The 71,049-nt window shown below is 44.8% G+C and overlaps 5 protein-coding genes across 6 annotated transcripts; all 5 read left to right on the top strand.

The window, feature by feature from the left end:
* The first annotated feature begins 3,579 nt into the window (after positions 1 to 3,579).
* On the top strand, positions 3,580 to 4,506 carry LOC136465128 (vegetative cell wall protein gp1-like). Its single transcript, XM_066463989.1, has one exon. It carries the CDS (start codon positions 3,580 to 3,582, stop codon positions 4,504 to 4,506), a length of 927 nt encoding a protein of 308 aa, XP_066320086.1.
* Positions 4,507 to 12,728: 8,222 nt separating this feature from the next.
* On the top strand, positions 12,729 to 18,799 carry LOC136462659 (uncharacterized). 2 transcript variants are annotated; one of them, XM_066461726.1, is made up of 7 exons: positions 12,729 to 12,917; positions 13,014 to 13,099; positions 17,382 to 17,507; positions 17,721 to 17,852; positions 18,048 to 18,203; positions 18,294 to 18,373; positions 18,447 to 18,799. In XM_066461726.1, exons 2-7 carry the CDS (start codon positions 13,055 to 13,057, stop codon positions 18,553 to 18,555), a joined length of 648 nt encoding a protein of 215 aa, XP_066317823.1. In that variant the 5' UTR covers positions 12,729 to 12,917; positions 13,014 to 13,054; the 3' UTR covers positions 18,556 to 18,799. The 2 variants fall into 2 exon arrangements, with proteins under 2 accessions (XP_066317823.1, XP_066317824.1); XM_066461727.1 differs by having other exon boundaries at positions 12,729 to 13,099; positions 17,730 to 17,852.
* Positions 18,800 to 38,273: 19,474 nt separating this feature from the next.
* Positions 38,274 to 41,516, top strand: LOC136462656 (uncharacterized). The gene is made up of 5 exons (XM_066461724.1): positions 38,274 to 38,400; positions 38,589 to 38,720; positions 39,174 to 39,263; positions 39,632 to 39,987; positions 41,197 to 41,516. The coding sequence occupies exons 2-5, from the start codon at positions 38,610 to 38,612 to the stop codon at positions 41,354 to 41,356; spliced, it is 717 nt and encodes a 238-aa protein (XP_066317821.1). The 5' UTR covers positions 38,274 to 38,400; positions 38,589 to 38,609; the 3' UTR covers positions 41,357 to 41,516.
* Positions 41,517 to 42,119: 603 nt separating this feature from the next.
* LOC136462657 (uncharacterized) lies at positions 42,120 to 44,303 on the top strand. Its single transcript, XM_066461725.1, has 6 exons — positions 42,120 to 42,148; positions 42,864 to 43,009; positions 43,093 to 43,206; positions 43,360 to 43,700; positions 43,784 to 43,863; positions 43,937 to 44,303. The coding sequence occupies exons 3-6, from the start codon at positions 43,122 to 43,124 to the stop codon at positions 44,043 to 44,045; spliced, it is 615 nt and encodes a 204-aa protein (XP_066317822.1). The 5' UTR covers positions 42,120 to 42,148; positions 42,864 to 43,009; positions 43,093 to 43,121; the 3' UTR covers positions 44,046 to 44,303.
* A 15,967-nt stretch (positions 44,304 to 60,270) lies between these two features.
* LOC136462655 (uncharacterized) lies at positions 60,271 to 63,301 on the top strand. The gene is made up of 5 exons (XM_066461723.1): positions 60,271 to 60,417; positions 60,616 to 60,747; positions 61,201 to 61,290; positions 61,659 to 62,014; positions 62,926 to 63,301. The coding sequence occupies exons 2-5, from the start codon at positions 60,637 to 60,639 to the stop codon at positions 63,083 to 63,085; spliced, it is 717 nt and encodes a 238-aa protein (XP_066317820.1). The 5' UTR covers positions 60,271 to 60,417; positions 60,616 to 60,636; the 3' UTR covers positions 63,086 to 63,301.
* The last annotated feature ends 7,748 nt before the right edge of the window (positions 63,302 to 71,049 follow it).

Here is a 71,049-nt window from a genome sequence, read left to right as displayed (position 1 = left end):
TAGCTTCTCCCTTGAGCCAGCTTTTCACTCAGCCTTCCTTGCAACCACCGCTAGAGATGGCAGGAGCCTGGGTTAGCACCTACTGCCTGAATGTTGAGGGATTTCCCAAAATCCTGCATGCCACCCTGCAAAAGCTCGGAGTCAATGATCACCCCGAGTATGAGGGCCGTGAGTATGAGGAGCATGGCACCGAGTGGTGTGAGGTTACCGTCTATATCGGGAAGAGTGAGGAGTTCCCCGACCTCACCGAAGCCTGGAGTGTGACCGCAACCGGGTTTAGCTTCACCGACACCTACCAGGTTGTGGCCCGCAAAGCCTTACGGTACCTCTGTCAGATCTATGAGGAGCCCATTGCCCGTACCCCCATGCGGTTCTTTCCACCTTTGGATAGGAACCGACGGGCATGGAGGGCTCGCATGGAGGCTTTGCAAGGGCGGGATGTGCAAGAGGACAGTCCCACTATGGTGCACTTGACCACGTACCTGCTCGCTCTGGATGAGCAGTACGACCGTCAAGCCTTGGAGCTGAGGGCGTGCCTTCGGCGCGCCGAGGAAGCCGAGGTCTTCAACCGGATGCTCCAGGTGCAGCTCGCCGAAGCGCATGCCAGCGCTGCAGCTGCTGAGAGCCGAGAGGCCACCATGGAGGAATCTCTGAAGGAGGCTGAAGATCGGCATGTCCATCAGCTGGGTGAGGCCTATCTGTTCACTAGGGCCAGGCGGAGGTCGCTGGTTGATGGAAGGCAGGATGCCCCGATCTTGGAAGGGATCCCTCTCCACCCGCCAGAAAGAAGAAGAACTGGTGTTATAGCACCGCCCGCACCTCCACCCTCGGAAGTGTCAGATGAAGAGCCCTTGGTTCCTCTCACTCAGCCGTTGCCCCACGAGGATGTAGACTAGTTGCCTTGGGACGTTGTGCCCGTAGTAGTAGTGTTTTTCGTTGCTGTCCCCCTGTATTTTACTCTTGCCGTTGTTGTCGTCCGTAGTTGTTGAGATCGTCCGACTGTAGGTGAATGCTATGTCGTGAATGTGAGCCTGAATGCCTGTACGTTGTACCCGTATAAGACCGTTGGAACATGAATTTTATTTTTTTTTTGCTGTGTTTATTGCGTTCATCTACCTTAAGTTCGTTAGATGTGCTTAAAGTTTTCAAGGGCGATATTAAGCGGGTTGCAAGAAAAGTTGCCATTCCGACGCCAGCAGATCAGTCGTGATTGGATGTTATTGGACACTGTATCGACTAATTGTGGATGTCCCAACATAACACTTGAATCTCTTTAAAACAAATCCACCGTTGGATTTGAATTCCTGTCCCTTGTTGCGAAGGAAACTTTTGTTGTTTGAATTTTCCCTTGCGATACCCCTTACTCTGTGGTCTATGACCCCACTGCCTTCATGGCGTGTAAGATGGTGATAGTTGCCTGGTTAAAAGCTTATGGTGCCGCGACGAAACCAAGGGCTCCATGTGGAACAGCTGCCACATGTGACGCTGCTCGGCACGCGCTGGTATCGAGGTTGTTAACCAAGTACCTTTACCAAGTTACACCGCCGTACTATTTTGTTTTAAAGTTTTCTCCTTGAAAATGTTTGGGTGTTCAAACGGGAAATCCATAATGGGGATGCAAAAGTGTCTTTCAAGGTAAAAAGGAGATGGTTTGGAGAAAGAAAGTATGACATGATCTGGGTTTACAGAAAAGACGGATGTGGTCAAGGAAGGTCAGCAGTGGATAGTCGGGAGTAGTTGCAAAAGTCAGAGTGGACGTTTTGTCCCAAGCCCTGTGCTTAGTTGACCATGCTACGCATGCCGGGTTATTTCGCTGCGTGCCCTGCGAACGCCGTCGATGTCGGGTCCATTATCGTCCCGTTTTCGCGTGACCGCGACATCGTGCAGTGCACACCGTCTTTGTGCACTGTGCGTTGCTCCTTTTCCAGTATCCGGTCGGCTCTCGACTCTCGCGCCTCGTCCCCGTACCGGACCCCCCCCATTTCCCTTCTTTTCCTTCTTCTTTTGGTGACACGACCGCCCGCACGCCTGCCTCGTCGAGCGGACCCCCCCCCTCTACTCTCCTTTATTTCCCCCTCCGCCGCTCGCGCAGGAAGCACGCCATGTTTCTGACCTTATCTCCACATCATGCACCGTCTGTGTATTCCAGCCCCACCGCATCCGCCGTCGATGTGTTGCTTTTCTCTCTTCGTTCGCCTCTATAAATACCCTTGGTCCTTGCTTTTCTCCTTCATCCCCATTTCCCCTCACCTTTGGAGCAGAACTACGAAATCCAGTCGATGTTGTGAAGCTATGTTCGTCTGTCTTAGGTGATGGTGTGATCAAAGAAGAAGGAAGGATCCGGTTCGTCGAAGAAGTTCAAGTTCCCTTTTGGGTAGTCAATCTTAGGGTTCACGATGTTTTACTTCTCAGTCGACTGTTTCTGGATTTGTTGGTGCTACGCCATGTTTTGGATAATCATTATCTTGTTGTTCCTCCATTGTCCTCGTCTATCCCGACTTTGGGAGTAGGTCTTGGGTGTATCAAGTTGCTCTTAACCAGGTATCCCTAGCTCCCCGTGTGGTTTAGTATCCGAAGTCGTGTAATCTTTCGGGTAATCCCTGATCTACAAAATGTAATCGCGTGTTCCCCTTTTGGTTCTTGCTTCGAATCTCGGGGCGAGATTCTTTTTAAGGGGGGTTGGTTGTAACACCCCGGTGTTACGATCCTATTTAGCGCCGCGATTTATGCCTAAGTCAAATTTTTTAATCGAGTTTCTCGGAATTTTTTATTTTAAACGTATTCGACGCGATACGCGAATCCTGTGTGACTTAGTTTTGCGGACTCGAATTAAACGCTCAAATTAAACTACGCCATGCATAGGAATATTTATGAATGTCCGACGACGATTCTAGCAAACGGTTTGTTATATTAGATTAAGCATAAGAAGCAACCTTTATAAATAAAATAAAATACATTAATAAATAGAACGATGTACATATATATAGCTTTGGAATCAAATTTAAATTCGAGCTTTGCTAAAATTTTCCCGTGCCTAGACGTTGCAATTTATGTAAATTAGTAAACCGTTATACGTATGTGTGTGTATATATATATATATATATATATATATATATATATATATATATATATATATATATAAGTTACGACGATAACTCTAAAGCGAGCCAAAACCTCAAGTCCCGACGCGCCTGGGCAGGTCAGGCCGGGTCACCTCCGTGTCGATTGGCCTACTCCCCGCGCTTTTCTTTTTCTCTCCGTTGTCTCTTCCGTGTGCGTGCCCCGCGGTCCGCTCGCCAGCACGAACTGCTCACCGCGCCCGTGGTACCTGCATGCGCACACGTCCAACCAAAAGCACACAAAAGTTCATTAATTTTACACAAGATGCAGCTTAAATTTACTACGAGATTCACAGTGGATAACTATGAGGCTGTAGGGACAGGCACATGCTTCAATAATAAATTTGCTGCAGCCTGTACAGTCTGCCAGGCCGGTTGATGGACTCGTACGTCGTCACGTGGTCGTTGCAGGGAGTGCGTGTGCTGCTTTCCTGCCTCCGCTGTCTCTGTCTGTCTCCACATGCCTCCACGCCGCAAGAATCTTGTCACCTCCTGTTTTCCTCGATTTAACTTGAGTACGGAGCGCACCAGGGCTACCCCACTCTGTGACCCACCATTGTCTCCCCATCCCCCATCCTTTTCCCTGGCACGCCGCACCACTGCAACGCTACGCCGCTCCTCCCTTCCTTTTTCCTCTGCCGCGCTGGGCCTGACGCTCTCAACGCCGCCCCTCCATTTTTCCCCGCTCGCGTGCGCGTGCGTGCCCTCGGCCGCGCGCCTGGGCCATGAAGCACCGGCGCCCCTCCTCTTCCGCCTCACAGCGCCGCCGTCGCCGCTCACCCAGGCACCCCTCAGCCCCGCGCTCGCCCGCTGCTCCTCTTCCTCCCCACGGCGAGTTCCCGTGCCCTCGCTGGACCACAGTCCTAGTTTCGGCTCACCCTCCCCGCTCTCTCTCGGTTTGCCCGCTCAGCCGGACCACCATCGCTGCGTCTTCCCGAGCCATCACCCCCGCGCGTGGCGTCGCCTCGCACCCGCTTCCCTGGGCCCGTGCCGCTCCACGTCTGTCGCGGGCCTCACCACCGCCTGCCGTCGAGCCCGGCCGTGCCCCTCCCAGGCGCCTCCACCGCCATGCGTGGCCGCCGTGTCACGCGCTGGTCCGCTGCTGCAGCGCCTCGCTGGAGCCCACGCCCGAAGACGCCCAGCCAGCGCTGCACCACCTCGCCTTCAGTGCCCCGCGCTCCCGTGTTCCGCCGTCGTCTGTGCCGCGGTCTCCTGCCGGGTCTTCGCCGTGCTGCGCGTGCGGCCAGACCGCCGTGCCCCTCCCCATGCCGTGCTCTGCTTGGAGAAGGTAGAAGAGGGTATAACTCCAAGACGCAGTTTTATACAGGGTTTCATTTGCAAATACGTGACTCGAATGAATAGTGATTGTGGATCTCGGAGCGAATAGGGAATAGTGCGGGGCTCTTTTTGCAAAATACGCATCGAGTCTGTGGGCTTGGCCGTTTGGGCCGGCCTACTGCCGCGCACGGTTGCTGGGCTGGCCGCCGCACCGTTGCCGCGTCCTGGCAGGCCGCGCGACTGGGCCGCGAGCGCTGCGCCCCGCCTGGGCCACGGTCGGCTGATTGGGCCGCTACCCCGCTGGCCGGTTGCGGGCTGCTCTGCTGGGCCGCCGTTTGTGCTGGGCCGGCTGGTGCTGCCGGCTGGTTCTTTCTTGCTGGGCCGGTCGAGCGCCACTCTTGCCTGGGCCGCGCGCGTGTCTGCGGGCCAGGCCAAGCGCTGGTCCTTTTTGTTTTCCAAAGCCTTTGTTAATTTAGTTGGAAATAAACTTGTAAAATTCGTAGTGAATCCTAGAAAAATCGTAAAAATGCCAAACTGGTTTTGTTAGTCTCCTAAAATCGTGATCTACCTGCTAGTATGATTTGTGCACATAGTGGATAATATTCTTAGGGAGCTATATAATTAATTAGAGATAATTAATATTATGAAAAGGTAAACTTGTAGGAATTGATATGGTAAGTTGGTAATATTGTTGAATCTGAAATTTGTATAGTAGACTCCTAGCAGTAGTAGTTACTCGCCGTAATTTTTGTAGCTCCAGAATAACTAGTTGCTAATTAGATAATGATGTCTTATTTCGAATAATGATTAAATCGATAGGATAAAATAAAGAAACATCGTTGGTTTATATAACTAAATTAATCGTTGGGAAATACGCCTTATCCGACAACGGGAATATGTAGCCTATGTACAGTCGTCGTTAGAACTAACTCGTTACTCGAGAGGCGTAAAGCGTATTTATACGAGTCACGATTGCAGTTGATTAATTACATTTTTGCATTGCATCGCATGCATATCATATAGGTACGATGATGGATCAACGGATCGATCGAAGGATGATTGGGAATCCGAAGATGGTGTAACAGTATTCTCTCCAGGAGGTGATGCAATGGGCTTTCTATCCAGATGATCTGAAGATGCAGATACTAATTTTTAATATATCTTACCCAGGCAAGCCCCGGTGCACAACCCCTACTTTCTGTAGTTTAAATTATAATTGTGCATTAAGTTTTAAGGAGTTGAATGAAACCCACTTGCATATATATATCTTTATCCTATGAGTCTTACTAGTATGACAGGATCGTGTAGAATGCTATGCTATAGGACTCCGATAGAAGTCGAGTGATTGCCTGTCACTCGCGAGAGATAGGAAATATACTACTGAATGATTATCACCTAGAATATATAAAATGGTGGAAAGGAAAATGGTGACTGGGCAGGGATATGGTTTGGGTATTGGTGGGTGTAAGAAGTTGTGTCGCCGCGGAGGCGGGTCATAGCTTGGTTACACCGTTTTTCCCTGTCTGGTCGGTTAAGGACCGATCGTTGCATATGACTCTAGGCAGGTCACAGACTTATTATCTCGAGCACATACTTGTGTATGGGCGCTTGGAAGACTTGTTGCTCTCTTGTCGCGGATCCGGCTCTTTCCGGACCGACTGTTTGGGTTTGTTTTTGGTGGAGGAGGTCCTTGCACCGCGCTGAGTCCAGGACTCAGGGGCGAGGGCTTGGAGTCCCAGTTTGGACGGGGACCTGGACACCCGGGATAGGAGAGTGACGGGTTGGTCCTGCTTGTGCCCCGGGGTACAAGCGGGGCGTGTGTTTTCGGGGTACCCAGCTGGGGACATTGATTCGCGAATCGCCGGGCTATCCGGTACGGCTTGTCTACGGTTTAGCATCGTAGTAAGAATTGAAAGATGAAAGATGGAAGATGGACAAAGGAAATCTGATTGCTTACCACTTGCTTGAAAGTAGCACAGGTGCTTACATAGAATGGTTAGTTAATGAACCAATGCGGCTATTAATAAAAATCAAACATAAGGACGCACGCTTAGTAATGCTTCCTGCAAATGCAATAAACCCATAAGCCAGATGGCCTTGCATATCCTTGGAGTCTTTTCTTTTCTCCTGCCGGGTAAGTCTTGCTGAGTACAATTGAGTACTCAGGGTTTTATTCCCCCTGTTGCAGGTGACAGGTGGATGCTAGAGCTGACTCTTGTGTGTGGATACCTCCTGGTGGGCTCAGCGAGGATTCCTTTACGCTACGATCGTAGTCTTTATTTATAACTCTCACCAAATGCTTTTATAAATGAAAGTTCATAATCTGTTGTCGTAGTGTATATATCAATACTTCATCATGTCATTAATAGATGTTTATTTCCGCTGTAACTCTGTTCACATGTTCTATTCCGCTGTTCAATTAAATTGTTTATAACTCTGATAATATGATTTCATTCCGCTGTTATATTAATAAATATTATACTCTGATGTTGTATTAAAAGTGATATAAGAAATGGTTACGATTGATGTAAGCTTTATTCTCTCATTTGTGATCCTGATGGTAAAAATGTGGATTTTCGGGTTCTCCCCTGGGGTGTGCCCGACGGAATCGAGTAATTTAGCGTTCTCCCTCGAGTGCTTAGTGTCTAATGGAAGACAAGCACTCCTGTGAGGCATTAGATTAGGCGGTTCTGCCACAAAACTGCTGCAAAAGATGGACCGGACGTAGCAACCAGACTCGCCCATAGCAGCGTCTGGTCAGTACATCAGGAGGAGATGCAAGTGCTAAAAAAGACCGAATGATGAATAGTGTTCCATCCACGTCCGGTGACAAGTTGAATCCGTGTCCGGTCAGGGCAAGTTGGAACACAAGAATGACCGGACTTAGAGCTGTGTCCGGTCCAGGGTAATCGGACGCGTCCGGTCATGTTTTGAGACTCTCTGGACCTCTCTGTACTCGATCGGACTCTGGGGAGCAGCGTCAGGTCATTTTTACCTGTGTGTCTGGTCACAACTTTGTTCGCATGATCTACTTCAAAACTCTAACTGCCACGTGGGGCCTGTACCATCACTTTCTTTCACCTAGTCAGCAACCGCTCATGCCCGTCTCTATCCTTCCATATGCCGCGCCACCGCAATCCCCTAAGCCCTAACCATCGCCGCTACCAAGCCCTCTCCGGTTGCCATGACCTCATCCTCATGTAGCCGCGCCCATGCCACGCCGCTGCGCTCGCCTGTACACTAGTGCCACCGCCGCGTCCTCTCTGGCCACCGTGCTTGCCACTCTGGCCGCAATTCTTGACCTAGGTGATCTCGTAGGCCATCCTTTCGGCGTCCAACGTGAGTTGCTTGGTTGGCATTTGTTCCAACCAAGGTGAGCACGACCCTGCCATCTAAGTGCTTGATGAAATGCCCCAAAGCCAACTCCTCGCTGTTGTGCCCAATCTTTTCTGTCATTCCTCGCAGAAGTGACGTGTCGGCCCTCATGACTTCTTTCTTGTGCTGATTGGTCATCAGTTAATCGTTGTCAGTGAGTTTGGGCAGTGAGGTGCTTGGTTAGTATTTCAGTGGTAGATAAACTCGAGGCCAAGCCCACGAGTGCGGATTGAGGCCAAGCCTCGCGAGTGTCAGCTAATAGTGGTTCTCTGAGTCAGGGGGAGTTAGTGCTAGATGTTCTTTGTCAGTGGCAGTGGTCCTTTACTCATCCGTTGAGTTCCTTGTAGTGTCAGTTATGGCTTGTTGCAGGAATGTCGGGGGTGGTCCCAGCGATGATGATGAGAGGCGTCCGTCTCGCCTGACAACGCAGGAAAAGGGAAAGGGGCCAAAGAAAGTAATTGCAAAGAAGAAGTGGAAGAGAGGTGACATAGAGACTAAGAGAGCAGCAACAGTGGCCGCCACCGCAGAGCTTGCTGAGAGAGGTGGCAAAGGCAGTGGTATTTGCATTGGGGATCAGTTGTCGCCAGCTCAGAGGGCCGTAGTAGAGCAGCTTAAGACTAGTCTTGGTAGTCCACCTGGTACTATCTTGCTTGGAGGTCGGTGTGTTTCTCTAGAGTCTTAGCGGGGCAAAACGATGACATTTAGGTCGTTTTAGTTGTAGAGAAGAGATATATACACACACGCACGGTAAGCGAGCGCGTGACCCTATTGTCTATAGCTCATGGTGCAATCCCTCTATTAATCAATGACGTGGGATCACGGTGTTAGAAGGGATTCTCTTAGTCGTAATGCAAAATGGTAGGAGTAGCATGAATGTGCACTGTACAGAATGCATTCGTTGATGTGCTCTGTATGGAATGCATCCATGGCAGCCTCCGTCTCCTTGCCTCGCCCCGCCTCGCCCTAGCGGCCAGCGTCACTAATTTGCCACCGCGAGGCCCCTAGGAGCGCACGTAGCAACCCCGCCACCGCCCCACCCTCCCCGGCGGCCACCGCCTCCCCACCCCTGCCCCGCCCTGCATAGGCATCAGTGGCCACCACCTCCTCGTGTAGGCCCGGCAGCCTTCGCCTCCCCGCCCCAATCCGGCGGCCACTGCCTCCCCGTCAAGGCCTCGGCGACCATGGCGGCCACTACCTCCCCGTCTTGCCCCGGCGGCCAGCGTCGCCCCGCGCAGGCCCTGTTGCTCCGCGTTGTGAGATAGAGAAGGACGCCGTCCAACTATGTCGACGTGGTTTGCTCGATTTGGAGGGACGAGGCTGACCCGCATCTAGCAGCATATTCCCTACTAGGTTGGACCTAGTTTCACCCAACCCGCAAACCAAATAGTAGGCCATCTGGGTCGAACCCAGGATATCCACTCCAACCCCCAACCCAACACATGAAGTCCAAAGTAAAAAATATCGAGCAACTTCATATAATTTATTTCCATACCACACACAAGCATTATTATATTTTCTAATATATATACTTATTTTAAAATTAGTTAAACTATAACTATCTACACTTCTACGTGAATCCAAAAGGACAGTCTATAAATCCCTTTATAATATTCCCACAGCAACACACGAGGTGTCATTTAGTGTCATATAATTCATGTCATTTTTTCAAGATAAGGTGACGTTCAATTGGGTTGAGATACATTTAGTGACAAGTATGAGAAAAAGAAAAAATATATATCTTGAGCATGTGTTTTTTCCCGGTCCAATAGTGGCATAGGCTATCCTATTCGAACACACAAGTCCAGTGCGATTTTTTTTATTTTTAATATTTTTTGTAAACTAATTTTAAATCTAACATAGTTTTTTTTTTCCAAAACTAACACTTTTGGCCACGTCTATTACCATGACGCGGCGAAACGCCTGTGCCATGCCATGCATGGTGACGTGGCAGGAGGATGACATGGCGACGATCGGAGCTACTGACCGGTGACGTGGTAGGGTCTGCCGCGCCACTGATCTTGGTGCGGCGCTGCTGCGCTATGGCGCATGGCGCGGCCACCTTTGACACAGAGAGACGGATGGCCCATGCTTTCATAGAAAGAGTCTAGCAATTCTGTCGCTTGTGTCACTCGATTTTTTGGTCATTCGATCGTGGGGCTCACACACCCCATGCCGCGCTCCCCTCTGACACGGGACGGGACTGGACGGGACGCTGCAGAGCTGTGAGACAGTGGAGAGGGTGGAGATGGCGTGCATGGCGGTCAGGCGCCTCGATTTTGCGGGCAGTGCTGTGTGCTGCGGTGTACTATTCCTCCTCTTAAATTTTAGTGGTTGTCCCATCATATGTTTGAAGACATGTACGAAGTATTAAATATAGACCAATTACGAAACTAATTGTACAGTTTACGACTAATTTATGAGACGAATCTTTTAAGCATAATTAGTCCATGATTTAACAATGTGGTGCTACAGTAACATGTGCTAATGACGGCTTAATTAGGCTTAAAAATTTTGTCTCATAGAGTACTGACGGATTATGTAATTTATTTTTTTATTAGTATTCGAACACCCCATGCAACACCCTCATTTAACACATCCTAAATTTTAGTCACCGGATCCAAACACTTATAGTACTCTACTCTATTTTGCCATGCATGCTGTGCGCCTCGTTTTTTTGCTGTCCCAAACCAAGGCCTTGTTTAGATTACAAGTTTTTTCACTTTCTTTTCATTACATCAAATCTTTGATACATATATGGAGTATTAAATGTAGATAAAAAAATAACTAATTACATAGTTTAATTGTAAATTACGAGACGAATCTTTTAAGCCTAGTTAGGTCATGATTAGATAATAATTATCATATACAAACGAAAATGCTACATTACCAAATACTGTTTCATAACCTCAATCTAAATAAGGCCAAAACCACCGGCTAGCCACTAGGTAGGCATGCATGTGTGCAGCTACCTAGTAGTGTTGCAGCAAGGCTGTTTTTGTGTCTCAAGACCACCAGCTAGGCATGCATGCATGTGCTGATCCGTCGCTATCACGTCACCTCGTCCTTGATACATATTTATTTTTTAATAGGAGCATATTACATTGTATGGAACCGCATTTTACTATTTCTAGTTAGCAGTAAGTTTTATATTTAATTAGTGTAAATCGATTATTCATAAATAAGAATAATCAAAATTATTCGAAGAGTTATTAGATCATTTTTTTTGCTCTTTTTTGTTCTTTATTTGTCTGTATGTCTTAAGATTTCAAAGGGAACCAAATAAAACATACAGACAAACAAAAAGAACAAAAAAATGATCTGATAAATCTTTGAATAATTTTGACTATTTTTATTTATGAATAATCGATTTACACTAATTAAATATAAAACTTACACCTAACTAGAAATAATAAAATATAGTTTAATACAATGTAATATGTTCATATTAAAGAAATAAGAGGGTATTTGGTTCTTTAGTCGTTTCTAAAATTTATGTCACATTGAATGTTTAGGTACTAATAAAAAGCATTAAATATAGATTAATTATAAAACCAATTACATAAATAGAGGCTAATATGCGAGACGATTTTTAAGCCTAATTAATCAATCATTAGCACATGTTTACTGTAGCACCACGTTGTCAAATCATGGTCTAATTAGGCTTAAAAGATTCGTTTCGTAAATTAGTCGCAAGTTGTGTAATTAGTTTCATAATTAATCTATATTTAATACTCCATGCATGTGTCTAAATATTCGATGTGACATGAATTTTAGGAGTTCCTTCAGAAACCAAACAGGGCCTAAATCTATATCAAGGACGAGGTGACGTGATAGTGACGGATCAGCACAAGCCAGTGGCTAGCCAGTGGTCTTAGGTCTGGGCCCTGTTTAGTTGCACCCCAAAATATCAAAATTTTTAAGATTTCTCGTCACATTGAATCTTTGGACGCATGCATGGAGCATTAAATATAAATAAAAAATAAAACTAATTACACAGTTTAGACGAAATCCACGAGACGAATCTTTTAAGCCTAATTAGACTATGATTGGACACTAATTGCCAAATAACAACGAAAACGCTACAGTAGCGTTTTGCCAAAAATTTTGCCATCCAAACTGGCCCCTGGTTTAGTTTGCAATTTTTTTAGCAAAATGACACTGTAGCACTTTCGTTGTTATTTGGCAATTAGTGTCCAATCATAATCTAATTAGTCTTAAAAGATTCGTCTCGTGAATTTCGTCTAAACTGTGTAATTAATTTTATTTTTTTATTTATATTTAATACTTCATGCATACGTCCAAAGATTCGATGTGATGAGGAATCTTGAAAATTTTTGCAAAATAAGGTGCAACTAAACAGCCACTTGGTTTGGGACAGAAAAAAAATGAGGCGCACAGCATGCATCCCAAAACAGAATAGCAGTACTAGTACACCGCAGCACACAGCACCGCCCGCAAAATCGAGGCGCCCGACCGCCATGCACGCCATCTCCACCCTCTCCACTGTCTCACCGCTCTGCAGCGCCCCATCCAGTCCCGTCCCGTGTCGGAGGGGAGCGCGGCATGGTGTGTGAGCCCCGCGATCGGACGGCCAAAAAAATCGAGTGACACAAGCAACAGAATTGTCAGATTATTTCTATGGAAGCATGGGCCATCCGTCTCTCGATGTCAAAGGTGGCCGCGCCGTGTGACGTGGCGCGGCGGCGCCGCGTCAAGATCGGTGGCGCGGCAGATCCTGCCACGTCACCGATCAGCAGTTTCGGTCGTCGCTATGTCATTCTTCTGCCGCATCACCATGCATGGCGTGGCACAGACGTTAGTTTTGAAAAAAAAAAACAGTGTTAAATTTAAAATTAGTTTAAAAAAGTGTTAAAAATAATAAAAAAAAATCTCCAGTGCCAAGTGCCAACCCACGCTAACCACACCAGGACCCCACCACTCACACTTCCCGGCCTCCCCTCAAAACCCCAGGTGGCGAGCAGTGGCGCAAGGCGGCGAGACCACGCCAGAGCCATGGCGACCCGATCAGCGCTCGCCTCCCTCCCCGCGCGCCTCCGGCCGACCTCTGCAGCCACGGCGGCCGGCGGATGGCGGCGTTTGCTCAGTGACGACCCAACGAAGGGGAGTATGGAGAATACCCTTAAGGTATGCGCACTCCGCCTCTCCCAAACCCTAACCAAACTTTCTCCTACTTGAATTTCCGCTCTCGTACGGATCTGATCGTTGCACGAGCGGGCTCAGGATGAGGATAAGCGCCTAGAGGACCCAACGATGACCCAACGATGATGGATGGGTTGCCCATGGAGAGCAGTGCACACCCTGGCCTGGTATTTTTTTTTGCTTTTAACTCTTAACCATGTCACAAACGTATCACTAGATTCTTTTTGTCTCAGTCGATTGTTGGTCCATTGGAATATTAGAAGTCAACTGAGATACATCACAGTGTCATTTAGATTACTAAGAATGGGCAATTGAATTAATTCTCACCTATGCCTTGGCGTGTATCATGGTTTGCAGACTTGCTTTAGAGTCTAGCCATTCAAATTGAACTGAAAAGTTGTTATTCATTAGTTGTGCTGCAGCTGGCAGATCTGCACTAATGAAATCTAGTATGTAAAAGGAATGTTATGTGGTGTTGTATTTTTTTTTTAATTTGGTTCAGTATAGCATACTGTTTTAGCTAGATATACTGTCATTGTGGATTGCCCAAACTGTCCCAAGATAGGATTTCACTTCCTTTGGAAGTTTGTGATATTTCTGACCAGAAAAGCTGTCCAAAATGTACTTCCGCCATGTTTTGCACCAACCAATACTTTGCTTAGTCAATTGAGGATTCCAACAACCTAACAGGATCATCTTAGAAACATCTCAGGGTTCAAGGTCCATCGAGAAAATGTCTCACAGTATCCTAATTGAGTTTAATACTGCCCCCCCCCCCCCCCCCCCCCCCCCCCCCCCCCCCCCCCCCAATTATAATACGTCTTGACTTTTCTAGGTACATTTCCTTTAGTTATGTATGTAGACATAGTGTATATCTAAGTACATAGCAAAAGCTATGTATCTAGAAAAGGCAAGACGTCTTATAATTTAGAATGGAGGCATTAATTGGCAACATTCTACAACATATCCTGTTTATAATGAAGTTTGATTGAAAGGGAAACAGTTCACGAGACTAGTTATTCTCGAAGCAAAGAACACAAGTACCACAGGCATAAAAATGGTCTGATACCCACTTCTGCGATAATCGCGATGGCGAAGAGCGCTAAAGAATTCAGGTGAGACGGGAGCTCCAAATCAGTCCGTGGACGATCAGCTCTAGTCTTTTTAAACCACTGCCACCTCAACTGTAATGCTCAGGCCATGACCTCCAAGTTAGGAATACCAAGTCCACCAAGATCAAATGGTCTGATTACCTTCACCCAGGCAACTAGGCAACATCCCCCATTAGCTTGAGCCTGTCCTTTCCAAAGAAATCCCTTTCTGAACTTATCTATCACCTTGATGAACCATTTGGGGACGTTTAGAGCTATCAGTAGATACACAGGTATGGCAGAGAGGACAAAGCGGACCATGGTGGCACGCCCTGCCCTGCTCAAGAGTGACGCCTTCCAACCTGGGAGCTTATCTGCAATTTTTTCAACCCAAGGCATAAGACCAGACTTCCGAAGTTTCTTGTTTGACAGTGGCAGCCCCAAATACGTACATGGAAATTCTGATATAGAGCAGGGCAGAATACTATTGATACTTGTCAAGGCAGGTTCCTCGCAACGAATGGGTATGATACTACTTTTCTGAAGATTAGTTTGCAACCCAGAAGCACTGCCAAAAATCCTGAGAATATCCTTTGTAATCTGCAGCTCCTCCTCAACTGGCTTAATAAATAAAGCGATATCATCTGCATACAGAGAAAACCTTTGCCCAGAGACACGTTGAGATAGAGGTTGCAAGAGCCCCTCACTTCCTGCCTTCACAAACAAGCTATTGAGTACATCCATGACAATTATAAAGAGCATGGGGGAGAGGGGATCCCCCTGTCGCAGCCCTCGTTGATGTTGTATAAGCTGCCCTGGTTCGCCATTCAGGAGAATGCGAGTAGAGGAGGTTGATAATAAATTCGAGACCAAACTGCACCAAGCCATACCAAAGCCCAGATGTCTCAACACTTCCAATAAGGAAAACCAAGATACTGAATCGAAGGCTTTGGAGATATCAAGCTTGAGAAAAAGGCTAGGAACCTTCTGTCAGTGTAAGACTTTGACGCTTTGCTGAACCAACATGAAGTTATCATGAATACATCTCCCTTGAATGAATGCGCTCTGGTTCGTTGCTATCATAGAATCCATGAGTGGTGCCAAGCGATTAGCAAGAACCTTAGTTACTAATTTCACAAAGCTATGTACCAAGCTGATCGGGCGAAAATCTTTGGCCATTGCAGCATCAGACTTCTTCGGAATCAAGGTGATATAGGGTGCATTGAGGAGACCAAGACACCTAGCATCCCCCCTGCTGCAGTGTGATAATAGCAGCCATGAAATCTGCCTTAATCACCGACCAGCACGCCTTGTAAAACCTGCCAGTGTAACCGTCTGGACCCGGAGCTCTCTCAGCTGGTAGAGTTTTAATCGTTTCCCAAACTTCCTCCTCCGTTATCGGATTGTCAAGTGCAGATAAATCCATACGCTCCCTGTGAAAAACCTCCAAGTCCAAGGACAGTGACCTGTTTGAAGCCGTGCCAAGTAGATTCTCATAAAAATCATACATGATCTTGTGCTTGTCTTCTTGGGCTGTAGCCACGCTGTCACCATCAATAAGCTTTGGAATAAAATTCTTTCTTTTTCGGAATGCAGCCTGCTTATGAAAAAAGGAGGTATTTGCATCACCATCTCTGAGGTATCTAACCCGGGAGCGGAGCCTTGCCATGGTTCTTTCCAAGGAAGCTAGCTTCAAACAATGTCGCTTTAATTCCCTTCTAAGCCAATCCTCGTCTGGCATTAATAACTGATGGTCTTGCGCCATTTCTAGCCTGTGCAGCACCTCACGTGCTAGAGCTAGCTGTGTTTTTATGTGGCCAACCTTCTTTGCGCTCCAAGATTGCAAAACGCGTGTAAGCCTCTTCAATTTGATGGAAATACGCTCCAGTGGACACGCGACTCGGACTGGTTCAGCCCAAGAGTTTGCACCGTGTCCAGAAAATCTGGAAACTGTATCCAGTAGCTTTCAAAAAGGAACCGCTTCTTTCCCTTGATACTATCATTAAGACCAAGCACAAGAGGACAATGATCAGACATCTCGGTTGCATGACTCTGAAGAATACAATCTGGATACATATCTTCCCAATCTGCAGTGCAAAGTACTCTGTCAAGTTTGACAAGCGTAGGGGACTCTCGCTCATTAGACCATGTATATCTCCGACCCAGCAAAGGTATCTCTTTCAATTCCAAATCATTAACGAAACGGCGAAACCGCCCCATCATTGCCCTGTTCACATTGTCATTATTCTTGTCTTCGGAGCTGTAAATCATGTTGAAATCACCGGCTAACATCCAAGGACCAGCACAGTGACTCCTAACCTCTCGTAGCTCTTCAAGAAATGCTGGTTTCTCAACATCCAAGTGAGGCCCATAAACCCCAGAAAACCACCAAGCTTGCTCACCATCCGCCTGGAATTTTACTGAGACCGAATGACGATGAACTCGATGACATTCAGCAGACAAAGAACCATCGCGCCAGGCCACCAGAATTCCACCCCTCGTTTCTTGAGCAGGGAGATGGATAAAGGAGCCAAAATCTTGACCCAGAATAGATAGTACGTCCCGATGAGAAATATGTGCCAGTTTCGTTTCATGTAGGCAAACCAATGTTGATTGACAAGACTGAACCACTTGACGAACCACATCACGGCGCGCTTTATCATTGAGACCACGTGCATTCCATATCAAGAAATTAATCGGCCCCATTGATTAAAAGTAAGGAAGAACGACCAGTCAAGACCAAGAAACAGCTAGGCCAAAAATCGGCTGTCAGAGATGCTATCCGCCAGACGCACCTTGTCGCAAGGGGGTGCACTCCAGCCAAACAGGGCTGCTGATGCCTTTACATGCTCACGACATAACGGATGAAGTACGAGCGTAATGCTCCAAAGAATCGGTCGACACCTTCTCAACACCATCTACAAAACCCAGTTGCCTGCAAACTGAGGGTGCCGCCTTAGAATCTGATGCCGGGGGAAGTTTTGCAACACGACGACTCCTCCTCGGCACAAAGTTGGATGGCAGGATTTTTTGTCTTCGTTTTGGGATTGGAGAAGGAGAAGGTATGATGGTGCTCACTGGTTTGGTTACTTTAGAGATAAACTCCGTCCTTGGGGAAGTCGTTCTTAACACAACATTCTGAGAAGTGTTCCCAGAGAGGTCCGCTGCACCTGCCTCATGGGGCAGCAATGAATTGTCTTAGTCATTATGTCTTCCGAATTTCATGCTGTATTGAGTCTTGACTAGAGGCAGTTCAGTAGTCATTGAGATGTGTTATTGTGTTGTTTAGATTACGGAGTGAACATGGGCTTATATTTGATCAATTGTACTTACCTTCAATAATTTTCTGTTCTCCCAGGCTGAGAATGAGAAGAACAGTCTCAAGGACCAGCTTGAGCAGTCCAGGAAAGAGATGAAGCAACTTAAGGACCAACTTGAGAAGGCAGAGTCAGAGAAACAACTGCTGAAGAACCAGATCCACAAGGTGAATATCAAAGACATCCATAGTTTATTGAGAAAATTCTGTTCACTATGATATATTTTGTCGTAGTCATTATATCTTTCAAATTTTGTGCTGTATTGAGCCATGACTAGAGGTAGTTCAGTAGTTATTGAGATGTGTTATTCTGCTGTTTAGATTACTGAGTGAACATGGGCTTATATTTCATTGATTGTACTCGCCTTAAATAATTTTCAGTTCTCCCAGGCTGAGAATGAGAACTGTCTCAAGGACCAGCTGGAGCAGTCCAAGAAAGAGATCAAGGAACTTAAGGACCAACTTGAGAAGGCAGAGGCTGAGAAACAACTGCTGAAGGACCAGACACACAAGGTGAATATCAAAGATATCCCTGGCTTCAGTATTACAATTCTTTGTCCCAATGTTACAAATTGCACTAGTTGACTGTTGGAGGTAATGGTTTAAGCGGTATTCTAGTTTGGGGTAGAAGTTAGACAAACAAAATATTTGATTAGATATTTTCTGCTTCTTTTAGCTGTGAATCAATATATTTCATATAATTTGCAGGACTTAGAAACTATAGTCAGTAAGCAAACAGTGGAATTTGGGACTAAGCTAGCAAATCATGGCATACATGTTGATGAATGCATAAGAAAACTGCGACATCGATCAGAGGAATTGAAGGCTGGTGTAATGGTCGATGTTGTGTATCTAAAGGAAGAGGTACAGTACAAAAAAACTCAAAATTCTTTCCTGTTTAAAAATTTTGGATTTTGGATTTTGTTTATAATATTAATTTGATTATGTTTCTAGTGTCCGAAAAGGGCAGCAGTCGGTCAAGAAGGAACTAAAGTTTTAGAAGAAAAGAATCTTAAGTTTCAAGACGATTTAATGTAAGCCTTTTGAATATTTGATGCTCATTATCTATATTTTGGTTTCTTATATGTACTAATATTTGTATTACAGCGGAAAAGTGCAACAAACACAATACAATGTGGTGAAAACGACTGCCATTGCCGCAGTAGTACTTGGAGCGGTGTTTTTTGTTGTTCTCCATGTCAAGAGGGGCGGATGACTGCCGGCCAAGCTGCTCTCCCATATTCCCTTTTGTTTTTAAATAATATGACTTATGATTCTTGTTTTGTGGTGAAGAGAGAGAGAGAGAGAACCATAGACACCGATGTTGACTGTGTAATGAAGTTTCTCTCTTTCGTGGTCTGTTTGGGGTGGATGTTGAGAGTTTTTCTAGAGTGGTTTAGAGGTTTAGGGTGTCTTTTTTTTGTTAGGTTGCTTCTTTCTAAGCTGGTACTCCAGCAGTACTTTCCTCTTTCAATATAAGCTGGGCTATAAGCCTTTGATAAAAAAAGATGTTGACCGTGTAATTCCATCCACGACGAGGACGAATGGCAAGAATACACCTCTGGTCTGTGATCATGGTGCTCCTTCACCTAGTGGCTGATGGCTGCCACGTATGTTTCAAACAAGCTGAATTTGGAGAAGGTTTAGTTAAGTAGCAAACTACCTCGTATGTGTCAAACTAATCCCCTGAACCACCCGCGTGCCTTGAACCAGACCAGGAAGACGAACGGTACTGTTTCACCATGAACAGTAGGGAGGGAAAACCTGGATTGAAAGTTTGAAACATAGGCGGTGCACGATCCGTTGATGCTGCCTCTCCACTATCGCGGCGAGGGGGGAGTCAAGCTCGGCGGCCTGAGGACGAGGAAGCAGGTCAGTGTGGACAACGTGATGGTGACGGCCGCGACGAGCAAAGTCGAAGACGAGTGGCGAGCAGGTGAGGGCGGCGTGCAAGGGCAAGTGGTGAGGGCTGCGCACGAGGGTGAGGTGTGCGATAGGGAGGACGGTTGTGTAACTGGCAGTGCGAAGGTGATCGCATGATGTAATCCTCGTGTGATTGATCCTGAGGGCGCTGATGACGGGATTGGCCGGATCAATCAATCAAAATATAGTAGTTTCCTTCTTGCTCTTGCATGTACGATTGGCTCACAGCGGGAAGGGGGATAGAGCGCGCGAGGGAGGGCAGGACTAGGTCCACCGCACGCACGTGTGAGCGTGGGAAACTTCGGGCGACCGATGCGTGAGCGAGCGTGCGATAGCCTGGTGTCGCGGGGTCGAAACCGCGGCAAGCGTTGCTGTTCGTCGGATGTCATTGAGTGTGATGTCTCTGGTGGCTCGGGTGGACTCAAGAACACGGAAGAACTCAAAGATCACGCAAGGGACATATAGGTTTATCCTGGTTCGGGCTATCGGGGCCCTACGTCCAGCAGTCTGAGGATCTTTGTATTCAAGAGTACCCAAATCGGAGGTTACAACATATTGTAAGAGAGAGATTTGGCTCGTCGGCGGTGAGGTCTCCTCGTCGGAGAGGAGGAAGACAATGGAAAGGGTGGAGAAGCTCTCAATACTCCTCTCGAGGTGGCCCTACTCTCGGTGCAGAGCTCGAGCTGATCCGGTGAGGACTGAAATGATCTGTTCGGTTTGGAATCGTCCTCAACTCTCTGTAGGATCCGACCTCCCCTTATATACCGAGGTAGGTCGGGTACATGGCGGTTTAGGAAGTCTAGTATGGTCTACATGCGCCAGAGTCCAGGAGGGTCCTGCAGCGACGTGAATGGACCTTGGCGTTGTCGTGGAGCTAAAGAAGCCATGAGCGTCGTCCGGAGATACAAGAATCATATCATATCCTATACTCTTATAAAGCAAAACCCAACTAATTTTTTTTTCAATCCACAGCCCTCCACGTCATCAGCGTTCCATGTCATCTAGTTGTTTAAACCATCCAATTCCCATTGTGAGGCATATCTGTACGTGCAATAATCAATGGACGCAGTGATGTCTCCCCATCTCCTATTGTCTTTTCTCCTTCCAAGCACTTGCAGAGTGCTATCATAAAAATATTTATATCGCAGCTGAAACAGTTGCCCACTTCATCCATTACAAACCAATATATAAGAAACCCTTCAGCATCAATTGAGACATGATTTCTTGAGCTCCCGCAACATGACTAAACTCTGCCTCTCACGACTTTCCGTTTGGAGCCTCAATTAATTTTCTGTGAATTTCGCTGAGATTTTCTTTCAGATTTCTTGGAGGCTGATTTTGCAAAGGCTACATGCATGGAGATTATAGTACGGAGAAAGGGAAGCGGCAACTTTCATGAAAGCACGAGTGGTACTATTATGTACGCCTTTTTTTTTGTTCCGACGGAAGAAGAATTGTATTAGATAATTACTAGTATATCAACACGTTACAGGCATTCTGTATTACACAAATATCTAGAAACTGATTTTTCATCTAAGGCCTTGTTTAGTTCCCCTAAAGTTTAGTCTCTATCATATCGGATGTTTGGACATATACGTGGAGTATTAAATATAAACTAAAAAAATAACTAATTGCATAGATTGTGACTAATTTGCGAGACGAATTTTTTAAACCTAAATAGTTCATAATTTGACAATGTGGTGCTACAGTAAATCTATGGTAAACATGTGTTGATAACGGATTAATTGGGCTTACTAAATTCGTCTCGCAGACTTCTGTAATTTGTTTTATTATTACTATCCGAACACTACCATCTGACACTCAACGTGGCACCTCTAAACTTTAGCCTCTGGATTTAAACACCACATAAATTGTACCCACGATGTGAATAGTTTCAGATCTCAAAACCAAACATGTACGACACTTTATAGTATGGATGACCGCACAGGCAAACACTCGGCAAAATGCCCAACGAACGACGACCAACATTTATGTAGGCGGAGTTGAGAAACTTCTTCTTTCTGGTGTCTTCCTTCTTCTTCTTCTTTCTGCCACCGAAGAATGAGGAAGACTTTTGAAACGTATTCTCCCTGGTCCTTTATCGTGGCCAGATCTAACCACAATAAAACAGAGAAGAGATAGGAGAAAATTATTCCATGACGGCGACACCATCTCCGTCTTGATGTTACCGTCCAAAAATAAAAGTCTCCATGTCATCATACCGGTGAGGATGCTGACGCTGTAGCTGTCGTCCTCGTCTTCGACAGAGCCGCCATGGAGAAAACGATTTCACCCTACCCACTCGCCGTCGCCAGAGAGGAGGAGATAAATCCCTAAAACCAAGAACCTTGGTATGGAGAGACCCTAACCCTAAGCACTCGATCTACTAAAAAAAACTTATTAAAAACGATGGATCCCCACTTCCTCCGACCTTCGGCGATATGCCGAAGAGGGGAGGGAGGGGGACCAGCGGTTGGGAGGGGGGGGGGGCGAGTCGCTAGATGCGAGGGCTTCCCTCATATCTACGTGCTGTTACTACATAGACCTTGATGATTGATGAAGAGATCCAGAGATTATGTTTCTATGCAAGTTGCATGCAGAATATTATGTTTCTATGGAGAGAATAGTATTTCTCATACATGACCGATCAAGGAGCATCTGATCTGCTCGCAAGCATTAGCTTTATTTGTAAAATTCTTTCTATTTTATTGGTCGATTCGTTCTTTACCTTCATGTTGGTTCGCAAGTATCTTACAGGAAGCATTGCCTTTGAAGTAAGGGTGTTACGTGGCTGCTAGGATTGAGAGGGAGAGAGCGGAGGGAGGCTACAGTACCCGTGAGTACTGTTCACACGAGGGAGAGAAGGCAGGGACGGCTGGCTCCTAAGGGAAGCCAGCAACTTAATTGTTGTTTCTTGCTTGCCTATAATTGATACATGATTCTCTTTTTATAGAGATGACTGACTTGACCCCTAAGGAAATATCCTAACCGAATCAATCTAACATATCTCTTTTCTAACAAACCAAACTAATCTAATCTAATCTGGGCACATGCTACAGTACCGTGGGCTACAGTGTCGTGTGGGCCCCTGGGCCGGCTCCACTTGCCATAACACTACTCCGCCCCTCGAAGACAGCTCGTCCTCGAGCTGTGGCGATTGTTGGAGCGGAAGACCTTGCAGTCTAGAGAAGATCGCCATGACAGACCTGCTTCCTCCTCGAGGTGCCAAACTTGGCTGCTCCATCTGATCTGCCTGGAATCGAATCCGTCCGGGTCGAATCCATGGAGCGCCTGCACCTGGAGTCGATGGTGCCCTCCACGAGCAGCCACCCCCGCTATGGGTGTAGCAGAGCGGGGCTGTGCTGGAGGCGTACTCCAAGCTATCGATGGAGCTTTGAAGGCCTGCTACTGAGCCGGCGGAGAAGCATGCAAATAGCCACGGCCCTGCTCGAGGGATCGGTGCAGCGGCTCGTAGAGGCAGCGACAAAGGCACCATGTCCGCCAATGTTGGTGCATGGATGATCGCCTGCATTGGTGACACTAGTGCCGATGGGGTTGTTGGCGAAGCTGGTGATGAGACTGCCAGAGTTGTGGCAGCCGGGGTCTTCATCGGTGATGTGACCATGGTGGGGGAAGAGGAGCGCAACGACGTAGCTGACACCGTCGTGGTTGGTGATGGCGCCGATGCAGCAAGTGGCGTAGCAATGTGGAACTACACTGGCACCACTACGGCTGCCGATGGTGCTGCTGGCGACGTCGTTAAGGACAGCGGTGCAGCAACCACACCGCCATAGAGGGTGCCTGCTACGAACAGCCCACCGTGAGTGACAACAGCGCCCGTCATCTGCGTCGGCGGTATGGACGCCCGCGGTGTCGTCGTGGAGTAGTGAAAGGACCTAGGATGCCGCCTAGAGGGGGGGTGAATAGACGTTTCTGAAAATTAACACCTTTAAATGCGGAAATGATTAGTAAAGGGAGTTTCTAAAATGGAAACTCCAAATAAAGAGTAGTACCACCCCTCACAACTTAGCCACAGAGTATACAAGGTATGAAGAATATATCTAGAAGCTACAACCCTGCAACACAAAGTCAGAACTGCGAATAGAAATTTTCAGCACAAAGCTCTAATACCGGACATGTCCGGTATGCACGGTTTCTGCAGAACAGCCCCGAACTTGCTCCTTTCAAATTCTATCTTCAAGCCAAACTGCAGGTACCTACTAGAGATATCAATAAACACAGAGAACCTGCACAAGAGCTGGAGCAACATCAATATCAAATGAAATGCGAATTGAGACACGATATTTGTTTTACCAAAGTTCGGACTCGTTCGAGTCCTACTCTCCGTTGAGGGGGCTGCAGGCGACCCAGCGAAGGTCGGCTCTAGAGGGTACCACGAAGGTCACTCTAGCCGGAGTCTTTTCCAACTCCTTTTCCTCCCACTAAATGATTCTGAGGCGACGGAATCGACCGTTACAAACTTTCCGTGGCACACCACAATCTCTCGGGTGCTCTCCGGCGACGCCTAACCGTCTAGGACCAAAGAGTCCAAGAGTAACAAATGCAAATCACGAGATTGACAATATGCACAAGTGCTCAAGTGGTTGGATTGCTCTCTTTTTGAATTTCACTCAACCCACAATTTGATTTGGCAAATTTGATCAATCACTCACTAAGGGAGGGTTGGGAGAGTTGGCAAGGCTCAAAAATGTTTGTGTATGTTAGCAGAATCAGCATCCTCCAAAGGTGGAGGCTTGGGGGTATTTATAGCCCCCTTGGAAAACTAGCCGTTTTATAGCCGTTGCAATACCGGACACGTCCGGTATGCATACCGGACACGTCCGGTATGATTTACACTACGCCAACGGTAACTAAGGTACAGTGAAGTTGTGAGGCGTCAGAACTCCCGATGAATGCTAGAACTCCCGACCGTCGGAACTCCCGACTCACGTCAGAACTCCCGACCCTCAACAAATTTGAAAACTAGCCGTTGCCCTCTGGCCATGCATACCGGACCGGTATGAATACCGGACACGTCCGATATGGCCAGGACAGCGAACCCTCCAGGTTAGTTAAAGTGCGAGACGTTGGAACTCCCGACCCATGTCGAGACTCCCGACCGTCGGGACTCCCGACCGTCGGAACTCCCGACTTACGTCGGAACTCCCGACGAACCAACCCGAGAACAACAGTTTTAGCACTGGTGGGTAAATACCGGACACGTCCAGTATTGCTAGACCAGCAAAGATAAAGTTAGCTCTTTTGCCGCTCAAATACTCAAAACTCACATGGGTTGGCTTGAGCACTTTTGAAACATTATCTATCAACATGATGCATCCCTCTTAATAGTACGGCATACCTATTAAACTCAAGATCAAAGGAAAAATGAATTTATACCACTTGAGTTGATCTCTTTTGAATTGATGTCGTCCTTTCCAATCTTCATCAAGTAAGGGTGCTAACATGTTGATGTTGATCTTTTCACTTGAGCATAGCCATCTTGAGCATGTGACTTGATTCCATTCATCAAATATGAATAACTCCAAAATGTATCAAGTCACTTTCATCAAACACTCCAATATTGATTTGATCCCCCCACATAAACGTGAACATCATAGCTTGATTAGTACCTCAACTAAATGCAAGTACTTCCTTCTTCACCCTAGCTAGGTTCTTCGGCCGCCAAGCCGTCGCTTGCCCTTCACCCTTGCGTAGTACCTCGAAGCCTTTCCTTGCTATCTTCACCATCTCAAGCCATCAAGTCACATCTTGCGTTGAATCATCCATTCATGTATTGTTATCTTTTTCATTTCAATTTAGCAAGCTTCAAATATGAGACCATTCCATATGCAATCCCTTATGTCTCATTAATTAATTCTTACAAGCTTGCTTTCACATAGTGCACGGAAATCCCACAATAAATAAGCCTTCGCATGAATTCCATTTGTATTGTTGTCTTGTGCTTGAACTAGATTGTTTATACAACAACACATCATTTTGGCTTTCATTAAGTACCTGTGAGATAACCTATTACCTGTCCACACTTAGCAAACGGGTTAGTCATTTAATCACGTTGTCATTCAATCATCCAAAACCCACTAAAGGGCTAGATGCACTTTTAATCTCCCCCTTTTTGGTGATTGATGACAACTTGATTAAAGCTTACAAAGTGATATAAACATTTAAACTTTTGGGTTCAATGATTTATGAGAGGCTCCCCCTTAATATGTGCTTATGATTAGAATTCACAAGATGACCTCAAATGTCAATTGCACATACTAAAACATATAGGAGACTCCTCAGTCTCAGGCTCACTAGCTGCCTCATTTGATAGTGGAGACCTAGGAGGATCAAGCTCAAGCCTAGAAGCAATTTGCTTCAAGGTTCGAGTGTCCTTCCTCCTAGCCTCCCTCTCCTTCTGCTGTCGGGTCTGGATGTCCCGGCACATCCCAAATATGGAGCTGAAAAGCCTATGGATAGGCGAGGGAGGACTGCCATGGCGTGAAGTAGAACGTGAAGGAGCACATGGTGGAGGTGAAGCTCCTGCTGGTGCACCACTCCTAGGTGCATCTGCCTCTGGTGCTGCTGCTGCTCCTCCTGGTCCTACTGGAGGTAACCCTGTCTCAGGCAGATCTGCAACAATCTTCAGGGCCTTGTGAATCTTGTCATACTCGAATGTGTGCCCTGTCACCTGCTCAATCATATACATGATATAGGGAGCAAATCCACATCCCTTAAGTGGCCTCTCTCCCACACTCCTGATCTCTGACCAAATGAAGTCAAATACGCTGAAAGGCCGAGCATCAGGTGCCATCCTGTGGAGTAGGTTCCTGGAGTAATCTGCAATATTGCCCTTGTCTCCACCCTTGTAGTCAATAGTCTTCCTAAACATCCTGTCCAGGTATCTGTAAGTGGGGTGAAGACCTAGAACCTTCCCCATAGCTCCTCTCTCACCACCTAGAGGGTACATGTAGGCGAGCTGCTCAGGAGGTAACACCTACTCGGTGTGGATCCTGTCCCTCTAGAGATCATCCTCTGAGAAGCCAAGCTAGGCGGCAAATACATCATAGTCAACACTATACCACTAGCCCTCAAGCATCCAGTGCATCCACCTCTCATCCTCCTCAATGAACAGAGTAGCATAGAACTGAGCTACTACCTCTATGTTCTAGTCATGATGGAACTCCATGATCTCATAAACCCCAGTGCGCTGGCAAATAGCAATGGCATGATCAACTGAGGCCTTCTACAACTCTGTAATGTACTGCCAGTCAATCCACTAAGACCTGGTAATAACTAGGTTCCTGGTGAGAATCACACTAGAGTAGAAGTCCAGGTGAAAAGCTGTCTAGAAGCGGTGATCATACTAAACCTTAGGTAAGCCTCTCGGATCAACCCTTCGCTCATCTCTAGCTTTCCTGGTCATACCCTTTCCCCTGTAGTCAACTCTGGGAACATAAGAGGGCACATTGGGTAGGCGTGTCTCAAGGAGACCATAATGCATCCCCTGACCAGGCTGGTGCTGAACTGGAGGAACTGGCTCCTCCTCCTCAATCTCCTGCTCCTGATCTGAGCTATCACCATCTAATCCTCTGTCAGTGCTCTTCCTCTTTCTTTCTTCTCTAGACTCCACTCTAAACTCATCAGTGTCAGTGTCAGAAGAAGAGCTCCCCGACCCCTCTACATACTGAGGTGCTGCACTAGAGGCAGCCCTGGTAGACCTTCTGCTGGTCGGCTTGAATCCTAGATGCATTTCCTGTCTCACCTTCTTATACTTCTCTAGTGCTGGATCATGCCTGTGCTTGGATCTGGGCTCCTGTCTTCCACTCATGTCAGTCGCCCTGTATCCAACAAGATTTGCAAAGAATCTTAGATATATGTCCAAGCAACATTTCTTAAATCATTGTCTATATTTATACAATTATTTATCCAAAATCTCGCAATCACCTATCCCATCCGTGGTCAAGGTTTGCAAAATTAATATAGACAAACAATCATATATATATATATATAACCAATAATCAATGAGTATTGAGTTGAGGCTGCAGCTGAACCTACACTGCTGGCACATACCGGACACGTCCGGTATGAATACCGGACACGTTCGGTATGATTGCCTAGCAACCCTAACAGGGGCTCCTCTTCAATCTCATCTTCAATTCAATCCAAATTTTAACCATGCTTTCTGGACATCCAATGCAGCATCTTGACCAAATGAATTTATAATTGAGGCACTAAAGAGTAGATCGGACATGTTCCGGGATTTGAAATACCTAGAAAGAAGAACACGAAATTGATTTCAAATCCGCAATGAAGATCCTTGATCCTTGTTACAGGTGTGCTCCAATCCTTCTTCCTTCTCCCCTTCTTCCTTCTCCTTGCTTGGCGTGAACAAAGACGACAATGGGGCGGCAATGGGTCCAGCAGAGAGCCAACACCCCATTGCTGTGGTAGTGGATGAGGGAGAGCCGAAGGATAGAGGGCTCGCAGCGAGGAGGCAAGGAAGAGCGAGGGTGAGGAGGCATGGCCGACGGTGAGGGCAAGTGCGGGGAGAGCGGCGGCGCTGCTAGGCAAAGGGATGAAAAGAAAGACTGGGCCACAGAACTAGGCCAAAGAGGTACGCTCGGTTATATAGTCTCACTCATGCCGGACACGTCCGGTATACGCGAGCTGGCCCAAATTATTCCAAAATGTGTTTTCTCTCTTCCAATCCCCTTTTCTGTTATTTCTCAGTCCAAAAAGGTATATAATCTTGATCCAAACCGAGTATCATCACTTTCTTTATCCAATGCCATGAAATGATTTTCTCATATCCAAATATTTGGCATAAACAAGATTTCGCTTACTTGAGAGAGAAAGAGTGAGACATAGTAGATTGTGGACTTAAGAAAGCCATGTCATGTGTGATTAGCCAATCAAACAATCAAGGAGAGCTATAATCATCACATGACAAGGCTAGGTCACAAAGACCAAGATTCAAATAGTTTTTCAAATTCACACCACCTACACATGCTAGTTAAGGGTTTTGAAAAACATCTCTCCAATGTCACACAAATGCACATTCTAACATATAAAGGGCCTTAGATGCACTTACAATGTATGTATGTAAACACATACCTTTGCCTTGAGCCCACAATAATACCACTAAGAAGATAAATAGCATGATGATCTTTATGTTGACCTTAATTGCCAAATAATCATGCTAGATACATTTTCATCCAAAGAACTACAAAGAATGCTATATAAATTTGTTAGTCCACAATGGTGCAAAAATAGAAACTTAGCTCCCCCTAAATAAGTGCCTCATGTAATTTGAATGACTTTCAACAAGCACTTTATTCTATTAAGAGTTTGGGAGTTAATTTTCTATTTTGAACCACAACCAAATAATTTGCCATATTGTAAATTTGAGTATAAGAGATGCTCACTATCCACTTAGATTTGGTAAACCACAAGCTTCTGAGTAGATTGAGGATATATGAAAATATATGAAACAAAGACTCAGTTGTAATCCTATTAGTGTTAGCACTGGTGGGTAAATACCGGACACGTCCGGTATTACCAAACCAGCAAAGATAAAGTTAGCTCTTTTGTCGCTCAAATACTCAAAACTCACATGGGTTGGCTTGAGCACTTATGAAACATTATCTATCAACATGATGCATCCCTCTTAATAGTACGACATACCTATTAAACTCAAGATCAAAGGAAAAATGAATTTATACCACTTGAGTTGATCTCTTTTGAATTGATGCCGTCCCTTCCAATCTTCATCAAGTAAGGGTGCTAACATGTTGATGTTGATCATTTCACTTGAGCATAGCCATCTTGAGCATGTGACTTGATTTCATTCATCAAATATGAATAACTCCAAAATGTATCAAGTCACTTTCATCAAACACTCCAATATTGATTTGATCCCCCCACATAAACGTGAACATCATAGCTTGATTAGTACCTCAACTAAATGCAAGTACTTCCTTCTTCACCCTAGCTAGGTTCTTCGGCCGCCAAGCCGTCGCTTGCCCTTCACCCTTGCGTAGTACCTCGAAGCCTTTCCTTGCTATCTTCACCATCTCAAGCCATCAAGTCACATCTTGCGTTGAATCATCCATTTATGTATTGTTATCTTTTTCATTTCAATTTAGCAAGCTTCAAATATGAGACCATTCCATATGCAATCCCTTATGTCTCATTAATTAATTCTTACAAGCTTGCTTTCACATAGTGCACGGAAATCCCACAATAAACAAGCCTTCGCATGAATTCCATTTGCATTGTTGTCTTGTGCTTGAACTAGATTGTTTATACAACAACACATCATTTTGGCTTTCATTAAGTACCTGTGAGATAACCTATTACCTGTCCACACTTAGCAAACGGGTTAGTCATTTAATCACGTTGTCATTCAATCATCCAAAACCCACTAAAGGGCTAGATGCACTTTCAAGTAGATTGGCGCGGTGGAACTGAGCGCCCAGGCCGGAATTTGCGACGGCGACGGTGGAAAACGAATCTGTTGGATCGGGACATATGTGGACGGTAGCGATACGGAGGTCGGCGGCGAGGGCAATGGCGTGCTGGGCATCCCGTAGGGGTACGAGATGGCCGGGTATGATGCGGCTGATGACGGCGGCAGAGGGAGGGGTGGTGGCTGTGTGGGCAGCGGCGGCGTGATGGCCAGCTGTCCCTGGAGGAGCGCCCGCAGTGTTTCCTGGACTTCCCACATGCAGTGGCTGAGGTCCACGATTGCCGCCGTTGTCTGTTTCGGCGAGAAAACTGGGGCCGGCGCAGCCACCGATCCCAGCGGCAGCGACAGAATTACCAGCATGCCTGAAGATGCTGGAGGCGCTGTGGTGGAGAGCGGCGCGGCAGAAAACACCAGTGAAGGCGCGGTGGTGGAGGCAGCGGGTTACTCCATGATCAGCAAGGTCTCTGATACCAGATTGTTATGTGGCTGCTAGGATTGAGAGGGAGAGAGCGGAGGGAGGCTACAGTACGGCGGACGGCGGCGGCGCTCCAACTCGGCAAATTAAAATGGCTGAATTAAAACGGCAGCCATATATTAGAACATAATTTTTATGTGATATTACAATATATATATATATATACATATGTATGAAGACCGGTATATTGGTGAATTAAAATGGCTGAATTAAGCCTCTGTATACATAGTTAGACCGGTATATCGGTGAAGTTTTGTATCTGTACATAATGATCCGCCCAAGCTCATATTTCCGGCTAGGTCCGCCACTGAAAGGGGACTATGAATTATTGATATAGAGAGTCAGAATAATGCACTTTTGATGAAATATTTGGATACATTTTATAATAATGCAGAATTACCCTAGGTAACATTGACATGGAGAGCAAATTCTACTCCAACACTAAGACACCACCACATATCAGAAGTCTAGTTGGATCTTTCTGGTGGAAGGATATCATCAAACTTTTTGATAAATTCCAAAGCTTCTCAGTTTGCAATCTTAGCAGAGGCAACACAACTCTTTTTTGGACACGTAGTTGGCAGGGCAAAATCTCAAAGAATGCTATATAAATTTGTAGTCCACAATGGTGCAAAAATAGAAACTTAGCTCCCCCTAAATAAGTGCCTCATGTAATTTGAATGACTTTCAACAAGCACTTTATTCTATTAAGAGTTTGGGAGTTAATTTTCTATTTTGAACCACAACCAAATAATTTGCCATATTGTAAATTTGAGTATAAGAGATGCTCACTATCCACTTAGATTTGGTAAACCACAAGCTTCTGAGTAGATTGAGGATATATGAAAATATATGAAACAAAGACTCAGTTGTAATCCTATTAGTGTTCTGGTTCCTGCAATACCGGACATGTTCGATAGGCATACCGGACACGTCCGGAATACTCAGAACAGAAGCACTGCCTTTCTGTCCCTGGTGATACCAGACACGTCCGGTAGTAATATCAGACACGTCCGGTAGGTGCAGGACAGACACAATTAATTCGTTGCTTGTGATTTAGCTTTATCATTTGTCGTATACTAGCATCTCAACAAATAAATTACTCTACTAGAGAGCGATCAAAAGCATCATATGACAAAGTAGAATTCTTTTTAATTGAATCTAATTAGCCACTTTTATTATTTCACAAATGTACCTATTTGTGAACTATAGAACACAAAATGAACAAGGTGGCTATCCTAAAAGGTTTAGGTACTTGTTACCAATGGTGAGGATGAAATATATGATATGTTCATTGAATTATCTTTGGGTCAACCATATAAGGGATTATGATAAGAATTGGTTGATAGATTGAGTGAATATTGTCAAATTGCTTGCTCAACCACCCCAAAGCCTTCATCTCATCACCAAGTACCTACATCATTAACCTAAGCACACTTTGGTACCCAACTCTTGTTGGGTCCTTTTGAGTTAGTCAACAAGTGCTTAGGCACCCAAATGGCTTTAGCACTAGTTTGTGGTGAACACATCACCTTGCTAGTGCTAACCCCATTTGTGGTCTTCCTAAGCATATCATTATAAACAAATGTGTTCGGCTTAGATGAGTTACCATTTGGGCATTCATAGCTTAGATGCCCCTTTCTTTTACAAGCATAGCATATGCGGCCTTTGTTTGCTTGTATGGACATCTATCAACCTTATGGCCCATCTCATTGCATCCATAGCATCTTCTTGTTGCAACTTGAGCTTCCTTTCTTGCCTCTTTGTACATTGGGCGTTTCTTGGTAGGATGCCCCAATTTCTTGCTCATAAGACAAGCACTTTGTCCATCACTCTTCATTTGCTTGGCCTCCTTGGTAGAAGCCTTTTAATTGGCGGCTTCAACCTTGTCGGCCCAACTCTTGTGTGGACACATAGCCCACTCATGTCCATACAATCCACAACCATAGCACATCCTTTTTCCATGTTTCTTGCTCTTGGTTGGGTTGGCCTTGCTTGAGATGTGATTCTTTTATTGGGCTTTGGAGGAAGCAAAGTTTGAACCCTTCTCAAGCTTCTTCACCATGTTATCACGGTTATCTTGAGAAGGTTATGCTTTCTCCTTACCCTTCAACCAAATCACATCTTTCTTTAATCTCTGCACTTCTTCTTTGAGCTCTATGTTTTCTATAAGATTTAGCTCAATCGAAGATTGGATTGCTTGAGGAGCACACTCATTAGTACAAGAAATATTTAATTGAGATGGTGTACTAGTGAGTGAATGTATAAGAGGTTGAGAAAATTTTACCAAGGTGATCATAACCTCATGAGCTACCTCAAGCATGAAGTTTGATTCTACTACTTCCTCATGAGAGCACTTTAGACAAACATAGTTTGCTTGTAGCACATTATACTTGCTTGATAGTTCATCTAGCCTTGCCTTGAGCTCAAAGTTTTCCTTCTCTAGTTGTGAAAGACTAGAAGAGGATTTAGTAACTAAAGCATGCTCAATTGACAATTTTTCATACCTTTCACTTAGAGCCTTTAGTTCTTCCATCTTGGAGATGAGAAACAATTCTTGCTTTTGAAGTGATTGCTCTTGCTTCTCAATCTCCTCTTCAAGCTCATCATTCTTTTCAACTATCTTCATGATGATGAACTTGTCTTTGCGGTTGAGATGATCAAGGTTGTAGTTGTCTTCAACTTCAACATCACTCTCATCTTGATCAACTACTTGTGCTTTCTCCTTACCTTGATCTTTCTTGTTACTCTTTTTCTTGCTTTTCTTGGCCATGAGACACAAGTGATGAGTATCATGAGATACTAAGGTTGACTCATCACTTGGTCACCATCGGGCTTGAGCATCGTTGCAAACAGCTGCTTGCTGGTCTGCTGCCTCGGCCATACCGGACACGTCCGGTAGGCATACCAGACATGTCCGGTATGTGCAGGCAGATAGCAGGTCATGGGCTGCTTGCACTTCTTGCTCTAGCTCGGCACTCTTGAGATCTTGTGAGGCTTCTTTGCTGTATGATGACACAATGGACATGCTTTCCATTGACTCAATCTCAAGTGTATCATCACATTTGAATTTTCCATATAAATAAAAAAGTCTAGTCCAAATGAGATGAGCACTCTTCGGAGGTGGTTGTCCATTGAAGATTGCCCCATCTTGAACCTCTACACTCAATGTACTCAAAATGACATTAATAGCTTGAGCATTGAGTTGCACGCATATCTCTTTCTCTTTTGACAAATTTTTGTAGTTGCTCCAATCAACTATAGGAAGAGGTATGCTTGCATTCACAATATGCTCAATAAGAGGACTAATGTCTCTAAAAGCATTGAGTACATGTATTGACCAAGTTAGAAAGTTTGAACCATCATTTTGGAGAAGCACCGGCTCCAACTCGATAGGCGTCGACATCCTTTTCTCACAGCGGTGAAGCTTTAGGTGAGAACCTTGCTCTGATACCAATTGAAAAGACCTAGGATGCCACCTAGAGGGGGGGTGAATAGGCGTTTCTAAAAATTAACACCTTTAAATGCGGAAATGATTAGTAAAGGGAGTTTCCAAAATGGAAACTCCAAATAAAGAGTAGTACCACCCCTCATAACTTAGCCACAGAGTATACAAGGTATGAAGAATATATCTAGAAGCTATAACCCTACAACACAAAGTCAGAACTGCGAATAAAAATTTTTAGCACAGAGCTCTAATACCGGACGTGTCTGGTATGAATACCGGACGTGTCCGGTATGCATAGTTTCTGCAGAACAGCCCCGAACTTGCTCCTTTCGATTTCTATCTTCAAGCCAAACTGCAGGTACCTACTAGAGATATCAATAAACACAGAGAACCTGCACAAGAGCTGGAGCAACACAAATATCAAATAAAATGTGAATTGAGACACGATATTTGTTTTACCGAAGTTCGGACTCGTTCGAGTCCTACTATCCATTGAGGGGGCTACGGGCGACCCAGCGAAGGTCAGCCCTAGAGGGTACCACGAAGGTCACTCTAGCCGGAGTCTTTTCCAACTCCGTTTCCTCCTTCCACTAAATGATTCCGAGGCGGCGGAATCGACCGTTACAAACTTTCCGTGGCACACCACAATCTCTCGGGTGCTCTTTGGTGACGCCTAACCATCTAGGACCAAAGAGTCCAAGAGTAACAAATGCGAATCACGAGATTGACAATATGCACAAGTGCTCAAGTGGTTGGATTGCTCTCTTTTTGATTTTCACTCAACCCACAATTTGATTTGGCAAATTTGATCAATCACTCACTAAGAGAGGGTTGGGAGAGTTGGCAAGGCTAAAAAATGTGTGTGTATGTCAGCAGAATCAGCAGCCTCCAAAGTTGGAGGCTTGGGGGTATTTATAGCCCCCTTGGAAAACTAGCCGCTTTATAGCCGTTGCAATACCGGACATGTCCTGTATGACTTACACTGCGCCAACGGTAACTAAGGTACAGTGAAGTTGTGAGGCATCGGAACTCCCGATGAATGCCGGAACTCCCGACCGTCGAAACTCCCGACTCACATCGGAACTCCCGACCCTCAACAAATTTGAAAACTAGCCGTTGGCCTCTGGCCATGCATACCGGACACGTCCGGTATGAATACTGGACACATTCGGTATGGCCAGGACAGCGAACCCTCCAGGTCAGTTAAAGTGCGAGACGTCGGAACTCCTGACCCATGTCGGGACTCCTGACCGTCGGAACTCCCGACGAACCAACCCGAGAACAACAGTTTTAGCACTGGTGGGTAAATACCGGACACGTCCGGTATCCCAAACCAGCAAAGATAAAGTTAGCTCTTTTGTCGCTCAAATACTCAAAACTCACATGGGTTGGCTTGAGCACTTATGAAACATTATCTATCAACATGATGCATCCCTCTTAATAGTACGGCATACCTATTAAACTCAAGATCAAAGGAAAAATGAATTTATACCACTTGAGTTGATCTCTTTTGAATTGATGCCGTCCCTTCCAATCTTCATCAAGTAAGGGTGCTAACATGTTGATGTTGATCATTTCACTTGAGCATAGCCATCTTGAGCATGTGACTTGATTCCATTCATCAAATATGAATAACTCCAAAATGTATCTAGTCACTTTCATCAAACACTCCAATATTGATTTGATCCCCCCACATAAACGTGAACATCATAGCTTGATTAGTACCTCAACTAAATGCAAGTACTTCCTTCTTCACCCTAGCTAGGTTCTTCGGCCGCCAAGCCGTCGCTTGCCCTTCACCCTTGCGTAGTACCTCGAAGCCTTTCCTTGCTATCTTCACCATCTCAAGCCATCAAGTCACATCTTGCGTTGAATCATCCATTCATGTATTGTTATCTTTTTCATTTCAATTTAGCAAGCTTCAAATATGAGACCATTCCATATGCAATCCCTTATGTCTCATTAATTAATTCTTACAAGCTTGCTTTCACATAGTGCACGGAAATCCCACAATAAATAAGCCTTCGCATGAATTCCATTTGCATTGTTGTCTTGTGCTTGAACTAGATTGTTTATACAACAACACATCATTTTGGCTTTCATTAAGTACCTGTGAGATAACCTATTACATGTCCACACTTAGCAAACGGGTTAGTCATTTAATCACGTTGTCATTCAATCATCCAAAACCCACTAAAGGGCTAGATGCACTTTCAAGTAGATTGGCGCGGTGGAACTGAGCGCCCAGGCCGGAATTTGCGACGGCGACGGTGGAAAACGAATCTGTTGGATCGGGACATATGTGGACGGTAGCGATACGGAGGTCGGCGGCGAGGGCAATGGCGCGCTGGGCATCCCGTAGGGGTACGAGATGGCCGGGTATGATGCGGCTGATGACGACGGCGGAGGGAGGGGTGGTGGCTGTGTGGGCAGCGGCGGCGTGATGGCCAGCTGTCCCTGGAGGAGCGCCCGCAGTGTTTCCTGGACTTCCCGCATGCAGTGGCTGAGGTCCACGATTGCCGCCGTTGTCTGTTTCGGCGAGAAAACCGGGGCCGGCGCAGCCACCGATCCCAGCGGCAGCGACGGAATTACCAGCATGCCTGAAGATGCTGGAGGCGCTGTGGTGGAGAGCGGCGCGGCAGAAAACACCAGTGAAGGCGCGGTGGTGGAGGCAGCGGGTTACTCCATGATCAGCAAGGTCTCTGATACCAGATTGTTATGTGGCTGCTAGGATTGAGAGGGAGAGAGCGGAGGGAGGCTACAGAACGGCGGACGGCGGCGGCGCTCCAACTCGGCAAATTAAAATGGCTGAATTAAAACGGCAGCCATATATTAGAACATAATTTTTATGTGATATTACAATATATATATATATATATATATATATATATATATATATATATATATATATATATATATATATATATATATATATATATATATATATATATACATATGTATGAAGACCGGTATATTGGTGAATTAAAATGGCTGAATTAAGCCTCTGTATACATAGTTAGACCGGTATATCGGTGAAGTTTTGTATCTGTACATAATGATCCGCCCAAGCTCATATTTCCGGTTAGGTCCGCCACTGAAAGGGGACTATGAATTATTGATATAGAGAGTCAGAATAATGCACTTTTGATGAAATATTTGGATACATTTTATAATAATGCAGAATTACCCTAGGTAACATTGACATGGAGAGCAAATTCTACTCCAACACTAAGACACCACCACATATCAGAAGTCTAGTTGGATCTTTCTGGTGGAAGGATATCATCAAACTTTTTGATAAATTCCAAAGCTTCTCAGTTTGCAATCTTAGCAGAGGCAACACAACTCTTTTTTGGACACGTAGTTGGCAGGGCAAAATCTCAAAGATACATACCCCCAGCTTTATTCCTTCACCAGAAAGCCAAAATGCTCCATAAGATACTTTCTTGGTCAAGAAGTTGACATAATTTTTAGACTGCCATTGTCCTCACAAGCTGCAAGACAGCTGGAAGAGATTGACTAGTTACCGGAGGAAAGAGATTGGGATGAAAATGTTCAGACACTTGTCATATTCCTGGGGCAACTCGAAGTTCAGTAGTAGAAAGGCCTACAATATACTAATTGGTAATTCAGAAGCTTCCCCTCTTTTCTCTTGGCTCCAGGCCTCATGCAACTTAGGCAAACATAAATTTTTCTTTCGGCTCCTAATCAGAGATAGATTGAATACAAGAAATTTGTTGAGAAGAAAGAATATGAAGCTAGACGACTATAATTGTGTTATGTGCAATGGTGGCCATGAGGAAACAAGTTTTCATCTATTTTTTGAATGTGGTTTCAGCCAAAGCTGTTGGAATTCTATCCCTATTCACTGGAATATGAACCTTTCAAAACTTTAGACATGATAATTGAAGCTAGAGACAACTTTGGGAATCCCATATTCAGAGAAATATTTATAACATCATGTTGGGTAATATGGACGTCAAGGAATGCAGTCATCTTCGATAATGCTCAGGTTGATATCAATGTTTGAAAGAGGAACTTCAAAGAAGAACTTGGTCAAGTCTGTACTAAGGCCAAGTCAAGCAGGCAGACACCCCTCATTGCTTGGAGAGATAGCTTCATTGTATACTTTTACTTTCCTTTTATTTTCGGGCTTGAAAGCCTCGTATTTCTGAAACCTTGTAAATGCCATTCTTTCATTTAATGGAAAAAAGTAGGAGACTCTCCTGCTGATTTGGTTAAAAAATATAATATTTATAGGCACCGTTTGTAGCAATTCCAACATTTGAACCCATACCAAGATATTTTTCACTGAAAGCCTCATTATAAACCTCCACTTCGTTTTTGATAACATCACGACTTTGCTGCCTGACGCCTTTAGCAAAATGAATGGAGGATTTCTCCATATTAATCTTTTGCCCCGATGCTGAACAATGCAATTATAGGACCCCTTCATCAACGAAGCATTATCCCAATTTACTCAGACAAACAGCAGGCTATATCACAAATATGTCGTGGTTTACTGTGGAGACAAACAAACACAGGCCTCGCACTCCCGGGCTCCCGGCGCAGCACTTGGTACAGGCAAACAAACGTACCCTTATATACAACCAAAAACAGCCTCGGTCTACCATCTACCCTGCCTTTACACCTCTCTATCGTGGCGACGCGGCTGGTCGCCCGCCGCCGCCCTAGCCAGTTGACTGTCTCGTCGGACCCTTCGCCGGCGACGATCACCCACCGGGTATGCCCATCCCTTCCCTTCTCTTCCCTTCCCTTTCTTTCCTTTCCCCTGCCGTTGCGCGAAACCTAGCAACCAAACCCAAACCCTATCTTCGTCAATTTGGCTATTTTTATCCGGAACTGATCTAATTACAAGTGTATATACATGGATTTGGATCTGATCTAATCACAAGTTTATGTTGAATTCAGGTTCATCAGCCGGCAACCGAGATGGCCGGACGCTTCATGTTGGAGAAACTCTCCCATTCATCTAGATCGAGGAACCTCCTTGGGGCACATTTCTCATCTGCCTCTGCTCTGCTCATCCGCACTACTGCATCGGTACGTATAAGAGCTATATGCGTGTTAATTTGAACGGATAGGATTTTGGATTCCAAATTATCAATGAAGTTGTGGACACCTTTGTATCGAGCTGCCCCATCCCAATTGTGACAGTATTGTTTTTCTTTTCTCTTATCTGAATTCTTATTGTTCCTTCACGACATTCGTGAGCTTCTTTCTCCACTTTAAATTTAAATTTGTTTTTGGAAGTTTTAAATTTTTGTTTTTGGAAGGGAGAAACGAAAAATTCTCATTTTGTTGTCGCCCTTTCAAGAAAGCAGCGTTAGAGCCCTCAGTTTTTCTTTTCCCATATAGCTGTAGCACGGTGCTTCCCAATTAACCTGTGAATTCATAAACTCTCTGTTGCTTTCTCTGTTGCGCTGAAAGAGGCTGAATTTCTGAAGTTTTTAAGAGGCCACTGATTGAAATCTCTAATCTTGTTATGACTCCCAGGATGGTGGCACCACCCTCAGTAACCATCTCCGTGGACTACCTGCACATCCTAGCACTGTTGTTCTGAGTAACCACGTGATTCATGGCAGTGTAAGTAAAGTACTAGCTTTCTCAATTTCCCTGCCTTATGTGTGCTGCGGATTGTTGCCGTGATGATTGCACAAGCTTGTAATTGATCTTGTTGGGCTATATGTGTAATTGATCTTGTTGGGCTATATGTTGTTCAGAGATGCATGTTGCATTGTTGTTGGGCTACATTTACATTTGTAGCTGGCCAACTTTTCTTTGCTTTATATATTATTATGACCTAATAGTGGTACTTTATTTGCTTATTATCTATGCATATTTAAGAATCTAGATGTTTATAATAATGTAGCTCGGTTCAAATCAGTTTTATTTGCTCTGCTAATTTTCCGATCGTAACTTAAGATTATGACTTCTGGTCCTTCCCTACAAAGGTTGCAAGGTACAACAGCACATTCTCATTCTCCTATCCTTCTGCTAAAGCAAGAAGCCCAACAACTGGCATGTCATCCATTATCACCCATCCCATGAAGCTAGCATCTGTTGATTCTGTTAGAGGACCGAAGCGAACTTTTTCATCAAAAATAATCAAGCACAATATTGATTGGGAAGCTCAGAGGGCAACTATGGAAGCTCATTTGAAAGCCATCAAGAAATTTTCCAGGGGTGCTAATTTGGAAGCCCAAAGTGCAGATGTCCGTGCTGACTTTGAACGTCGCAAAGCTTTCTTGGAAAACCTAACAGACAAAGCTAATGCTGATCTTGCAGCTTGGAAGGCTGAAATGGACAAGTAAGTTTCCTGATTACTTACATGAAGGTGTTGGTTGAATAAACCACTATTTTGTTTTCTGCACATATGCTTCTCTTAGTGTGTTTCCTAATTATTTGCACATTAACCGCTTCTCAATGAAGTTGCTTTTGTTAGTTTTGGAGGTGAAACTGGAAAATCTTGCTCGTCTAAGTTAAATGATTGGGAAAGAATACAAACTTTAATGGTACAAGTACCAACTCAAATCAAATTCAACACAATAATTAATAAATGACATGTAACAACTCGTCCTGTGTTCAAAGCAAAGTCAATGGCGGCTGACAAGTAATTTTGAAGCACTAAGATGGCAATGTTATGTGTTAGTTCTTTTTTCTGCATCAGTTTGCTTTTTGTACCGGGCAACTTAGTCTGTTAGTCAAATAACATAAGACACAACTATACGTTTATTATTTGTTTAGTTGGATTTTTCGCTTGGCAATTACAACAAGAAAATGCACTGTAGCATGTTTTGAATCAGTTATCTACTCTTCAATATGCAAACTGAGTGATGCTTGGATTCTTTGCCAAGCATTGTGCTGCCTTGCCAAGCTAGGAATCAGAGTGGGGCCAAAGGGCGCCTAGCTCAGACGGTTAGGTGACCCAGCGGCACTCCTCAGGTCCTGAGTTCGACTCCCCGTGGGAGCGAATTTCAGGCTAAGGTTAAAAAAATCCCCTCGCCCGTCCCCATGTGCCAAAGCGCAGTTATGGCCCGGCCCGGTTCTCACAGGGCAACAGATACCGCTGCGTCAGGATGGGGGCGGGGTTTCGGGGGTTTTCTCGATCTGTGTGAGAAGATCTTCTTAAAGGGAAAACCCTCGGGGCTGTCATAACCCCCCGCAGGTCGAGTTTTTATGAATCAGAGTGGGCAGGGTGTTTGGATGTGTTGCTAGCTGTCATTGATTCTGTGCAGGTGAACTTTTCTTTGTTGGCTTAGGAGAGCCAAATTGGCTCTCCTTGTTCTTTGCTGGTTATTTCATTTCTATTACTTCAGACTTCACTTGGGTTTTTTTTCGCTTGGCAATTACGACTAGAAAATGCATTGTATCATGCTCAATAATAGCAAACTGAATGTTGTAGGTTTACTCATTTCTATTGTTCGTTTACTGTGTTCTTTTTGTTGTGCTGTTGGTATATTCATTTCATCATATTTGTTTCTGATTCATTTTATCAAAATTTGTTCCTGACCTGCAGGGATGCTGCTGAATTTGATCGATTAGTAAATGGTATTTTGTGTGTTTTGACTGCCGTGGCGATGTATGGGATATTTTTAATGCACAGTTCGCTTGAATGTCATTGCAAAGGCCAAAGCTTGGTTGCTGCAAAGGCCAATGTGGAGGATCAGAATCCTTAAGTTTCTGCAAGTGCCATTGTGATAGTTCAGAACCCTATAATTTGTTGAATTAGTAGATCCAACAAGTAAGATATAAGGCAGACATGTTTTTTTTTAATATTTGTATTAAGTATTCAAAGAATCCTTGTGACTTATGTAAAAAGGTACCCTGCTTATGCTACCTCTAAGCTCTTGCCGTGTAATGTTATGTGTGCTAATGGGAACTCAAAGGCATTATCCACTTGTGCTAAAAAAAAAGGCATTATCCACTTGCATCAGCCAATGGAGCTCCCAGGTGATTTCGTGTGAACTGCAACGGTGGAGCTGGGCTGATTGTGGAGCTTAAAGAGTTTTTTCTTCTGGTAGATTTTTTTTCTTCTTTAGATTGAGTACGTACGCCAAACATACGAAATGCTTTTGAAAAAAAGAAACACACTAATGAACCCTGTTTCTAATGCACTTGGCCTGGTGCAGCATGAATAAAATGCAGAAAAATTATAGTGCACTTGGTCTACTGCCACCTCTTTGCTTCTTGCAGCAAACTGCCATGCTGTACAAACTAGGTCTCTTTCCGAACTGCAACATGACATATGCCTTCACCTGGTTGTGTAGTCACTACTGCATTTGGCCTGGTGCAGCATGAATAAAATTTAGAAAAATTATAGTGCACTTAGTCTACTGCCACCTCTTTGCTTCTTGCAGCACACTGCCATGCTTTAGAAACTAATTATCATCCCATAAATACTAAGAGGTGATATTCATGTGCAGGTACATCTGGCCTAGGTTGTTTGACAGTGAAATCAGAGCATCAAGGTTAGTATTCTGCAGTTCAATCTTTATTTTGTTTTGTAATTCATGGTTAGCACTGTTTCTGTAAACTGAAAACCTGGGAGTAACATACACTTGATAGGTTTGCTTACACATGATAGCTTTACCTTTGCCATCAGCACTCGAATAGAGTTGTCGGAAAAGGGGCACTCATGTGGAACCACATATCAGAAACTATAGTTTACAACAGAGATTCAGTATGAAATACGATACAATATATATATAATTATACACTGTAGCAAGCTACCTTTTCAAAAAAAAAAACACAGCGCTGACCTCTCTTGCAAATATCACCTCATTGATGGAGTAGAGAATAATCTATAAACCAATGATGACAGCAGGTTCATTTAGCCAACCTATGTATACCAAGCCTATATAGTTGTTTTGCTTTATACTATATATTCAAACTATTGTGCTTCATGTTAGACGAGTGGATAAACTGCGTTTAGCATTTTTTGGAATATTTATATTTATATGTGTCATCTTTCATGTTCTTCAACTAATGGTTACCGTATTAGACAAGAGGTTAAATTGTGGGTACATTTCAATGGAAAATAGTGCCTCTCTTGCACCATTGCGAGACTAGACTAACACTACTAATGGAGGTAACCAAAATAGAAGGGCAATTATTATCTTCAATACACCCTATTGTTTATATTATATAAATGATAATCAATAGTATATGGATGTAACACTGTAGGAAGCGATGTTGCACAACGCAGGAGAAAGAGATAAGGCTCGATGACACGCAATGTCTCAAGAGAAAAGGGACGAAAAAAAATAAAAAACGTCGAGAAGCATATAAAAGAAGAAAGGAGCAACAACTGCGTACCGAAACTACCAATGGTTGTATAGTAGAAATGATGGTGAATAATAATATAGATATTACTATTGATGTTTCTTATATGTGTTGTAGTCACAATTGTTAGATGGTCAGGATGCATCAAACAAGGAAAATATGGATCCTAATGAAACAGATGACTGGTTGCATAGGAATGATTCACTCTATGCAAATGATATACTTATATCCAATCGGCTGTCAGGTAATTTAACTGTTATTAATATGTCATCAATGCCTACATTTTTGTGTTGGCGAATCTTTCTGTAGGTTTATATACAATGAGAGGATCGATTGATGGATATCTTGTGTGTTTTGTTTGTCTTGCTACTATTTTAACTCAAACACAACTATGTAGGTGATGACGATGAAGTAATTACTGCTCGTAGTATAGTTAATCAAGAAATGCAGTCACAATGCACCGATGCTTCACGTAAGAGAGAATTAACAAATGAGCAAGTCATGGCTGATCGTACAAAATATTTGATTAGATATTTTCTGCTTCTTTTAGCTGTGAATCAATATATTTCATATAATTTGCAGGACTTAGAAACTATAGTCAGTAAGCAAACAGTGGAATTTGGGACTAAGCTAGCAAATCATGGCATACATGTTGATGAATGCATAAGAAAACTGCGACATCGATTAGAGGAATTTAAGGCTGGTGTAATGGTGGATGTTGTGTTTCTAAAGGAAGAGGTACAGTACAAAAAAACTCAAAATTCTTTCCTGTTTAAAATTTTTGGATTTTGTTTATAATATTAATTTGATTATGTTTCTAGTGTCTGGAAAGGGCAGCAGTCGGTCAAGAAGGAACTGAAGTTTTAGAAGAAAAGAATCTTAAGTTTCAAGACGATTTAATGTAAGCCTTTTGAATATTTGATGCTCATTATCTATATTTTGGTTTCTTATATGTACTAATATTTGTATTACAGCGGAAAAGTGCAACAGACACAATACAATGTGGTGAAAACGACTGCCATTGCCGCAGTAGTACTTGGAGCGGTGGTTTTTGTTGTTCTCCATGTCAAGAGGGGCGGATGACTGCCGGCCAAGCTGCTCTCCCATATTCCCTTTTGTTTTTAAATAATATGACTTATGATTCTTGTTTTGTGGTGAAGAGAGAGAGAGAGAGCCATAGACACCGATGTTGACCGTGTAATGAAGTTTCTCTCTTTTGTGGTCTGTTTGGGGTGGGTGTTGAGAGTTTTTCTAGAGTGGTTTAGAGGTTTAGGGTGTCTTTTTTTTTTGTTAGGTTGCTTCTTTCTAAGCTGGTACTCCAGCAGTACTTTCCTCTTTCAATATAAGCTGGGCTATAAGCCTTTGATAAAAAAAGATGTTGACCGTGTAATTCCATCCACGACGAGGACGAATGGCAAGAATACACCTCTGGTCTGTGATCATGGTGCTCCTTCACCTAGTGGCTGATGGCTGCCACGTATGTTTCAAACAAGCTGAATTTGGAGAAGGTTTAGTTAAGTAGCTAAACTACCTCGTATGTGTCAAACTAATCCCCTGAACCACCCGTGTGCCTTGAACCAGACCAGGAAGACGAACAGTACTGTTTCACCATGAACAGTAGAGAGGGAACACCTGGATTGAAAGTTTGAAACATAGGCGGTGCACGATCTGTTGATGCTGAGTCAAGCTCGGCGGCCTGAGGATGAGGAAGCGGGTCAGTGTGGACAAGGCGATGGTGACGGCCGCGACGGCGTGTGCGACGAGCAAAGTCGAAGACGAGCGGCGAGCAGGTGAGGGCGGCGCACAAGGGCAAGTGGTGAGGGCTGCGCACGAGGGTGAGGTGAGGGAGGACGGTTGTGTAACTGGCAGTGCGAGCTGATCGCGTGATGTAATCCTCGTGTGATTGATCCTGAGGGCGCTGATGACGGGATTCGCCGGATCAATCAATCAAAATATAGTAGTTTCCTTCTTGCTCTTGCATGTACGATTGGCTCACAGCGGGAAGGGGGATAGAGCGCGCGAGGGAGGGCAGGACTAGGTCCACCCCATGCACATGTGAGCGTGGGAAACTTCGGGCGACCGATGCGTGAGCGAGCATGCGATAGCCTGGTGTCGAGGGGTCGAAACCGCGGTAAGCATTGTTGTTCGTCGGATGCCATTGAGTGTGATGTCTCCGGTGGCTCAGGTGGACTCAAGAACACGGAAGAACTCAAAGATCACGCAAGGGACATATAGGTTTATCCTGGTTCGGGCTATCAGGGCCCTACGTCCAGCAATTTGAGGATCTTTGTATTCAAGAGTACCCAAATCGGAGGTTACAACATATTGTAAGAGAGAGATTTGGCAGGGGATCGCTCGGTGCTGATCCTTGGCTCGTCGGCGGTGAGGTCTCCTCGTCGGAGAGGAGGATGACAATGGAAAAGGGTGGAGAAGCTCTCGATACTCCTCTCAAGGTGGCCCTACTCTCGGTGCAGAGCTCGAGCTGTTCCGGTGAGGACTGAAATGATCTGTTTTGTTTGGAATCGTTCTCGACTCTCTATAGGATCCGACCTCTCCTTATATACCGAGGTAGGTCGGGTACATGGCGGTTTGGAGAGTCTAGTATATGGTCTACATGCGCCAGAGTCCAGGAGGGTCTTGCAGCGGCGTGAATGGACCTTGGCGTTGTCGTGGAGCTAAAGAAGCCATGGGCGTCGTCTGGAGATAACAAGAATCCTATCTTATACTCTTATAAAGCAAAACCCCACTAGTATTTTTTTTTCAATCCACAGCCCTCCACGTCATCAGCGTTCCATGTCATCTAGTTATTTAAACCATCCAATTCCCATTGTGAGGCATATCTGTACGTGCAATAATCAATGGACGCAGTAATGTCTCCCCATCTCCTATTGTCTTTTCTCCTTCCAAGCACTTGCAGAGTGCTATCATAAAAATATTTATATCGCAGCTGAAACAGTTGCCCACTTCATCCATTACAAACCAATATATGAAACCTTTCAGCATCAATTGAGACATGATTTCTTGAGCTCCCGCAACATGACTAAACTCTGCCTCTCACCACTTTCCGTTCGAGCCTCAATTAATTTTCTGTGAATTTCGCTGAGATTTTCTTTCAGATTTCTTGGAGGCTGATTTTGCAAAGGCTACATGCATGGAGATTATAGTATGGAGAAAGGGAAGCGGCAACTTTCATGAAAGCACGAGTGGTACTATTAGTACGTCTTTTTTTTTTCGACGAAAGAAGAATTACATTAGATAATAACCAGTACATCAACATGTTACATGCACTCTGGATTACACAAATATCTAGAAACCGATTTTCATCTAAGGCCTTGTTTAGTTCCTCCCCTAAAGTTTAGTCTCTATCATATCGGATGTTTGGACATACATGGAGTCATAAATATAAACTAAAAAATAACTAATTGCATAGATTACGACTAATTTGCGAGACAAATTTTTAAGCCTAATTAGTCTATAATTTGATAATGTGATGCTACAATAAAGCTACAGTAAACATGTGCTGATGACGGATTGATTAGGCTTACTAAATTCGTCTCGCAGATTACTAAGGACTTCTGTAATTTGTTTTATTATTAATATCTAAATACTCCCATGTGACACCCGACGTGACACCTATAAACTTTAGCCCCTGAATTTAAACACCACCTAAATTAGTACCCACGCTGTGAATAGTTCCAGATCTCAAAACCAAACATGTACGACGCTTTGCAGTATGGATGACCGCACAGGCAAACACTCGGCAAAAGGTCTGAGAACATATGCCCAACGAACGATGGCCAACATTCATGTAGGCCTAGTTGAAAAACTTCTTCTTTCTGATGTCTTCTTTTTTCTTCTTCTTTCTGCCACCGAAGAATGAGGAAGACTTCTGAAACGTATTCTCCCTGGTCCTTCATCGTGGCCAGATCTAACCATTATAAAATAGAAAGAGATAGGAGAAAATTATTCCATGACGGCGACATCATCTCCGCCTTGATGTTACCGTCCAAAAATAAAAGTCTATGTCATTATACCGGTGAGGATGCTGACGCTGTAGCTGTCACCCTCATCTTCAACAGACCGCATGGAGAAAACGATTCCACCCTGACTACTCGCCGTCGCCAGAGAGGAGGTAAGACAATCACACGTGGAGATGTCTGGGTTTCAGGCATCCGACGTCGCAACTCGCTCGAAGCCTTCTCAATTTTTTACCACAGCCTACACATGCGATAACATGACATCTCGCCAAGTTTCGTGATTTTCGGACTTCGTATGAATTTTATATAATTTTAAAACATTTTTTCGGCAAGTCGGTCGTCATGTTACGCGAACAAGATGCGTGAAAATTTGATGCGAGTTCGTGGATAGGGACTCAACATGCACCAATTAACATGAATAACATTTTTCGAAACACTACATTGCAATATTCCATGCACCTGCAGTTCAAATTTGACATATTAAAAAAAATCAAAGAATCGAAATAAATTAAGGAAATATACAAAACAAAATCAAAATTGGCCTAAATTTTAAAATTGAGTTCAAAACAATGTATTGTAGCACCACAAAAAAACTGGGCTAAAAAAACCAAAAAAAAATTGCCGAGGGCCTGGCCCGTGGCCCTCGGCAAAGAATTTTAAAAAAAATAAAAAATCTTTGCCGGGGGCCGTGGATCTGGGCCCTCGGCAAAGGACCGAAACCTAAATCGGGCCGCAGCCCAAATTCTAGATCGGAAATTGTGAAAAAAACCCGCTCGACCATCTCCCTACCCACGCGCCCGCTCGCGGCCGGCCCCCGCGCGTCCACCACCGCCGCCGCGCACCCCGCCGCCGCGCGCCCGCTGCTGCGCGCACCGGCTGCCCCGAGCCCAGCCGCCCCACGCGCCCCACCTTCGCGCGCACACCCCGACCGCCCCGCGCCTCCACCACCGCCGCCGCTAGCCCCGCCGCCGCGCGCCCGCCGCAGCGCGCCCGGCCGCCCCGAGCCCGACAGCCCCGCGCACCCCCATCGCCGCGCGTGCACCCCGGTCGCCCCCGCGCCCTCCACCACACGCCGCCGCACGCCCAATGCCGCGGCGCCTGGCCACCCCGCGCGCCCCGCCGCCCCACCAGCGCGCCCCGCCGCCCCACCACGCCCAGTGGCGGCCGAGGTCGCGCCCTGCCTCCATTCCTCGTCTCCATTGAGCAAGGGGAGGTCGACCGCCCCGGCGGCCCTCCGGCGGCTCCCCCTCGCCGGCCTTCCCGCCCCGACCCCAGCCCCTAGGCCGCCCCCGTCGCGGGCTGCTGTTGGAGGGGAGGAGGCAGAGGGTGAAGTTGGAGGAAGAAGAGAAGGAGAAGAGGAGAAGGAGGAAGGGGAAGAAAAGGAGAAGAAGAGGAGAAGGAGGAAGGGGAAGAGAAGGAGAAGAAGGGGAAAAGGAGAGAAGAAAGGGAAGAGGGGGAGAGGAGTACTCCAACGCCGCTCGACCTCGCCGGAGAAGAAAGTGACCCCCGCACCACGACGCCCGACTCCACCGCAACCCTAGGTAAAACTCTCGTTGTCGGCCTTCATGCCGTATGTGGTTGTGTGGGCCTTCGTGCCGTAAGTTGATATGAGGGCCTTCGTGCCGTTGTGGTTGTCGGCCTTCGTGCCGTTGTGAATGTCGGCCATCGTGTCGTTTTTTGTAGGTTTTGGAAACCTCCCCTGTGCAGGGGAGGTGCTGCCAAAATTTTGAACAAAAAATAACCTATTGTCTTTTTATGCAGGAGAAGAGTACGTCGGAGGGGACCCGGAGGACCCCGATCGTCTTCGTCGACGTCGCGGTTCTGCCTGCACTGCGTCGCCTCGCCACTGCGTCGATTCGCCACTGCCCCGCTAGCCTTACTTCACCGACACCCTAGGTATAAATAACCTCTTTTTGCGCATGTCTGTCGTAGCCCGCGCGTAACCCAGTTAGGCGTCTCCTGTCCGAAAGAGATACGGTCGTAGGTATGCGGATCTTTGCGTATCTGCGACCGTATCTGTTTCGGATTGTCCACGTTTTTTGGACAGCCCGTGGATGCATAGATGGGTTAGTTTCCATGGTCCGCTCCGGTCCGAGAAGGAGTTTCGGCAACACCTCCCTGTTGTTCTCCGGATACACATTCTCCCTTGCAGGACGTGTATCGGGAGAACAGCGGGGAGGTGCTGCCGAAATTCTGTCTCGGAGAGGAGCGGAGCATGGAAACTGACCTCATCTACGCATCCGCGGGTGGGATTAGGACCTATCCTCACCTATTAGACAGTAGGAACACCGCGTAGATGCAATTGATGGTCACAATACTCTATGCTGTAAATGTTAAAGGATGGAGGACCGTCAGTGGATGTACACGGGCTGGAGAAGCGGGAGTGACTACGACTATGAATGGGTGAAGGGGATAGATGGTTTCTTGAAACATGCATTTGGCCCAGGAGCAGGAGGACATTCTCTAGTTTGGTGTCCCTGCAGCAAATGTGACAACAGGAGAAAAGTAGACGAGAAGACCATGGGTAGACATCTTGTGTTCAATGGTTATACGCCTGGCTACCAGCAGTGGATCTACCATGGTGAAGCAGATCGTATAAGAGCGGAGGTGGTGAGACCACGCCTCGAGGCTTTTGATGATGATGCCGGGGTAGCAGACATGCTAGATGACGCCCACCAAGCTCACTTCGCTGAACGACGTGAGAAGGAGGAGATGGAGGAATCCGCAAAGGACTTCTACAAAATGTTGGACTCGACACAGAAACCCCTTCATGAGCGTACAATGATTTCTCAGCTAGATGCGATTGGACGCGTAATGGGGTTGAAGGCCGAGTTAAACCTGAGTCGAGAAGGCTTCGATAAGATGTTGGTCGTGTTTGGCACCATGCTACCTGGAGAAGCACACTTTGCCGACGAAACTTGTACGAGGCAGAGAAACTCCTTCGTATGCTTAAGATGCCGTATGACAAGATACATGTTTGTCCGAAGGGGTGCGTCCTATTTAGGAAAGAACACAAGGATGCAAATTACTATCCGAAGTGTAAATTCTCCAGGTACCTGGAGGTAGACTCTGGTGATGGTCAGAAGAAGCAGCTTTCGATCCCCGCGAGAGTGCTACGTCACCTTCCTTTCCTACCGAGGATCCAACAGCTATTCATGACTGAGGAATCCGCAAAACAGATGACATGGCACAAAGATGGCAAATGGTACAATCCTGGGAAGATGGTACATCCGTCTGATGCTGAAGCATGGACGTATTTCAATGACAAACATCGTGACAAAGCAGCTGAGGCTCGTAATGTACGTGTCGCGCTGGCAACAGATGGGTTCAATCCTTATGGAATGATGGCTGCCCCATACACATGCTGGCCCGTTTTTGTTATCCCCCTCAATCTCCCTCCCGACATCTCCTTTCAACGGCATAACGTATTCTTGTCGTTGATAATTCCTGGACACCCAGGGAGTAATATGAGTGTGTTCATGGAGCCTGTGATTGATGAATTGATCCACGCTTGGGAGAAGGGGGTATGGACATACGATCGAGCTACAAAGACAAGCTTCAAAATGCACATTTGGTACCACTACTCCCTGCATGACTTCTTGGCGTATGGGTTATTTGCTGCCTGGTGTGTTCACGGGAAGTTCCCATGCCCAGTATGCAAGGAAGCCATGAGGTTCATTTGGTTGAAGAAGGGTGGCAAGTATTCGTCGTTCGACCAGCATCGTCAGTTCCTCCCTCTAAACCATGAATTTAGAGAAGACATCAAGAGCTTTACGAAAGGTGTCAAAGTGACATACCCTAAACCACACTTGAGGACTGGTGCCGAGGTTCGTGTTCAGATAGATGCTCTCGTGCCCAATGAAGAAGGTGGTTTTGTGGGATATGGTGAGGAACATATGTGGACTCATAAATCCGGCTTGACGAGGCTCCCCTATTTCGATGACCTTCTTCTGCCACATAACATTGATGTAATGCACACTGAAAAGAATATTGCCGAGGCACTTTGGGGAACTCTCATGGACACTGACAAGTCTAAGGACAACGTTAAGGCTAGAGTGGACCTAGCGACGTTGTGCGATAGACCGAATCAAGCGATGCAGCCTCCTAGTGGCCGAAACAAGAACTGGAAAAGGCCTAAGGTCAATTTCGTCTTGCAAATCGATCAAAGGAGGGAGGTACTAAAATGGATGTAGATGTTAATGTTTCCAGATGGATATGCAGCGAATCTTAGCAGGGGAGTGAACTTAGGCACTTTGTGAGTCAACAGGATGAAGAGTCATGACTACCACATATGGATTGAGCGGCTTCTTCCGGCGATGGTCCGAGGCTATGTCCCTGAGCATGTCTGGCAAGTGCTGGCAGAGTTGAGCTTTTTCTTCCGTCAGCTTTGTGCCAAGGAGATATCTTGGACCGTCGCTCAGGACTTGGAAAAAGCGGCACATGTGTTGCTCTGTAAGCTGAAGAAGATCTTTCCACCCGGCTTCTTCTTGCGGATGCAACATCTGATTGTGCACCTCCCGTCCGAGGCACGTTTGGGGGGGCCCGTGCAGGCCCGTTGGTGCTATCCAATCGAGAGATGTCTAAAGACTCTTCGCAAAAAATGTACAAATAAAGCTAGAATTGAGGCTTCCATTGCAGAGGCATGCCTTTGGGAGGAGGTGGCAAACTTCACAACGCTATACTACAAGCCGAACCTTCCTAGCAATCATAATCCACCCTCTCGTTACAATACTGGCGAAAATGAATCGACCCTGAGCCTTTTCCAAGGCCAACTCGGCAGCGCAAGTGGATCAACCCCAAAGCTGTTGGGAAATGAAGAGTGGCGCAGTATCATGCTATATGTGTTGAATAACCTTACCGAGGTGCAGCCGTTCATCAAGTAAGTTCTCAACGAACTTATTTCAATATGCCATCACTATTCTGCATCCAACCCCATTGATTCTCGTTTGGACAGGGAATTTGTTCGTGAATTCTGGCATCAATCAAGGGATCCTACCTCGCATGAACAAGACACCCTTGTTTCGCGGGGTGTGGGAGCGGGGAGGCCTAATTTCATTTCTTGGTTCAAACAAAAGGTAATGTCCAATTTAGCTCGTACGTTCGATCATCCAAGGTGATCGTACGTTTGATTAATATAACGATCTATCATGATTCACCTTGCAGGCCTAGACCGATTCGTCCATGAGCGACGAGTTGAAACAGGTTGCAAACGGCTGTGATGTTAGGGTGAAGTCATTTACCGGCTATGACGTGAACGAATATCGCTTCCACACAACAAGTTATGAGTAGATTCGGCCCAAACGAAAAACCACAAATAGTGGAGTTTGTACGCCCAGCACTGATGGCCTCGACTATCATGGTAGAGTTGAGGAAATCTATGAACTCTCATTTCATGGAGACGAACCTCTTAAACCTGTCATGTTCAAATGCCACTGGTTTAATCCTCGATCAATGAGACGAACCCCTCATCTTGGGCTAGTGGAGATTCGAGAAGATTCCATCTATCCTGGAAAAGATGTCTACATTGTGGCTCAACAGGCCATGCAGGTGTATTATACTCGATACGCCAACCAAGACAAAGAGGATCTTAAGGGTTGGGCTATTGTGCACCAGGTATCTCCACATGGTAAACTACCTACCCCAAACGATGATGATTATAACTTCAACGCAAACACATATGATGGACAGTTCTATCAAGAAGATGGGCTACCAGGCATGTTTGAGATAGTCTTACCTGAAGCAATCGAAATGGAAGTAGACAACGAAACGGTTGATGACGAGGTCGATGGAGATGTGGTGGTAAATGCCAAGGACATAGCAATGCTTGAGCGATTACTTCTAGGACAATGACGACGATGACAACATAGAACCTTCGGATAGTGTTGCCCATTTGGACAATTTTGACAGTGATGATGAGACCTATGATCCCAATCATGAAGATTATTCCTAATACATGTAATACTATGGTTTTTTAATTTGTGTTTTGTTTATATATTTTGAATCTATTTCTAATATATGTACTAATTAGTCTTGTTCATTCTTTGTGATTGCAGGTGATTGGACAAAGATGGCGAGCAGACGTCCACAGCCGTGACACGCCCTCAATTTACGAGAGAGACCACCCTCTCCTTCGAGGTGAGGGGTCGTCGTTCGGGGTAGCGTCTGTAGGAGGTGACAAGAGGAGGACTAGGGGCAGCCGCCGTAGGAGGCAGCGGTCTCCTCCCTCGACACGTGACGAGGTGCTGGAGGAGGAGCACGTGACGGCCATAGCCTCGTCCTCGTCGGAGGATGAGAGGGGTCAGTAGATGGGTGAGGGAGACGAGGCGCTCGAGGGCGAGGGAGGCGAGGCGCTCGAGGGCGAGGGAGAGGGTACCGCTACCCGGACTCTCTACGAGCGAGGTCCCGTGAGCCTCCCTCCGGTTCCGCTTCCTCACAACCGCTCAGTGATTCGGCCTATGGCAAAGAGGTAAGTAACTATGGATGTTATCACAACTACTTCATAAGATATGTTGGAAATCTTAAGAGAAACTGATAAATTTTCTTAATCACTTGTGCAGGGTCCTGGTTGGTTTTGTCGGGTACTCCAGCACGCACCCCCGCGAGCATCCTTGGTGTTTTGTGCAGGAAATGGTACCCCGACATTGTGCAACTGTCCGAAGAGCCGGTGGTGCGGGAGCCGGCCTCCAACTGGGATAGGTACGCGCTGGTCACGGATGACACTTACCGCAACAAGCAGGAGCGAGTATTGGCGGAGTTTTGGGTAAGTCTCTCTCGCACAACATTGCTTAATACATCGCATTCATTGGTTAAATCTTTTATTGAAATAATGAATGGATACATCGGTTTTGTATGCAGAAATATTTCAAGGCCGAAGAAGGACTTGAGGCCTAGGCGGATCGGGCGGCTGCCGCAGCTTGTAGGAAGTACAGTCACCGAGATGCACCACCATGGGCGCGTCCAGGCCCACATAGACTACTACAGGTCGGTACTTAGGCAGTCCCTCCCCAAGCCTCAAGCAAGACGGATTACGCTGACCCGGGACCAGTACCTTGAGGTAGGCGAATAACATTCATAATGATTCGTTTTGATATTAAGTAGGTTCAATTTCATCTTCTTATATGTCAAATACTCGATGACTTGTAGGTGATTCCCTGGTGGTGCCGATCGTATCCCGAGTGCTGGGCCATGATCGTGGACAAGTGGTTATCACAGGACTTTGTTGGCACGCACGAGAGGCAGCGGGAACAGCGTCTGATGAGGCAAGGTCCAACTCACCATCAAGGCATCCGTAGCCTCCTCGGATACAAACAAGCATACGTAAGTGATTTCTTTCATTTATTTTGACGCTCAATTCTGCTTGATTTCTCACCATCTTCCCATCTTTCTCGCAGGAGGCTGCGCACCCGGGCGAGGAGGTCTCGGAGTTCTCTGCGTGGGCTATGTCCCACATGGGCAGGGCGTCGTCCTCTGTCTCCTTCGACCCGGCTGCCCCGCCCCAGGTGTACTCTGACCCGAACGTGTACACTAAAGTCCAAGAGTACACGTCAACGGTAAGGGAGATCTATGGGGAAGATTACAATGTGCGCACTGAGCCCATTGATGCAGAGGCGATCATGAGGCTCGGAGGAGGCAAGAAGCACGGGCGGCTGTGGATTGCAGACGGCGCCATCGACTCCACCACTGTTCCCTCCCTCGACGCTATCCGAGCATGGAGCACGAGCTCCAGCCAGCCCATACGTCCACGGCCTTCTCCAGCACTGCAGCAGGTCCAAGCACTCCAGGTAATTCCTGTTTTACTCATCGTACGTAGATATTTACACACCTAAATTAGATTTGCATTACTGATACATTGGAGTGAAATATTGCAGGCCGAGCTACAAGAAACAAAAAGGCAAAGTCAAGAGCAGAACGCGGAGCTGACCGCACAGCTGCAGGCCCAGAAGGTCGCGTTCGAGGCCGCGCAGAAGCAGATGGCGGAGATGATGGTGATCATGCAAAGTCTTGGGCAAGCATCGGGTGTACCTGTGCAGTTTTCAGCTCCTCCACCTCCTACTCCTGCAGCTACTCCTGTAAGTATGAAAGTTCACTTTTCGCTTGTGCTTTGCATGTATGTCGGCCTTCGTGCCGTTGTGGATGTCGGCGTTCGTGCCGTTGTGGATGTCAGCGTTCGTGCCGTCGTTTCTTGTAGGTTTTGGAAACCTCCCCGTGCAGGGGAGGTGCTGCTGAAATTTTCAATTGAGTCTAATCTTTTTGTATTCCTACAATACTAGATGCAATCTCTAAGTTCCAAAACTGTTTTCCCGGATTACTCACACATGCAATCTCTGCTCCTTTGTGCAGCTTCCGTCCGCGGGTTCCAATCAACCCGCTAGTGCGTCACCGGGTGATCCTGCTTTTCCTTCACCATCGTCTCATAGGCTAGCTTGATGAGGACTCGTGCTAGGTGATGTGGTTGGACTTTAGCGTGATTTGTGATTTATGGTTGTGACTTGTGCTTGAATTTCATTAACTTGTCGTAATAAACATGTGAATGATGATGAACATGTGACTTGTCGTTGTAATATATTGTGATTTGTGGTTCACAATTATGGTTGTGATATATTGTGAGAAAATGGGTTCTGTGTGATATATATGTATATATATGAAATGCTTGTGTCGATAGAATGCAAAAAACAAAAAAAAAAATTTAAATTTCTGCCTCTTTGCCGAGGGCAATGACCAAGGCCCTCGGCAAAGAAGGGTCCTTTGCCGAGGGTCCAAGCAATAGCCCTCGGCAAAGATTTTTTGGAAAAAAATCCTGACAATTTCTTTGCCGAGGGCCAGGGAGCAGGCCCTCGGCAAAGGGTTTAAAAAAATTCAAAAAAACCATTTCTTTGCCGAGGGCCGGCCCTCGGCAAAGAATTTTTAAAAAATCCTGAAAATTTCTTTGCCGAGGGCCAGGGAGGAGGCCCTCGGCAAAGGTTTTTAAAAAAAATAAAAAAATTTATTTGCCGAGGGTCGGCCCTCGGCAAACAAATTCAAAAAAAAACATTTCTTTGCCGAGGGTCGGCCCTCGGCAAAGAAACCGCCAACGGCGCCGGCGCCTGACGGCTTCTTTTCTTTGCCGAGGGCCATCTTGGCCCTCGGCAAAGGCTTTGCCGAGTGCCCGATAAAGGGCCCTCGGCAAAGACCCCTTCGCCGTCTAAAAATTCCACCGAGGGATCTTTGCCGAGGGTTTCTGGGCCTTTGCCGAGGGCTAGAGCATGCGCCTCCAGTAGTGTTCACCTAGTGGCTGATGGCTGCCACGTATGTTTCAAACAAGCTGAATTTGGAGAAGGTTTAGTTAAGTAGCAAACTACCTCGTATGTGTCAAACTAATCCCCTGAACCACCCGTGTGCCTTGAACCAGACCAGGAAGACGAACAGTACTGTTTCACCATGAACAGTAGAGGGAACACCTGGATTAAAAGTTTGAAACATAGGCGGTGCACGATCCGTTGATGCAGCCTCTCCACTATCGCGGAGAGCAGGGAGTCAAGCTCGGCGGCCTGAGGACGAGGAAGCGGGTCAGTGTGGACAAGGCGATGGTGACGGCCGCGACGGCGTGTGCGACGAGCAAAGTCGAAGACGAGCGGCGAGCAGGTGAGGGCGGCGCGCAAGGGCAAGTGGTGAGGGCTGCGCACCAGGGTGAGGTGAGGGAGGACGGTTATGTAACTGGCAGTTCGAGGTGATCGCGTGATGTAATCCTCGTGTGATTGATCCTGAGGGCGCTGATGACAGGATTCGCCGGATCAATCAATCAAAATATAGTAGTTTCCTTCTTGCTCTTGCATGTACGATTGGCTCACAGCGGGAAGGGGGATAGAGCGCGCGAGGGAGGGCAGGACTAGGTCCACCGCACGCACGTGTGAGCATGGGAAACTTCGGGCGACCGATGCGTGAGCGAGCATGCGATAGCCTGGTGTCGAGGGGTCGAAACCGCGGTAAGCATTGTTGTTCGTCGGATGTCATTGAGTGTGATGTCTCCGGTGGCTCAGGTGGACTCAAGAACACGGAAGAACTCAAAGATCACGCAAGGGACATATAGGTTTATCCTGGTTCGGGCTATCGAGGCCTACGTCCAGCAGTTTGAGGATCTTTGTATTCAAGAGTATCCAAATTGGAGGTTACAACAGATTGTAAGAGAGAGATTTGGCAGGGGATCGCTCGGTGGCGGTGAGGTCTCCTCGTCGGAGAGGAGGAAGACAATGGAAAGGGTGGAGAAGCTCTCGATACTCCTCTCAAGGTGGCCCTACTCTCGGTGCAGAGCTCGAGCTGTTCCGGTGATGACTGAAATGATCTGTTCTGTTTGGAATCGTTCTCGACTTTCTGTAGGATCCGACCTCCCCTTATATACCGAGGTAGGTCGGGTACATGGCGGTTTGGGGAGTCTAGTATGGTCTACATACGCCAGAGTCTAGGAGGGTCTTGCAGCGGCGTGAATGGACCTTGGCGTTGTCGTGGAGCTAAAGAAGCCATGGGCGTCGTCTGGAGATACAAGAATCATATTCTATCATATACTCTTATAAAGCAAAACCCCACTAGTATTGTTTTTCAATCCACAGCCCTCCACGTCATCAGCGTTCCATGCCATCTAGTTATTTAAACCATCCAATTCCCATTGTGAGGCATATCTGTACGTGCAATAATCAATGGACGCAGTAATGTCTCCCCATCTCCTATTGTCTTTTCTCCTTCCAAGCACTTGCAGAGTGCTATCATAAAAATATTTATATCGCAGCTGAAACAGTTGCCCACTTCATTCATTACAAACCAATATATAAGAAACCTTTCAGCATCAATTGAGACATGATTTCTTGAGCTCCCGCAACATGACTAAACTCTGCCTCTCACCACTTTCCGTTTGGAGCCTCAATTAATTTTCTGTGAATTTCGCTGAGATTTTCTTTCAGATTTCTTGGAGGCTGATTTTGCAAAGGCTACATGCATGGAGATTATAGTATGGATAAAGGGAAGCGGCAACTTTCATGAAAGCACGAGTGGTACTGTTACGTACGTCTTTTTTTCGACGAAAGAAGAATTATATTAGATAATAAACCAGTACATCAACATGTTACATGCACTCTGGATTACACAAATATGTAGAAACTGATTTTCATCTAAGGCCTTGTTTAGTTCCTACTTCTAAAATTTAGTCTCTATCATATCGGATGTTTGGACACATACATGGAGTACTAAATATAAACTAAAAAATAACTAATTGCATAGATTGCCACTAATTTGTGGGACGATTTTTTAAGACTAATTAGGCATAATTTGACAATGTGGTGCTACAGTAAAGATTCAGTACACGTGCTAATGACGGATTGATTAGCCTTACTAAATTCGTCTCGCAGATTACTGAGAACTTCTGTAAAAACACTCCCATGTGACACCTCGACGTAACACCCGACGTGACACCTATAAACTTTAGCCGGCCTCCGGCGATATGCCCAAGAAAGGAGGGAGGGGGACCAGCGGTGGTGGTGGCGGGGGGCGGCGGCGGCCGAGTCACTAGACGCAAGGGCTTCCCTCTGATCTACGTGCTGTTACGACATAGACCCTGTGGTACTACTACATAGACCTTGATGATTGACGAAGAGATCCAGAGATTATGTTTCTAAGCAAGTTGCATGCAGAATATTATGTTTCTATGTAGAGAATAGTATTTCTCATACATGACCGATCAAGGAGCATCTGATCTGTTCGCAAGCATTAGCTTTATTTGTAAAATTGTTTCTATTTTATTGGTCGATTCGTTCTTTACCTTCATGTTGGTTCGCAAGTATCTTACAGGAAGCATTGCCTTTGGAGTAAGGGAGACATAAATAGAAAAGGAACATGTGTAGTTGCAGGGGAAGACAGCTTGCAAACCCAAAGATCAGGGAGGACTAGGAATTATTGATATAGAGAGTCAGAATAATGCACTTTTGATGAAATATTTGGATACATTTTATAATAATGCAGAATTACCCTAGGTAACATTGACATGGAGAGCAAATTCTACTCCAACACTAAGACACCACCACATATCAGAAGTCTAGTTGGCTCTTTCTGGTGGAAGGATATCATCAAACTTTTTGATAAATTCCAAAGCTTCTTAGTTTGCAATCTTAGCAGAGGCAACACAACTCTTTTTTGGACACGTAGTTGGGCAGGGCAAAATCTCAAAGATACATACCCCCAGCTTTATTCCTTCACCAGAAAGCCAAAATGCTCCATAAGATACTTTCTTGGTCAAGAAGTTGACAGAATTTTTAGACTGCCATTGTCCTCACAAGCTGCAAGACAGCTGGAAGAGATTGGGATGGAAATGTTCAGACACTTGGTCATATTCCTGGGGCAACTCAAAGTTCAGTAGTAGAAAGGCCTACAATATACTAATTGGTAATTCAGAAGCTTCCCCTCTTTTCTCTTGGCTCCAGGCCTCATGCAACTTAGGCAAACATAAATTTTTCTTTCGGCTCCTAATCAAAGATAGATTGAATACAAGAAATTTGTTGAGAAGAAAGAATATAGAGCAAGACGACTATAATTGTGTTATGTGCAATGGTGGCCATGAGGAAACAAGTTTTCATCTATTTTTTGAATGTGGTTTCAGCCAAAGCTGTTGGAATTCTATCCCTATTCGCTGGAACATGAACCTTTCAAAATTTTAGACATGATAATTGAAGCTAGAGCCAACTTTGGGAATCCCATATTCAGAGAAATATTTATAACAGCATGTTGGGTAATATGGACGTCAAGGAATGCAGTCATCTTCGATAATGCTCAGGTTGATATCAATGTTTGAAAGAGGAACTTCAAAGAAGAACTTGGTCAAGTCTGTACTAAGGCCAAGTCAAGCAGGCAGACACCCCTCATTGCTTGGAGAGATAGCTTCATTGTATAGTTTTACTTTCCTTTTATTTTTGGGCTTGAAAGCCTCTTATTTCTGAAACCTTGTAAATGCAATTCTTTCATTTAATGGAAAAAAAAGCAGGGGACTCTCCTGCTATTACGGTTAAAATAATATTTATAGGCACCGTTTGTAGCAATTCCAACATTTGAACCCATACCAAGATATTTTTCACTGAAAGCCTCGTTATAAACCTCCACTTCGTTTTTGATAACATCACGACTTTGCTGCCTGGCGCCTTTAGCAAAATGAATGGAGGATTTCTCCATATTAATCTTTTGCCCCGATGCTGAACAATGCAATTATAGGACCCCTTCATCAACGAAGCATGTTCCCGGGAGTCCCCTTATATACAACCAAAAACAGGTAGCTGAACATGAAGCACTTGGTACAGGCAAACAAACGTACCCTTATATACAACCAAAAACAGCCTCGGTCTACCATCTACCCTGCGTCCTTGCCTTTACACCTCTCTATCGTGGCGACGCGGCTGGTCGCCCGCCGCCGCCCTAGCCAGTTGACTGTCTCGTCGGATCCTTCGCCGGCGACGATCACCCACCGGGTATGCCCATCCCTTCCCTTCCCTTCGCTTCTCTTCCCTTCCCTTTCTTTCCTTTCCCCTCCCGTTGCGCGAAACCTAGCAACCAAACCCAAACCCTATCTTCGTCAATTTGGCTATTTTTATCCGGAACTGATCTAATTACAAGTGTATATACATGGATTTGGATCTGATCTAATCACAAGTTTATGTTGAATTCAGGTTCATCAGCCGGCAACCGAGATGGCCGGACGCTTCATGTTGGAGAAACTCTCCCATTCATCTAGATCGAGGAACCTCCTTGGGGCACATTTCTCATCTGCCTCTGCTCTGCTCATCCGCACTACTGCATCGGTACGTATAAGAGCTATATGCGTGTTAATTTGAACGGATAGGATTTTGGATTCCAAATTATCAATGAAGTTGTGGACACCTTTGTATCGAGCTGCCCCATCCCAATTGTGCCAGTATTGTTTTTCTCTTCTCTTATCTGAATTCTTATTGTTCCTTCACGACATTCGTGAGCTTCTTTCTCCACTTTAAATTTAAATTTGTTTTTGGAAGTTTTAAATTTTTGTTTTTGGAAGGGAGAAACGAAAAATTCTCATTTTGTTGTCGCCCTTTCAAGAAAGCAGCGTTAGAGCCCTCAGTTTTTCTTTTCCCATATAGCTGTAGCACGGTGCTTCCCAATTAACCTGTGAATTCATAAACTCTCTGTTGCTTTCTCTGTTGCGCTGAAAGAGGCTGAATTTCTGAAGTTTTTAAGAGGCCACTGATTGAAATCTCTAATCTTGTTATGACTCCCAGGATGGTGGCACCACCCTCAGTAACCATCTCCGTGGACTACCTGCACATCCTAGCACTGTTGTTCTGAGTAACCACGTGATTCATGGCAGTGTAAGTAAAGTACTAGCTTTCTCAATTTCCCTGCCTTATGTGTGCTGCGGATTGTTGCCGTGATGATTGCACAAGCTTGTAATTGATCTTGTTGGGCTATATGTGTAATTGATCTTGTTGGGCTATATGTTGTTCAGAGATGCATGTTGCATTGTTGTTGGGCTACATTTACATTTGTAGCGGGCCAGCTTTTCTTTGCTTTATATATTATTATGACCTAATAGTGGTACTTTATTTGCTTATTATCTATTCATATTTAAGAATCTAGATGTTAATAATAATGTAGCTCGGTTCAAATCAGTTTTATTTGCTCTGCGAATTTTCCGATCGTAACTTAAGATTATGACTTCTGGTCCTGCCCTACAAAGGTTGCAAGGTACAACAGCACATTCTCATTCTCCTATCCTGCTGCTAAAACAAGAAGCCCAACAACTGGCATGTCATCCATTATCACCCATCCCATGAAGCTGGCATTTGTTGATTCTGTTAGAGGACCGAAGCGAACTTTTTCATCAAAAATAATCAAGCACAATATTGATTGGGAAGCTGAGAGGGCAGCTATGGAAGCTCATTTGAAAGCCATCAAGAAATTTTCCAGGGGTGCTAATTTGGAAGCCCAAAATGCAGATGTCCGTGCTGACTTTGAACGTCACAAAGCTTTCTTGGAAAACCTAACAGACACAGCTAATGCTGACCTTGCAGCTTGGAAGGCTGAAATGGACAAGTAAGTTTCCTGATTACTTACACGAAGGTGTTGGTTGAATAAACCACTATTTTGTTTTCTGCACATATGCTTCTCTTAATGTGTTTCCTAATTATTTGCACATTAACCGCTTCTCAATGAAGTTGCTTTTCTTAGTTTTGGAGGTGAAACTGGAAAATCTTGCTCGTCTAAGTTAAATGATTGGGAAAGAATACAAACTTTAATGGTACAAGTACCAACTTAAATCAAATTCAACACAATAATTAATAAATGACATGTAACAACTCATCCTGTGTTCAAAGCAAAGTTAATGGCGTCTGGCAAGTAATTTTGAAGCACTAAGATGGCAATGTTATGTGTCACTTCTTTTTTCTGCATCAGTTTGCCTTTTGTACCGGGCAACTTAGTCTGTTAGTCAAATAACATAAGACACTGCTATACGTTTATTATTTGTTTAGTTGGATTTTTCGCTTGCCAATTACAACAAGAAAAATGCACTGTAGCATGTTTTAAATCAGTTATCTACTCTTCAATATGCAAACAGAGTGATGCTTGGATTCTTTGCCAAGCATTGTGCTGCCTTGCCAAGCTAGGAATCAGAGTGGGCAGGGTGTTTGGATGTGTTGCTAGCTGTCATTGATTCTGTGTAGGCGAACTTTTCTTTGTTGGCTTAGGAGAGCCAAATTGGCTCTCCTTGTTCTTTGCTGTTTATTTCATTTCTATTACTTCAGACTTCACTTGTTTTTTTTTTCCGCTTGGCAATTACGACTAGAAAATGCATTGTATCATGCTCAATAATAGCAAACTGAATGTTGTAGGTTTACTCATTTCTATTGTTCGTTTACTGTGTTCTTTTTGTTGTGCTGTTGGTATATTCATTTCATCATATTTGTTTCTGATTTATTTTATCAAAATTTGTTCCTGACCTGCAGGGATGCTGCTGAATTTGATCGATTAGTAAATGGTATTTTGTGTGTTTTGACTGCCGTGGCGATGTATGGGATCTATTTAATGCACAGTTCGCTTGAATGTCATTGCAAAGGCCAAAGCTTGGTTGCTGCAAAGGCCAATGTGGAGGATCAGAATCCTTAAGTTTCTGCAAGTGCCATTGTGATAGTTCAGAACCCTATAATTTGTTGAATTAGTAGATCCAACAAGTAAGATGTAAGGCAGACATGTTTTTTTTTAATATTTGTATTAAGTATTCAAAGAATCCTTGTGACTTATGTAAAAAGGTACCCTGCTTATGCTACCTCTAAGCTCTTGCCGTGTAATGTTATGTGTGTTAATGGGAACTCAAAGGCATTATCCACTTGTGCTAAAAAAAAAGGCATTATCCACTTGGCATCAGCCAACGGAGCTCCCATGGACTCAGGTGATTTCGTGTGAGCTGCAACGGTGGAGCTGGGCTAATTGTGGAGCTTAAAGAGTTTTTTCTTCTGGTAGATTTTTTTCCCTTTAGATTGAGTACGTACGCCAAACATACGCAATGCTTTTGAAAAAAAGAAACACACTAATGAACCCTGTTTCTAATGCACTTGGCCTGGTGCAGCATGAATAAAATGCAGAAAAATTATAGTGCACTTGGTCTACTGCCACCTCTTTGCTTCTTGCAGCAAACTGCCATGCTGTACAAACTAGGTCTCTTTCCGAACTGCAACATGACATATGCCTTCACCTGGTTGTGTAGTCACTACTGCATTTGGCCTGGTGCAGCATGAATAAAATTTAGAAAAATTATAGTGCACTTAATCTACTGCCACCTCTTTGCTTCTTGCAGCACACTGCCATGCTTTAGAAACTAATTATCATCCCATAAATACTAAGAGGTGATATTCATGTGCAGGTACATCTGGCCTAGGTTGTTTGACAGTGAAATCAGAGCATCAAGGTTAGTATTCTGCAGTTCAATCTTTATTTTGTTTTGTAATTCATGGTTAGCACTGTTTCTGTAAACTGAAAACCTGGGAGTAACATACACTTGATAGGTTTGCTTACACATGATAGCTTTACCTTTGCCATCAGCACTCGAATAGAGTTGTCGGAAAAGGGGCACTCATATGTGGAACCACATATCAGAAACTATAGTTTACAACAGAAATTCAGTATGAAATACGATACAATATATATATAATTATACACTGTAGCAAGCTACCTTTTAAAAAAAACACACAGCGCTGACCTCTCTTGCAAATATCACCTCATTGATGGAGTAGAGAATAATCTATAAACCAATGATGACAGCAGGTTCATTTAGCCAACCTATGTATACCAAGCCTATATAGTTGTTTTGCTTTATACTGTATATTCAAACTATTGTGCTTCATGCTAGACGAGTGGATAAACTGCGTTTAGCATTTTTTGGTATATTTATATTTATATGTGTCATCTTTCATGTTCTTCAACTAATGGTTACCGTACACTAGTGGAGAAACGGGCTGTACTCCCGGTTCTCAACCGCCTTCAGTCCCGGTTTTGGAACCGGGAGTACCAAATCGGGACTAAAGGTCCCCTTCTTTAGTCCCGGTTTCGTGCCCAGGACTAAAGGTGTAAGACCAACCGGGACTAAAGGGCCTCCCGGTCTGGCCACGTGGGGCGACCCTTTAGTCCCGGTTGGTATTACCAACCGGGACTAAAGGTTTTTTTTTTCTTTTTTTTGTTTCTATTTTCAATTGATGATTCGTTTTGGTTTTCGAATAGGTTTTCGAATACGCATTCTACGCTGCTAATAATATACGTATTCTACATGTTTATAATGTTCGAACATTTTGTACAAACTAAAGTATGAAACTAACGTATATATTACATGCATATACATATATTGTACGTTATTTTATGTACATATAATATGTATGTATGTGTGTGTGTATATATATATATATTATAAATAAAGGTTGCATTGTATATTCTATCATATCATTGGGATAACAAAATCACTCCATCTAGTTTGATTTCCATGTTTCGTTGACGTCATTGTAGAACTCACCGGCGGGGTTGAGGACCTGGTTATTAAGAAATCCTGCTATGGTCTCTTGAATTGCTTTCAGTTGGTCACGTCGTATGACTTTTTCCTTCAACCATAGAGTCTTCAATAAAAGTTAAAGGAAAAGTATTAATATATATATATATATATATATATATATATATATATATATATATATATATATATATATATATATATATATATATATATATATATATATATATATATATATGTTGGTCACTTGATTACTTATATATATGAGCAACAAAAGAAATTGTGAATATATGAATATATTTATATAACATACTTTGATGATCTCTTCAGGAGTTCTTTTTGTGTACGCCCCGATAAACTCGCAAACATAGTATCCACAGTAGTTGTTCCCCTGTTCTTGCCTCAGAACCCACTTTTACGAGAAAAAAGATCCGGTGAATTGAAAGCATGCATGGTGTTAATTGAATTATATATATATATATATATATAAATATAGATAGTACTTACTTTGTGTGCGATTACATCCAGTGGCACTTTGCAATGTTTCATGTGGTGATTCTCAATGAAACTTTTCCAAACACCTCGTCCAATAAAATAAAACATTAATTTAGTCTTTAATAATTGTTGCAGTTAAGAGATCGGGGTATATATAGTTGCTAGAGAGACCATATTACCCTTGGATAATATCTATCATGTCTTGGTACTCTGTTTGCTCTTTTCTTAACGAGTCTAAGATTCTCAACCGACTATTGGCCATATCGATGACCATCAATATCCAGTGATTGCTGCATATGTTTTTATACACAAATATGACCGACATTAACTAGAGTCAACATATATGTATATATATGGGAGATAGCTTAGCTAGTAAGCAAATAATTGAACAAATGTCCATATGATCGTCATTAATTTTTTAACACTCACTTGAAGTTGTAGGGGAAGAGTATGTCCTTGTTTTGTTGGTTCACTAAGAACCTCATGAGATTTTTCTCGAGTTCAGCTTTCCATTGAGGCGGGGGATTAGGGTGTTTGAATACGATATTTGGATCAACGAAACCAACATCATTATCCTTTCTCTTTCTGAGCTCTGTCATCTCATATCTGCATATATAAAAATATAGTGTGAGGATATATAATGTATATATATACATGTAGCTTTATATATACACACTTTAATAGTAGAAAATAATCACACTTATAGACAATAGCAGCTAATGAGACTTTTGTCGAGAGAGTCCAGGTGGCATAGTTGGTGTAATTCTTCAAACTCGACATATATAACGTCATCGCCACGAAAGTAATGTTGGTTTCTAACTCTGACAGTAACAAAGGCCTCTCCCCGTTCACACGCCGCCATGTACCACTTGTTTAGCAGGTACATTTGCGTACCCAGTTCACCTAAGGCCTCAGGGTTGTATAGACTCTTTCCACGTACAAATTTCTTCCAAGGATCCACTTTCGGAGCAGATGGTCCTTCAGCGAGCACTTGGGCAAGGTCCAAACCAGTTTCCTCGTAAAACCGAGCTAGCTCCTCAAAATCGACGTCTAAGTCTAAGTTCGAACCATATTGACTACAAACGACAAGAGGGGGACTGATTGTTGTGATTGTTGTCCGAGTTGTGCAACACCTTTCCCTAGTTTAGTCTTTTTCTGCGCCGCCTTAAATGACTTGGTGAGAGAGCGGTCGTAGTCCGATTTTGGCCGGGTCTTTTGAGATTCCCGCTTTTTCTGGTCCACCTTCTTTCTTAGAAGATCTGGAGGTAGGTAGAAGTATGATTTCTCTGGGTTCTCCCTCTCTTCTCATTGCTTTTTTACTTTTTCGAAGAAACTGTCCACATCTTTTTTTACTGTAGCTTTTAATTCCTTTTCACTTTTCTCGAAAGATAGTTTTTGGGGAATAACTGGATTAGATGAGGCTTTCTTCTTTACCGGCTGGTGGGACAATGACTTTGTTTGCGGGGCGGACCTCTTAGGAGCTGGCTTCCTCTTAGTCATCAAGGGAGGCGGGGTAGCCGTTGGAGGCGTTGGAGACCTCCTTGGAGGTGGCGGCGGTGGCGGCGTTGCCACCTGATTGCTCGGAGCACTATGATGATCTGGAGATTGAATAATTGGACTTAGGTTGGCGGAGGCCCTGCTGTGTGATTACAAAAAAGAATAATTAGGTATAAGAAATTGTTATTATTAATCATGCATGTCAATAGAAAGTTTGTGAAAAAATTGTTTCGTTCACTTTTGTCCGCACCTATTGTCTGGAAGTTGAGGAAGCGGCGGTGGACTAGAGACCCCGGGAATAATGATGTAGCGCTTGCGCCATAGTATGAATGTTTTCTCTGCTTCTCCTAGAGTCTTCTCCCTATCACCTCCTGGAATGTCAAGAGGCAGGTCACTAAAACATTTGTTAACTCTATCAACTAAGACGCTAACATATCTATGTGGTATTATTGCTCCATGGATTCTTGGTGTCTTGGTAGGATCTGGAGGAGAAAAAACACCGAGAGCCACCATGATTGTGGCATTCTCTTTTGGAATATGTAGCTCACATGATGTAAACGGTGCAGTGATGTCATCCACGGGGAAACGTAGCATTGCGTCATCTTGATTTGGCAACTCCGTGGAAGCGTAGCTGCTTTTCAACTGATCAGGGGGCTAATATTAATGTTCATTCCTGGATCTGATGCCTGCCTCTGGGCACTCATTGTTATTTGCACTTGCTTTATGATTTCGTCCTGCATTCTAGCTTGCATGTCTTTTTCGCGCTCCTGTGCTTGAAGCAACGCCTCCCGTGACTCACGAACCAATTCCTCCAACCTGCTGATCCACGCTGCATCCTCATCCTTCCTTCTCTGCCGGCTTCTATAGGTATCTCTGTCGTCAGGAAAACCATGCTCCCAAGAAATATTTCGTCCTAAACCTCTCGTTCGGCCACTGTGTTCAGCGGTCTCGAGGGCATACGTCAGTTCATCCTTCTCTCTATTGGGCCTGAACGCACCAATAGTTTTAGCTTGTAGAGCATAAGATAATCTTTGTGTTGCTCTTTCGAGTTTTGAGCCATGAACCAGCTTCCCGGTCTCTAGGTCCAGTCTTCCCCCATGAGCGAAAAACCAATTCTTCGCGTGTTTGGGCCAATTGAGTGATTCTGGTGTGATACCCTTGGCAAGAATGTCCACTTCCATTTTTTCCCACTTGGGAATGGCAGCCACGTAGCCACCAGATCCCATGCCATAGTGGTATACCTTCTGTCGGGCATTCTCTTGGTTCCTTCTCACCCGTTTCTCACCCTCTTCCGATGTCTTGTACTGTACAAAATCATTCCAGTAGAACCTCAACTTTGCGAGCGGGCCACTAGTATTGAAATTGGGCGTTACGTTCTTCTTGACGTATTTCATGTATAGGGATTTCTTCCAAGTCTGAAATTGTGTGGCCATCTTCTTCATAGCCCAATTTCGAACTAGTTCCTTCAATTCATCATCGTTGATAGCATCATAATCATCCGCTTGCAACGTGAAATGTTGAAGAATATCATCCCAAATTAAATTCTTATCAAGATCAGAGACAAAACTAACATGAGGCTCGTTGATCTTTTGCTTCCATTCACGGGCACTGATCGGAAGTCTGTCCCTTACAAGGCACCCATAGTGTTGCACGAATTTCCTTGCGTGTGGACCAAGTGGTTCGCCTGTCTCGATATTGAATTCCGATATTATGTAGCGCCCCTCCAATGGCTTTTTTGGGCCTCGAATTTTTTTGCTTTTCGCCGTTGTTGTCGTCGATCCAGAGGGCTACGTATAATAGATGATAGATATTCAAATATATATATATATATATATATAATATTCAAATATATATAAATATATATTCCTCGCCTGTATTTTCTTGCACAATATTTTCTTGGTTATCTTCAAGAGCCAGGTATTGACTCCCGTCATCTACATCCTGCTGGACACCATTGGCAAATTGAGTGCCGGTGTTGATAATATTCATCATTTCTTCATCCATGTTGTCTCTCGGGGCAGTCATCTAGCTTTTACACCACCAGATATATCTATAAAAAATAAAAACTATATCTATAAAATGAAATCCTGCAAGACGTGCCACCTCAAGGATAGTAACATTTGTAAAAATCATTTCTGTATCTGTACTAGTGATAGAATCTAGCATAAGCCTTATTTAAGTGCCTAGCTTGTTTGAAGGGGAAATCTTAACTGACAAAGTTTAAAGGTTTCCAGAGCGTTTAACACTACTCTGCTTGCCGAGAAAGTTGCTAGTGTTGTGTCGTTGGCATTTTTCATGGCCGTGGCCATGGTCATTGTGTTCTCATCTTTTACTGCGGCAGGTAAGTAATTCACATGATATTTCCACAAATTAACAGAAGAATAGGAGTGTACACATATAACAATCGATTATCGTTTATATTTATATATATACTACGTTTGGGTACGGTGATTGACAGACTACTGCGATGATATCGGGACGTGTGAATAAATAACCATCCATACTAGTTGACCTTGCTTACGTGATCATCTCGGCAAGCATTTCTCCACCGGACGGCGCCGTACTTGGCCACGGAAGAGCTCCAATTCTACGAGGAAGGGAACACGGTCTTCTATGACCGTTGCCGCTCTCCCTTGTAGAATCAAAGCTCCTCCTTGACGTCTATTACCGCTCGGTAGAGAACATGCTCGCCGAAATGAACACGGTCCGCAAGTTCAACTAGTACAGATTTTCTACAATTTTCTAACTAGTCATCATAAGCTACCACGCAAAAAGGAGGAAACGACGAGACATCGGGCGCACCCGTGCTCCACTGAGCTCGATGGCTCAGCGCAAAATCGCATTACAAGATTGCCGGCATGAGGGCTCGGCACACGCATCCATCCGATTACAAAAGGTTGGAGCAATTAATCCATCATAAACGGATTATATATGGTGGCGGCGGTGGCTCACATCCAAGGTATCAAACACGAGGTCCAGCTCCTGCAGCCAAAAAACATGTTAGAGACTTAGACTTTACTAAAAAACATGTTACAGAAGTATGCACCAAATTGATGAGCCAAATTGATACTAATGGAAATCAGCAGACGATTGTTTATAACAGCAAAATGTACAAAACAAATGCAAAAGCAAGCATCTCACTATATCTTCAAAAATGCTTCCATTGTCAATGCTGCTCTCATCAGCATAGAGATTTTGTCGCAAAAAGTTTCTACCACTCAGGTTCTAATCCAAACTTCAAAGATCATGCACAGATTCTAGATTCATACAGAAGCATCTTTTTTTATGACTTGTAGAAATTGCAAAAGCTCATGATATCAGCCATAACTCCTACCAGATCAAAGTTAGCTCCTGCCCAGATTCTAGATTCACACAAAAGCTCATTTGCAACAAGTATGTACAAATGTATAAAATCATAATTCTAATAAACATGATCATCTAGTGGAGAAGATGAGGCCCTTCTACACTTGAGCATGCTACCACGTTTTTAGTCTAATCTAACTGAACCTGACGACGAAACCTGATCAGGGCATTTAGCACCTTAAATAGAACAAAGATTAGTACATAAATATAATACGTTATCCGAACAATAGCAACACACACAACTGTCATGCACAACACTGATCATCTCGCAACATCACGCCACAGCTACGGCACATCACGCCACAGCTATGGCACATCACGCCAACCTAGCCTGGCGATCTCCATCGTCGTCGGAACACCAACTATGGCATCATCAAGGGAAGTGCAGAGGAAGAGGGAGACTGGGACCAAACCTGGAGACGTGCCATAGCTATGGCTTGCTGCAGATCTTGGAGAAGACTGCTTGGGGCGAGGTGGGCCGGGGACGAGGACGACGCGAGGCGTGCACTGGCCGGCCGGTGACAGCGTGCACGCATGAGGCGAGGCTAGGGTGGTCTGGGGGCGGCGGCGCTGCTGGATCGATCTGGTGGAGAAGATGAGGCTTGCGGAGACAGAGAGGTTTTATAAAGGGAGACCTTTAGTCGGTTGCCGCTACGAACCGGGACTAAAGACCCTTTAGTCCCGGGTGATGATTAGAACCAGGACTAAAGGTCTGATCTTTAGT

The sequence above is a fragment of the Miscanthus floridulus genome, chromosome 7 (assembly GCF_019320115.1).
Source record: "Miscanthus floridulus cultivar M001 chromosome 7, ASM1932011v1, whole genome shotgun sequence".
Taxonomy (NCBI): Eukaryota; Viridiplantae; Streptophyta; class Magnoliopsida; order Poales; family Poaceae; genus Miscanthus; species Miscanthus floridulus.
This window is presented reverse-complemented; position numbering and strand designations above follow the sequence as displayed.

Bases quoted from the DNA above. Each gene is read 5' to 3' on its own strand.
- LOC136462655 (XM_066461723.1), top strand. From the start codon at position 60,637: ATGGCCGGACGCTTCATGTTGGAGAAACTCTCCCATTCATCTAGATCG. The intron at 60,748-61,200 runs GTACGTATAAGA...TATGACTCCCAG, and splicing joins TCATCCGCACTACTGCATCG to GATGGTGGCACCACCCTCAG. The intron at 62,015-62,925 runs GTAAGTTTCCTG...CCTGACCTGCAG, and splicing joins TGGAAGGCTGAAATGGACAA to GGATGCTGCTGAATTTGATC.
- LOC136462659 (XM_066461726.1), top strand. From the start codon at position 13,055: ATGATGGATGGGTTGCCCATGGAGAGCAGTGCACACCCTGGCCTG. The intron at 13,100-17,381 runs GTATTTTTTTTT...CTGTTCTCCCAG, and splicing joins GCAGTGCACACCCTGGCCTG to GCTGAGAATGAGAAGAACAG. The intron at 17,508-17,720 runs GTGAATATCAAA...AATAATTTTCAG, and splicing joins TGAAGAACCAGATCCACAAG to TTCTCCCAGGCTGAGAATGA.
- LOC136462657 (XM_066461725.1), top strand. From the start codon at position 43,122: ATGGATCCTAATGAAACAGATGACTGGTTGCATAGGAATGATTCACTC. The intron at 43,207-43,359 runs GTAATTTAACTG...ACAACTATGTAG, and splicing joins TATATCCAATCGGCTGTCAG to GTGATGACGATGAAGTAATT. The intron at 43,864-43,936 runs GTAAGCCTTTTG...TTTGTATTACAG, and splicing joins AAGTTTCAAGACGATTTAAT to CGGAAAAGTGCAACAGACAC.
- LOC136462656 (XM_066461724.1), top strand. From the start codon at position 38,610: ATGGCCGGACGCTTCATGTTGGAGAAACTCTCCCATTCATCTAGATCG. The intron at 38,721-39,173 runs GTACGTATAAGA...TATGACTCCCAG, and splicing joins TCATCCGCACTACTGCATCG to GATGGTGGCACCACCCTCAG. The intron at 39,988-41,196 runs GTAAGTTTCCTG...CCTGACCTGCAG, and splicing joins TGGAAGGCTGAAATGGACAA to GGATGCTGCTGAATTTGATC.
- LOC136465128 (XM_066463989.1), top strand. From the start codon at position 3,580: ATGCCTCCACGCCGCAAGAATCTTGTCACCTCCTGTTTTCCTCGATTT.